Raw genomic sequence first — 63,033 nt, forward strand, 5'->3', positions numbered from 1 at the left:
ATTTTTATTCCGGCAACAAGATGTTTTTATTTATATATTTCTTCTCAAACACCTAGCAACTGCTCTACTGGCAAAGAGCCAACTTGGTTGCATGGTAATACCGTCTCTTGAACATCTTCAGGCCCCCTTAAAACATTTTCTGCAAAGAGAAATGTCTCCAACTGCTCGGATTTATGAAGCAAATGTCACTGTGGCCTCGTAGCGAGAAGGTTCCTGGACTCCGAGTGGGAGTCTGCACATACCTGTCAAGTTTTGGATTTAAAAATACGTGACATTTTCCCGCCGCTGTCCCACCAGCCCAACCGAGGTCCAGTATCTTACATTTTAAGACAGATTCACGAGAAATCTGAAATAACTACCTGACAACCACTTACAAACTACAATTATGTACTCAGAATCTGATAGTTCTACCTTTGTTGACACTGAAATGCTGTAATTTGTGTAATTCCTGTAATAGAGCCTCAATGAAAACACAAAAGGGAATTAATATATTCAGTGTATATACATATTGATTATCTTCAAGTGAAACAATTACATTTTCTTTTAATTTGTCATTTTCACTTATGTGGCTCTCTGGCGCCGCCCTGGTGCTGCTGACGGACAACGGTCCTTCCCCCGTGAGAGACACTAAAATCGCAGTTACAAGTCTTTCACGACGCGTAATTGTGCCCTATATTGCTCCGCTTTAGGAAAGTCAATTCGGTTTCCCATTTTTAGAGATATTTACACAAAGTCTTGGCTTTTTTGGCAGAAATGTCTTCCCTCTCGTTACATCCATCCATCTCTCTGATTTGTTTTTCCGAGCTGGCTCCCTTTGTTGCCACTAACCTCGCGAGAACAGCAGGTGGCAGTTCTCGCGAGGCTAGTGACAATTCAGTTTGCTGTTTATAAATTACAATACAGTAATCCCTGGCCATAACGCAGTTCACTTTTCACGTCTCGCTGCTTCGCAGATTTGCATTGTGCATCGTGTTCTGCATTCTGATTGGCCAAACAGTCTCCCCGCTTCTTCACTTCCTGTGTCAATAACGCTGGTTGCTTAGCAACAATGCTGAGAATGGCCAATGAGCTTCAGCGAACAGCTCAATAACGGGACCCTTTGATGAATTGTTCATTACAGTTCTCAGATATAATCCATGGTGGCATGTCGGTTTATAACAATCTTTTTGTCCAGAAGAAAAAAGAGTGACAACAACGACCCATAACTATGTTCTTCTCTGGAAAAAACACACCTGCACCGCGAACTTTAGAAGAAAAAGACGCTACAGAGCGAGTCAGGATGCAGCAGCATCAGAAGAGCAGTGAAATACACGCCAGTCACAATTTGTCCTACTGTACTTATTGTATTTTTTTCATAATCCTTTTTCATTTTCTCCCATTCAGATCCAATTAATCGGGTCGCGGTGGGGCGAGGCTGATCTCTATAATTTGAAGCCTTGTATAATAATTATACAATAATAAGGTTGCTACTTCACGGATTTCACTTATCACGGGTTCTTTTTGGAACGTAACCCCCGCGAAAAACAAGGGATTACTGTATTATAAAACGGTAAATTTACGGGAAAATACTAATACAGGAGGACGGCGGGAAAGAGGGTTAAAATACGGTAGTTTTCCTGGCCAAAACGGGAGACTTGACAGGTATGAGTCTGCATGTCCTCCCTGTGTTTGCGTGGGTCCAAAGAACAGGCAGGTTGAGTTGTTCCATTCTAAGTTGCTTTGGCTAAATCTCATGTAATGGTTGTGATATTAATTAGCATCATGGGTTAGCTAAAGCTCCTTACTTTTAGTAAATGAGCAAAGGAGGGCATGTCCCAGCCGGCGTCTGGGCCGGATCGTTGCACCCACGTTTGGATTAACTGGGGTTGGGTGCCGTCAGTTCCTATTAACGTGCGGTGAGATGAAAAAGAGGCTTCAAAAGCACTCTTCAGAAAAGCCTTTGGGTGACGTCACAAGGGGGCGTGTTCAGTTCTTATACCATCTACGACTGTATACATAAACTGAAGTTGATTGAATAATTTGCGTGTCAATAGACATTTATTCTCTTCGGATCGATCCATCGGTCTTCAGTAGACGGTGTAGTTGTATGAGGATGGAACGGTCGCCCTCCCGCATAATTACTCCGGCACACTCTGGCTGTCCGCTGGAGCAGGGATACAGACAACGCCACTCCACCCCCATTGTCCGACCCTCCCACGGGGCGTAATGAGGCACACACACATGCTCACACTCAGCACAAAGCCCGTTCTTTTGTCTGTGCCAAATTAATGAGTTCTTCCTCCACAGTTAAAACCCAAAACGTGCGTGTTATTGTAACTGGTGCGTCCAAATTGATTGTTGGAGAGTGAGTGTCGGTGGTTGTTTGTCTCTTCTGCCTTGGTAGGGCTCTGTGATGGAGCGATGAAGTGTCCAACACCTCCCCCCACCCCCACCCCTGACCCGATGACAGCTGGGATCGACTCTCGTCTCCCCTGACCCCACACGGGATGAAGCAGGATAACGGACGGAGATGAAAGGCATCTGGGAAAGACAAAGACGGTGAGCACATTCTGGTGGAGTCGCGGTGTGCTCATTCACCTGTGTTTTTGAGTGTTTGCAAGCACATGCACAAATCCTTTCTCCATCTGGGGTGATCCCCCCCCCCCCCCCCCCCCCAGGCAGAATACAACAGCTGTATTGAGGCTTTTCAAACCCGTAGAGAGTAATGGCTGCAATTTGGCACTCGATGAAGCCTAAACAAACCATTACAGCCTCCTCCACTGGCCAGGATGGCACTCTGACAGTTCTGCTTGTGCAGCAACACTCAGGTGCTTTTTGAAACAACAAAAGCCTTGCAGTCCATGGTGGACATCAATATGTTTGCACTCAAGTGGCGGCTGCAGACAAACAGTGAAAATAGTTTTTCTTTGTGATGTATTTTGCTGCATGTGTGCTTTAATGTAATTCCAGTACAGTCAGCCAGGCAGTCTGGTTTCCAGAGCTGAAGTCAGTGTGGGCGATGGGAAAAATTGCAGTTCAATGAAAGACCACTAGGGGCGGGCTCCGAAAGCGACTAAACTGAACAACATTAGCCTGGAACACGACGCTGTTGTTGTCCCTATAGTTAGATTTAGAGAGCTTGACAACGGTGTGGCAGGGAACCTTTATAACTATAGAAGTTTTCTGAACAATATTTCATGTGGACTGATATGGCACTTTTCCACTAGTACCTACTCAGCCCGACTCGACTCGCCTCGGTTTTGCGCCTTTCCAATAGGGGTGTAATGTGCCGAGTAGATACTTTTTCTGTAACTACTCTGCCGAGGTTCTAAGCGGCTGAGTCGGCTGTATCTGACATCATCACACTACAGGCCACCGATTGGTCGGGGGGTTGGAGTCAGACGTCTGAGTCAGGAGGTGGAAATCAGAGAAAGAGCGACTCTGACAGCGGCTTCTCTGCTCTGAGGTTCATAAACCTGGTGCTGAGGAGAGAATTAAAAAGGGATCTAGACGGGCGATAAGGAACGACCAGATCTACCAGGAGCTCTGTCACTTCATAGCTGCTCGTGGCTCCCAGCTGACTTTTCAGCAGCGCCGAGACAAACAAACAAACAAAAAAAAGCGTTGCCGCTTGAAGCTTTTCTCACTCTCATTTTTTAACTTGATATCGAACACAAGCCACAGACCCAGCAGCACATATATCATCTCCAGGTTCTACATCTTTAGTGTTGTTGTCTTCTTCATTTAGATACACAATCAAATACGTCACAGCAGCTTCACTCCAAACCTCCTACTTCTGCTGCAGGTGCTGAATTGTTATGGAAAAGAAACCAGGCCAATTGAGTCGAGCCGAGTAGGTGCTGGTGGAAAAGCCATGGACTGGCCGGCAGGCCTGTCTTTGGAGGGCGACAGAGGGCGCTTTGGGAAGTCCCTCCGAGGAGAGGCTGGAGGCTCCCGTAGCATCATCCTGACATGTATTGATATATTTTTTTGTTTTACATTTACAACCAGTTACTGCAACTAGTCCAACTAGTGGATATTATCTGTCCAGGTACCAAAACTGAAAACTTAAGTCCAGAAAGTCCAGCCAACCAACAAATATCCAGGGATCCAAATATTAAGTTATCAAAAAAAGAAAACAACCAAAAGAAACTGTCAGCCTTTCAAGCAGAAGCGGACTGGCGTCAGTTTTATTTTTACCATGCGCTCTGTTGGCTGTGCGGTGCGGGAGTTGTCTTTTGTTAAGGTGGAAATGGTTTTTATAGGATTAACAGCTGAGCGTTCCCCTCGTTGGTTTGCTGGGCTGCTTGTGTTTATTGTACCATGTTTTGTGTTGTTAAATTTGGATTAATGATCTCAATGTCGTCCACCCTCGGTACCGGGGGGCGCTGATTAGCTCTGGGCTTACCTCGTCTACCAGCGGGTGCTGATTAGGTACGGACTAATCCCTGTTCAGCAACTTGTAAAACATTTGTCCTTTCACGGTCAGCCCTCGTCGCTCCAGAGTAGCCCTTTTAAAATGAAGTAAATAAACCAATTATTAGAGCTTTTGCAGCTGGGCTGGTACCAGTTCAGACGCGGTTACATTTTGGGGCGTTGTGCAGCGTTGTGCAGCGTTATGCAACGACGCTCACTAACAGAATGCTGATTTTAAAATGTCCAATGTGTTTCCTCCACTGCTGCCTCTGGTTTGCTTCAGTGGTGAAGCACCTTTTCTTGTTTTCTCTCTCTTTTTTGATCCGAGCACACGAGAGGCCTCCGTTTTTATTGAAGTGTAAATGTTTCCCTCAGGTTGTTTGTTAGCTTATTCCGCTGACAAATTTGAGATCCACATCTGTCAACAAGTAAAGTGGAAGGAGACGTTTCAATTATTACTGAACTACATCTGCAATATACTGTGTCATGGGGATACTTTTTTTGGCTTCATTTTTGTTAAATTGATAATAAATTAAGATTAAAAAGGGGAAAAAAAGGAGTCAAATGGGCTTTTATTCTTTTTCTGTCCTCACTTATGGCAGACGTCTCTCAGCTCTGACCAGGGAGGTCTCCTTGACAGAGGAACGGGGTGGGGGTCTCGACGGGGGGCATGTGTTCATGGGTGGCGGTGGGGAATTCGGGGAACAAAGAGCGGGCCATGTGTTTGTCTTTTGTGTGCCACGCTGACGTGAGCATCTGCAGCAGAGAGCTTAAACAGAGCTGCCGGACCTCAGTCCAGAGACAATGGCGTGAATTCATCTGCTCCCTCTGAAGCCGACTGGCCGGAGAAGCTGCCCAACTAATTACGATCCGGTCTGTCCGTGTTTGTGAAGACTGTTGTCGTCTGGTGTTGGACCGGGAAGTGTCGCGCTCCGCGGTGCACACTGGTACAAGGTAGTTGACAAAACAATGGCCACGGTTACATGATGTTTTTTAATTCAGAATTAATTATTCCGAATTAAATAATTCAGAATTAAACTATTTTCCTTTCGAGTTTACATGGAAATCACATTTGATCAGCTTTATCCAACGTAGGGATACAAAGGGAGTTGAGAAGGGTTCTGATTGGATAGGGGCGTGGACCGGAAGTTACGTCTACCAGAAGAAAAACAAACTTAGCCGCTACAACTTTGAAAAGCTCACAATTTTTATGTTTCCTGCCATCTGTTCTTTTAATTATTTCCAGCTCCTCCAATCTATTTATTAAATAAATCATCTTTGCTCTTGACCACCGTTTACTGCGTGCTGCCATCTTGAAACTTTGTTTCGAAAACCAGCCCAGCACGGAATATAAGCATCATGGCGACAGACGGGCAAGTGAACGAGCAGCGCAGAAAGACCGGAATTAATTTAAAGCGGAATGAGTATATACATGATCGCTGAAATATTCTATTCGGATTGAAAATCGGAATAAACCAGCCACTTACTTCAGAATTAAGTTTAATTTGGAATCGCCATTTTCATTCGGAATTAGGTGTTTACATGGTAATTTTTACTCATTTTAAATAGGATTTAATTTTAATTCTGAATTAAAGAGGAATTAAACTTCCCATGTAAACGCACTGAATGAGTGCACTCTGGACGTAACTCTAAGGAAATTATTTGCTTTTGTGATTTATAATAATTACACTTATTTATTATATACTTAAATATTCAGATAATCTGGCAAAATCTCTGTGTGTTACGGGGACAAGGTTGAAAATCAATATTCGTAACACTGCTGCCTGACATGACTGTGAGTGAAATCAGTGCACGGATTCAGGAACATTTCCAGACATCTCTATCTAGGAACTCAGTTGGCTGCACCGTCCCCCGAATGCAGCTTAAATGCAGCTTTGATACGGAGAGGAAGCCGTACGTGAGTGTGATCCAGAAATACTACCATCCCCTCTGGGCCAATGCTCAATTGAAATGTACAGAGAGAAAAAAGTCACACTGTTTTTTTGTGGTCCAACAAATGAACGCATGAACACAGCACCCCCACACTAAAGAGGAGAGAGCTGTGTTTGCAAAACACGTCTCCCGTCTGGCTTTTGGTTCTTCAAAGAACAAACGTGTGATGGATCTTGGTGGATTTTGCTCTTTAACTTGACACTTATCTAACATTTGTTGGTGAAATTCTGTCTTGTCGGTATCTTTTGCACCAAAGGCATGTTTGATGTCGTGAAAGTCATTACACTCAACCACATGTATAAATATTAATGTATATGTACAGTGAGGTTATTAATTATTAATGTGCATATACAGAATGAGATGATACAACTGGAGCCAGTCGTATCTTCTCAGTGTGTCTCATGTGTCCTGCTGCTCTTTACTTGGAACAGAAACCGCTTCAGTATGATCAACTGCTCTAATGACCCTGGTGATCTCTGGTTTCCAGACTCCAACTGCGTATCTGACAGGAAGTCCAGCTCTCTCATCCACAGCTGCTTCAGTGATGATGATCATGAGATGTTTTTGAAGTCACCTCAGCTCAAAAATCACTTGTGATTTGCATCTATCGATTCTTCTCAGCTCTTTGTGAGACGGAAAAACAATTATCTTCATGCCAGAACATAAAACCGGGCATCCAACTAACAAACATATTTTTTTTTTAAAGATAAAAAACAAGTCCAGATATCAAATTTAAAAAAAAACAACCAGATGTATAATTAAAAAATGTATCTGGATATACAAATATCCGTGTATGTGCTCAGTCCTTTTTTCTTTTACTGACTTCAGTTCAATAATCACTTTTGATTTGCTTCCATAGATGTGTCAAATATCTAAGTACCAAAACTTAAAAAAAAGAAGGAATATCCTAATATTAGTGTTCAAGTATGTCCAACACTCCACTTCTTCTTCAAGCACAATCATCATGAATGTATTTGGAAAAAAAAGAAAATAAATCTGGATACTGCCATTGGATTAGGGTTAAAAGTTTAAAAAACCATCCATATTTAATATTTATGTATGTTTATTACTGTAAAAAAGAGAATACAATGACAATATTAGAGGTAAACCAATAAATCACCCAACCACTTCATTTTTTTGTCATTTCTCATCTATTTTAATAACTGTCCTCAGCCTCAGAAAAAACAATAGGAGGACTTTTGGTTAAATTCTATTAAAAATAAAGTCACGCAATGTACAATGTCAGTATTTATTGTTGTCTTCGTCCGAACCACGTACATATTTAACTCTTCTTAACTAGATGGTCCCGGTACGGCATTTTGGATGCCAAAATTGAAATCCAGATGTCCACCTAACAAACGGATATATCTGAATATCTGGATCCAGTTCAAATGTAAATATTGGGTTGGATTTGTATTTTTTAATCTTTGTATAAGTCAGCCCTGGCAGCGGATGATCAAATGGATTAAACGTTGAAGCACCATGGTGTATAAGGTGACTTCACCAGAGATATCTGCACAGCTCAGTAAATGGGACAAGGATCAAGACTTCTAGAAGAACAGGGACCTTAATAAAAAAACATGCACCAGTAATAATGCACCGGTTTGTTAAAGTGCTCTGCCCTGCAGCCACAGCAGGCCAGCGGGGCATCAGCGGTCTGACTTGTTTACAGCAGTGAACATGCACCAGTGAGTCAAAGTGCCGACACACTTAATGGAGGGAAACACATAAACAAGCATAAACATGTCTATGCTGTATCTAGGTTAACTTTGTCTGGCCAATCTGCTCTGGTTTCTCTACCCTTAATCTCCTCCGCTGCCTTCACATGGAGGGAGGTAGAGCTCATAATACGCTCGGATTTCCTCTGCAGAGGGTGTGAACAATGAAACTGTACAACACGGAAACTCAAATCATCACTGACAGTGCAACAAGACCACTTATTCGCTTTTTGTTTTTAAGGATTTTCTTTTGTTCACTTTAATTCAGAGCTATGTCTAGTCTAGTAGTAAACTACTAACATAAAAGAATTCAAACTATAACTATACAGGGTTTGAATTTGTTGATGTTATAAAAGGTAAGAATATGTATTCATTTTATTTATATCTAAATGTTAAATGGAAATACTTTAACATTTTTTCTTTATTTTCTGGTTTTCCTTTCTTTTTTATATGCTACCTCTTTAGGTTTGCTTTTAATTTTTGTTGTAATGTACTGTATATTATGTGTCGGAGGGAAGAATAGCTGCTGTTTTGCTGTAGCTAATGAGGATCCAAATAAAACTATAAAACTATAATTCAATACCAATTTAATTGAATGACACACACTGTAAATTAATTTTATAAGCTGGTTTTAACATTTCCAGACCTCACAGAGGGTTTGGTTTATTCAACCTTTTCTGAGAATCCTGAAAAAAGGGGGAAAAAAATTATTTCTTGTTTCCTTTTGAAGAAGAAATACATAATTTGGACGGGTCAGTTCTGCTAAATTATGCATTCGTGCCTAGTATATTTCCCTGCAGGGATCAATAAATTATTTTTAGATTTAAAATTCTGAATTTAAGTGGTGTGTTTCTCAAGTGGTGAGTCGGACCCAAAAGTGGGTCGCAGGCCCATTCTCAGCGCCTCGGTAAAGGTAAAGGTCACAGGTAGAACTACAACTGTCAAGTGTTTTGGGAACAGTTGTTGCTCTTCTTTATCTAATGTTTGTGGATGAATGCACAGTTAATCCTATACAGTCTCAGGTTTGATTTAAGAAGTTTTGATTTGGGTCGTGGATTTTCATTAAGGACTGATGATGGGTACCAAGAACGGACCCGTTGAGAACCACTGCTATGGGGTATACGATCATTTCCAAAGCCTACCTGGGTTATGGTAGGAATTACTCACATAGTTTGTATTATTTTAGCATCAGAAGCCCCAGAAATCTCTAGTAATATTCTCAGTTTCTTTTGAGAGAAAACTGATAAGAAATAATCCTTTAATACACCTGAGATTTTTGGTGTGGCATTAAAGTCCTTATGAAAATTGAATTGTATCTCCATGTGTTTCCATATGAAGCTTCTGGCACAATAGTTTAGATTTGCACGAGTATCTGACGCATCAATGACTACAACCTGGAAGGTTTCCTTTAGTCCTGTTCACACTTGGCATGTTTGGTTTAATTAAAACTTGGAGTTGCCATATTAATGTGGTTCAGCTGAACGCTACCACCCACATTTTAGCGACTGTAAACCATAGGATTTCTGAAGAATGCTTTTGAAGCCTCTTTTTAATTGCCATGCACAACGCTGTATTAGTGGCGTGAGTGAGTGAGTGAGTGAGTGAGTGAGTGAGTGAGTGAGTGAGTGAGTGAGTGAGTGAGTGAGTGAGTGAGTGAGTGAGTGAGTGAGTGAGTGAGTGAGTGAGTGAGTGAGTTAGTTTCAATGTATTGTCCTTTCAGAAATTCTATTTGCATATGTGCCAGTCAGAATACATGGTCAAAAACAAAAAAACTGAACTATATATACGACAATTCGACATAGAACGATTACCAACATGATTAAGTGCAGTATAGTACAACACTATACAATAACATAACTTAACACAATGTTCCTAAAGTGCTTCACACTAAACCTAGTGGATTATGAAATGAATAATGCACCTAACGGCATGACCTCAGCTAACCGTTGGCTAGACTTCTAGTTAGACTTCTTAGTGGGGTCCTGAAACTGTCCCGGGTGAGGACTGCTCCACCGGAGGACCCTGATGAGTTGGAGAATGTTTATCTGGGATCCCACAGTTAGCCCTGGTTAGCAGCCAGAAGCATTTCAGGCTAACCCAGAACCAGACACTACAATTACCCTCAAAAAGCCATATTAGCTTTAAAACAAGAACAGTTGTCATCTGTTACGGTTTTATTCACAGCTCAGAAATCAAGTTCACTGGCTGTACTAAGTAGCTCAAGTGACAAGTGACATATGACTCAAATAAGTAGGTTGTCAATCAAAAGAAGGCATCACTAATTATCCATGAATTTGTGGTTTTATATGATATTACCTGATGAGGTAATATTAAAGTCTCCAATATACACATACTTGCAACGACCCAAGCTCACGCTACTCCCCACCCATGCTTCTGTTCCTCTTAAATTACAGTGCCGATATCATAAACACGAGACCACATACGTAAACTATTCTTAAATGTCATGAAAACATTGCCTGTGGTAATTACAGCTCTGGGTAGTTCAAGCCCAATACCCCAGAATACACACAAGTGAAAAACCTTTTGAATGATTAAAATGAAAATCATCCTATCATAGTAAGTATTTCTCCTCTCTGACTTCATTAGTGTCTCTTATGGTTTTGGGAACTTCTGATCCATTCTTTTTTCCAACGTTGCTTCAGTTCATTGAGTTATATGGACATTCACTTCTACACAGCTCTCTGAAGGTCCTACCACAGCATCTCACTCAGGTCCACGTCAGGACTTTGACCAAGTCATTCCAAAAACTTGATTCTTTGATTTTTCATCCAACCTGATCTAGATTTGCTGCTGTGGTTCTGTTCAACATCCTGTCACATGATCACAGTTTACCTTGGAACACCGTGGAAATTCATAGTCCACTCAATGTCTGCTTGTGTCCACATCGTGTGGCAGAAAACCAACCCCAAATAACCATCCGTCCTCCACCGTGCTTGGGTCTGAGGTGTTTCAACTGAAAAGCTGGTTTCCTCCAAACATTGTTCTGGACATGAAGACCAAACGTCTCCACTTTGGTCTCATCTGTACAGAGGACATGAGCCAGAGGTCTGCAGGTTTGTTCGGATGCAGTTTTGTGAACCTCAGTTGTACTTGGATGTTCTTTTTAGACAGAAGAGGTTTTTATCCTGGAAACTCTTCCAAATAAACCGTACTAGTCATGGACTTTAACAGGCTTAGTGAGACCTGAATATATAAAATGTTGCATGATGTTAACATACACCTGAACGCTCCAGAGCAGAAAATGGATGAAAGGTCTGCTGTTGTAGAGGTCTGCACACCTGCTGATGATCAGTTTGTTAAGAGTATAACTGGTATAAGCACATTGGTTCCAACTTATATTCCAAAATCTTAAGGATTCAGTAAGGAGGTGCTTAGTATTGCCAACATGGTTTATCTATTCATTCATTTATTTATTTATTTATTTATATTAGCATAATTCATGTTAATTAAATAATGTCATGATGCAAAAAGGCGATATTCTATTTATGGGAAATTACATATACCTAATTCTAAGGTCACTAGGATTAGATCATTTTTTCACGATTTTGCAAAAAAATACAACGTAAGATTGAAAGGGGATGATATCAACTTTTGCACAACTGTAAATATGTTGTTTCCTACATATTTTACGCCTTACAGGGCACATATAGGAAAGCTGGCATTTATCAAATACAGGTTCAGCTGTTTTTCCAGGTCTGTTACAAATGATCAGCCCTTACTTGGGGGTGGGGGTAAGAGGGGGTTGGGTGGGGTTGCAGAATCCCAGTGAAGCCAGTATAACGATCCACAGAAACAGATATTAAACAGCAGAGAAAGAGAGCATTGATCTTCAGCTGCACCCGCAGGGCACTTCTATCCCGATGGGTCAATGGAGATCCATACGCCTGCCCCCCCTCCCCTCCTTCACTCTGCTTACCGGACCTAACATCAGCATTGTGTTCTTCTAACCATGTGCTGCTTCTCACACGGTGGATGAGCCACAGCCAGCACCACCCAGAACAGCAGTAGCTTTCCCTAGAAAGCTCCTGTACTCACAGCATCAATATCAACATCCGACCATAGGCTACTTTAAGACAAAACACTGCATCATCAGCAAAACTGTGGACTGCTGGTGCTGCTTGTAGTTGCTCTAAAGGAGCCACATGTCAAGATAGTTCACATTCGTCATCTACTGCACATACTTCAAACAAGTATGTTGAAATGTCCCAGCTGCACCCCTTCAACACCAATTTGGGAGTCAATAGATGTCCCCTTTAGGGACTGCAGCAGATATGTTATCATACTATGTTAAAGCAAGATGGTTCCAGGGGATCAACACTGGCCACATGCTGGAAAAAAAACATTGAATAAAGGTAATCCTCATATTCAAAGACTTAAAGCAACCCCCAGCATTTCACTTTGTTGCATGGATTTACATTTCCACATTAATGAACAGTACAAGAGTGCTTATGAATGAGGTATTGATCCAGCAACTCAGCATCTCCAGAGGTGCTGAAACAAGAGAGAGAGAACTGACCGTACCTGTTTGCCAGATGTATATGGGTTTAGTTTCCATTGCAATTTGCGCTTCAAGTGCCCAGATGAAGAAAAAGAGCAGTATTAACCTCCACAGAGAGGGGGACGGTGCCCATTTCAGAGCTCCCGGCATAAACACGGCTCTGCCAGGCAGCCCCATGGCCACCACGCGGTAAATACTGTAGTCCCCAATGCAGTCAGGAGGAAAATGCAAGCCTGGCCAGAGCTGTGGTGAAGAGCTGAAGCGTGCTTGCTGCTTTGTCCACAACAATGTGTCAGAGTAGAAATCCTCTGCAAAATAAGGCTGAGGTCCCCTACATCGTATTTGTCTTTCCTTTGGCTCTTCTGTCTTGGCTTCTTAATGTTGATGGGAAAAGATGAGTTCTGGCAGCATGAGGAGAGAAAAAAAACACAGGGAACAATGGATGTGTGAGCCCAGCCTGCTGCTGCTGCTGCTGCTGCTGCTGCTTACGCCGGCTTGATGCACCACCTCCCTCCCACATGCACGCCCTCTTATCCCTCCCGTCTTCCCTCCCTCCCTCTCACTTGTCTCTCATGCCCTTTTCAAAGGACACGGGGAAGCTGCTTTGCACTCTGATCGAAGTGGAAGGGGAAATGTTTTGTTTGTTGGTGAAATAAAGACTGCAGTGCCTTGAAGTAGATAAAGAAAATGTCAATGATGTGTGGGGAGTTTTTCTGTCCTGAAGGGCTTTTTTTTTATATGTTGAACCATATCAGTGAGAGTACTTCAAACTGAACTTCTATGATAAAACCAATTTAAAACTTGTTGACATACAGTGGCAAGAAAAAGTATGTGAACTAAATGTGACCTGATCTTCATCTAAGTCACAATAACAGGCAGACATATTTCATTTTTTTTCATTTCATTTCATTTTATTCTTTATTTCATTCATTAAAAGAAAAACAAAACAGTTCAATATAATTACAACAAATCTCTTTCCTTGAATGAAAGGTAACAGAAAGAATACTAAGCTTATTTTATCTGTCCCTTTTTCCTAAGAAATCAAATTTCAATTAATGTAACAATAAAAAAAAAAAAGAAAGACAAATTACGCAATTAAAAAAAACACTTTCCAATAAATGTAACGTAAATTGATTTCAACCAAGATTGACACTTTACAGGTTTAATCCTCCTCCCTTTTTAATGATTATACTTTTGGATTCGATAGTCATTGATTGATGTATTTGATACGTACACTTTGTGAGTGTTATCTCTTTTTCCCTGTGTTTTGGTGATGCTTACGGACTGCAATTCGGTATGTGACCTTGTTTGAATGTGCTCAGGTGTTTGTTATGAATGATCATCTGGCGGCGCCTGATTGGATCACATAGGCCTACCAGCCTATAATAGACAAGCTATATATATATATATATATATATATATATATATATAATATTGTAATTGACCTGTACAGTGCCTTGCAAAGTGTTCCCCCCCTTTGCTTTTTACATATTCTGTTTCATTACAGCCAGTAGTTCAATATTTTTTTAATCTGAATTTTATGTGGTGGATCAAAACACAATAGTCTAAATTGGTGAAGTGCAATGAGAAAAATTTATACATAAAGCTATTTTTTAGAAATAAAAAAATGAAAATTGGCATGTGCATATGTATTCACACCCTTTGTTCTAATGCCCATTATGTCCTGTGTGCAATCTAAGTGTCACCTGATCAGTACATATACACACCTTTTATGAAAGGCTCCACAGGCTGCAACACCTAAGCAAGAGGCACCACTAACCACACTGCCAGGAAGACCAAGGAACTCTCCAAACAAGTGAGGGACAAAGTTGTTGAGAAGTACAAGTCAGGGTTTGGTTATTAAAAAACTACCAAAATCTTTGATGATCCCCAGGAGCAGCATCAAATCTAACCAATTGGAAAGAACATGGCACAGCAAACCTGCCACTAGACGCCCGCCCACCAAAACTCACGGACCGGGCAAGGAGGGCATTAATCAGAGAGGCAGCACAGAGACCTAAGGTAACCCTGGAGGAGCTGCAGAGGTTCAAAGCAAAGACTGGAGTATCTGTACATAGGACAACAATAAGCCATACAATCCATAGAGTTGGTCTTTATGGCAGAGTGGCCAAAGGAAAGCAATTACTTTCAGCAAAAAACTAAATGGCACATTTTGAGTTTGTAAAAGGGCATGTGGGAGACTCCCAAAATGTATGGAAGAAGGTGCTCTGGTCTGATGAGACTAAAATTTAACTTTTCGGCCATCAAGGAAAGTGCGTAAACCCAACACATCACATCACCTAAAGAACACCATCCGTGGGGATGTTTTTCAGCAGCTGGGACTGGGAAACTGGTCAGGATTGAGGTAAAGATGGATGGTGCTAAATACAGGGATATTCTTGAGCAAAACCTGTATCACTTGATTTGAGGCTAGGCCGGAGGTTCACCTTCCAGCAGGACAATCTCAGTGGTAAGATGTGGCGAGCTCATACAGACTTATCCAAACATCTTGCAGCTGTGATTGCTGCAAAGAGTGGCTCTAAAAAGTATTGACATTAGAGGGGTGAATACATATGCACATGCCAATTTTCAGTTTTTTATTTAAAAAAAATAGCTTTATGTATATATTTTTCTCATTTCACTTCACAAATTTAAACAATTGTGTTCATATAAAATTCAGATTTAAAACAATATCGGACTAAAGGCTGTAATGAAACAAAATATGTTAAAAGCGGAGGGGTGTGAATAAAGGAACTGTATGTGTGTGTAGATATGTTGCTATAGAGCTACGCTGCAGGGGCACACCAACATGATCCACTGAGCGGTGCCCATCACCCCTCCTTCTCTTCCTTGCTCAGTTATTGATCAAAAATATATCATAGTTCTCCATTGTTGTCTTGTAGTTTGTTGTTTAAATGTGTGCGCCGCCCGCTGGTGAAATGTATTCCGTAATAATTGGACCTAAACAGTGAAGCTGAAACTCACATAATCTGAACAGTTCAAACTCCAGTTCGTGATCTGCAGAATGAACAAGTTCACGTTCAAGTTCTTTATTTGCAAACATGTTGCGTTCAGTTCAACGTTCTCACAGAAATGAACGTGTTCAATGAACGCGTTCATTTGAACGCGTTCATGCACAACACTGTTAGCCATTGTGTCTCTCCTTTCTCTGTTATTCATTCTCTCTGTCTGTTCTCTCTTTTCCTGCTCTGTCCAGTCTGGCCTCCGGCAGGAGGGTCCCCCCTTATGATCCAGGTCCTGTTCCAGGTTTCTTCCCTCCTAAAGGGGAGTTTTCCTTGCCAATGTTTGGTTCACGTTTTTTCTCCCACTACAGGAGTTTTTACCTGCCATTGTTTGTTATGTTTATGTAATAATTACTCGGGGGTCGTGTTCTGGTCTCTGGAAAGATCCTTGAGACAACTTCTGTTCTAATAGACACTATACAAATAAAATTGAATTGAATTGAATACTGTCCTGCATAAAAATGCAAACTGTTTCCCCATTCTTTGATGTTTAAAATGCAGCAGAACAACTGTCACATTTGATGCTGCTGGTGTTTCCAACTTGCTGCCAGTAATGCACTTTCCTCTCTGAAGTCAAACAGCTTCCTTCTATGGTCTAGTTACTTCAGCCAAAACTAATTGCAGTCAGTGGCTTGTGTTTATTGCTACTTTAATAAGAGACACATAAATGTCTGAAGTTTGCTGCCTATAAGAGCCTCCTGCTATTGTGAGCCATACTTTGGGGTATATCTGAAGACATTTGATCAAGACTAATAGATCTGCATAAAGATGGAAAAGTGATACAATGTCATCCCTGTATCACTTCATTGAAGATAAAAGACTGTTTCGGCATTGTCTCTCTTGCACTTAAGCACTTAGCACTTTAAACATGACGGTCACTTAATTACTGGTATCAATTGTAACATGTTTTATTTCTTATTGATTTTATCTAGCTCAGTCGTGTCTTTTATTGTTGTGTTTTGTTGTTATATCTTGTCTCCCTTGTTTGCTGGTGTCCGATTTTGTGTCTGGCATTGACGAATGGTGTAAATTAGCCTCTGACTATAACCATACATATTTACACTTGTGTTCATCAATATGTACAGTCCCTGTTAACAAATAAATACATTGAATTCAATTCAATTGAATCGGCATCACATCAGTCCACAGATAGATAAACTAAAAATGGAGACACTTAAGAACTGTAGCTACTCTTTCTTGAAGTGGATGTCCTCCCAAGATTACTCCAAACATACCAAGCAGAATTCTCGGGGAGGTTGAAGAAGCCATGACTAACAGCAAAAGGTTTGATGAGATCAATGGAACTGGAAACATTTCTGTTCATGAATCCACCATCAAGCATCCTGTTGATGGCAGAACGCCACAGAGAAATCACCTCTCTAAAAGCAACAATCCTATGCACCTGATGTTTGCTAAAGAAGACCTGTCTAATTCACAACATTATTGGGAAAATGTTTCCTGGACTGATGAAACCAAAGTTAGTGTGTACAGAGCAAAAATGGCACAGCTTACCATCGTTAAAATATCCTCACAAGCAGTGTTGAGGTGGGAGCATCATAATTTGGGCTTCCTTTGCTTCCTCGTGGCCAGCCAGATGTGCCGTTATGGAGGGAAAAATAAACTCTCACAGTCACTAAAAGGTCATCGAGAATAATATCAGGGTACGTGTCCATCAACTGAAGCTTTGTACAAGTTATGTGATGCAACAGGACGATCACGTCAAGGTTGGTGACCATTGTCAGTGGAAACCCTGGTTTCACACTCAATAAACCAAGGAAAACCTTTACATCTCTCTCAGTTAGCTTTATTTAATTTATATATCTTGTTAATTATACTAAAAGACCATCTTGGAGTTTTGTGTGTTAGTTTTATCACTGAGTGAATTTTTATTTTAATATATTAAATAGCATATGCAAGTTTTTCAAATACAACATCATGCTAGTTGTAGGTGTTCAGCTACACCATCGGACCTTTGAATAAAGATCTGACAGGGTATAATCATTTTTAATTTAAAGATTAAAAGTGTTGTAGTGCTGTTAACATACTAGGACAGTATGCAACTGGTTTTGGTGGGCATGAAAGGGTTTGGAGGTTAAGCAAAGCAGCTTGAAGCAGCTGTCTTTGTTTTGGTTGCAGGCTGCTAGCCAGGGTGAACCGGAGGACACCAGCTGGACCGTCTCTACCTCATCGGCTTCTCCTCCTGCAGCAGCTGAGGAAGATCCTCTAAAATCCACTTCTTGAACAACTCATGACCAACCACAGCCATCTGATTTCCAAGTTGAGTCTCATGTGGAACTAAGTTAAACTCGTTTCAGTTCCTCGGCTGGCCGCTAGAGTATTTACAACCTGGTTCCAGAAACCGTTTTAGTCTCAATTGTTTGAGTTCACATCCATGACAACTCTGAGGGAGGTGTATGTTTTTGTACCACATCAGGAGAATTTATATCAGGCAATACGTTTATTTCTAATATGATTGATTGACAGTCGGCTCACCCAATGGGTAGCCATTATCACTTCCTCATCCATAATGGTCGTGCTACCGCGCTTAGCGAAGCAACCTCCCGTTTGGAGTCGGCTAAACGCGACAGTCATTTTTCATTTTGGCGTCTACACGTCTACAAACGATACATCCCGCTTTAAACGTGTGATGGCGGCTCTGCAGATATTTCGTCTGGGTTCAGCTGAAGGACCTGGAACACAGAGCCGACTTTGATTGACATGCAGTGGGCGTGTTTTTTTTCATCAGCTTTCGATGCAACATGGCTGTGCCCCGTACAAAGACAAATGGTCTTCAAAACGGGTCTTTGTAAACCAGTGGGTCGTGCAACCTTCTGCACAGAGCAGACTATGCTCTTGACTTGACACATGAGAAACTGGATTGCACTTGAGCACTTCAGCTTATTTGTCTGTTTTGATCAACCTCATTTCCCTTGTTTTTTGCAACTCCAGGTTGCCTTTTGTTTGTCTGTTTTTTTTTCTTGTGCGGTTTATAGATGAGTCTGATTTACATTCTTCCTCCCCATCCCAGGCCAGGCGGTAAAGGCCCAATCTGAGTATTTTCTTTCATTTTGTACCTCTCTAAACTTTACTCAACGGAAGAGTATTAGGGCCAGGCAGGAGAAAAATAAAAATAATATTTTAGAGGAGGAAGATTTTTTTTCATTATCCACTTTGGGAAAAAGGTTGAAATGTCGAGATTAATGTTGAAATACAATTTCGAGAAAAAAGTCAAAATGTTGAAAAAAAAAGTTGAAATGTCGAGAATAATGTTGAAGTACAATTTTGAGAAAAAAGTAGAAATGTCGAGATTAATGTTGAAATACAATTTCAGGAATAAAGTCGAAATTTCGTGAATAAAGTTGATGTGTTGAAAAAAAAAGGCGAAATTTCAACTTTATTCTTAAAATTGAATTTCAACATTAATCTCGACATTTCAACTTTTTTCTCGAAATTGTATTTCAACATTAATCTCGACATTTCGATTTTTTTCTCGAAGTGCACAATAAAAAAAATTCTTCCCCTCTCAAATATTTTTTCTCCTGCATGGCCCTAATACTTTTCCGTACATATCTAGTCTTTGATTGTCTAAACTTGCTTCTTTACTGTTAACTTGGCTCCCCATCATAGTTTCCCCCTGACTGATAACCGCTGTAGGCGAGACAGTAATTACTAAAAAAATTCTTCTCATAACCCCATTTAAAGAAAACTGAAATACTGTATGTACAGAGGGCAATAATCTAAAATCCTGCTCCTTTACTTGCCCACAATGTTTGCTGTTACATGCAGAGGAACAGGTTTTTTCTCTTGTATTCCTGAAGTCAGCCTTCAGTTCTTTAGTTTTGGAAGGTTTGAATTCCATATTGTTGTTAAAGCAGCAGTTTTGAGATTTACCCTCTCAGGTCATTGATAGAAGATGTTGGAACAATCTCAGTCTCTGCCTTAAAGGGGACCTATTATGGCATGTAATATCTATTTTAAACAGGCCTTGAATGTCTTAAAAACAAGCTTTTGATTGTTTTTGCTAAATAAATTTGAAATTCAGCCTCTGAGCCATGTCTTTAGCATCCCAGTCTCTAACCTCCTTATCTATGCGGGATTCTGGGTGGGCGGGGCTATGATAATGAGGCACTGTGCTGATTGGCTGCCTGAATGACGCGATACACCGCTACGAAAAAATGGCGGAAGCTCCGGCCGGCGGAGTTAGTTGTGGCCGTGGTTTCACGCATCGCTCCTGTCGTTACGTAACGACCGGAGCAGAATCTGAACGGCTCGTAGATCCACATCACACTGGATGGCTCATCCAGGCGGCTGTACAGACACTGCAGAATTTGGTTGCTTTCCTCCTTCCCTGAGTTGGCAGGCTGAGGGGAGACCACTTTATATATGTTAAAGCAAGAAAAAACGTGTTTTTCATAATACCGTAGATGACCATTTAGTAGCCCGGGCGTTTAATATGCTAAATCCACTTGGACCCCAGGCGTTTATAAGAACCAGGCGGGTATTTGCACCAGGCTACAATTTATTTTTGCAATGAGCAGCACCAGACCATTACTTACAAAGAACATATGAGATCACCATAGTACCACTGGAACTAAAATTGTACACAACACAACACCTCACGACGAGCTCCAGATCACGAATCGTGAGGTCGCAAGAAAATCAAGCGTGTTTGAAATCCTGGTCGCTCCTTGTGAAGGAATCACAGTTGAAACAGCTGCGACCCGATTTGACTCATCCTTTCACAAAGAGCATGCACAATCTCTGATGTTACGTCAAAAACTATTATTTGTAGTTTAAGTTTTGCAAATTCACATTACAAATCATGTTTTAATAGCAAAAAAAAAGAGCGCATTTCCACGTACGGTGCGGGTCGCCACGTAACATGCGCCGTAGGCTCTGCGTTGGTGTAACGCGGAACCATAAATCAGCCTTCAGTGTGTGCGCTGTCTGCTGTTCAGAAAACCTCTTTTTTCTCTTCTCATTTTGCTGGGACGCCGGGTTCCTCCGCCGAGACGCAACTTTTGCGGTACGCGTTTTTTGTTGTGTCTAAAAATGATTCGCAGTGCACACACCCAATCAGAAACGGTACAGATATTTTGGGATTTTAATATATACAAAAATAAAATTATAAATAATAAAGAATCCACATAACCTTTGATCGGGTGGGCACACACGGAGCTGATCAGAGCAGTATGAACGATACTGTACACAATACAATGCAAATACAGTGTTATTACCAGGTTATTACCGGTAGTCGCCCGGGCGTTTAATTGAACCGGCGTTTATTATGCCAAATGGGCTCGGACCCCGGCGGCTATTAGAGCACAGGCGCGTATTTGCGCGCGGGCGACTATTTGGTCATCTACGGTAGGTCCCCTTTAATTATCTTAAAAGTGGCAAAAAAAAAAAAGCAGTTCTCAGCAAGCAAACCGCTACTGGTTCTGGTGGTCAGGGTGAGCTTGTGAAGGTAGTTATATGCTGGATACCCTGTCAGACACACCACGGCTCGCTGAAGTGCCTTTCAGTCTTTCCCCTCCTCCTTCTTCTTTTAGCTGTTCCCTCTAGAGCCACAGTGGTTCATTTTGTTCTGCATACTGATTTGGCAAAGGCTGGAAAGCTGCACACTCCCCTGTTTTCACTTCCAAAAGCAGCATTTGACATCCCTGGTTTATTATTCCAATAAGATCCTATCTATTTTTTGATAGTATATCTGTGCAGTTCTGGATATATAAAAGTCCCAGGACTAAACGCGGGGATAAGGTAGAGGGATAATTGGTCAGATGCTGTGATTTGAATATGTTGTGAACTTTTATGTTTTTCGACCTCTTAAGAAACATTTTTTTCACAATAGGACACAGAGAATCAGAAGCAGCACATCCAGATGGGCTCAGTCTGGAGTGACTGCATCACATTGGTCACGGTTACATGATGTTTTTTAATTCGGAATTAATTATTCCTAATTAATTCAGAATTAAACTATTTTCCTTCGAGTTTACATGGAAATAGTAATTCCGACTTGAGGTTTACAGGGAAAACACGTTTAATCGGCTTTATCCAATCCTGCTTAAGGTCTGGGGGTTGGGAACGTTCTGATTGGATAGGGGGGCGGACCAGAAGTTACGTACCAGAAGAAAACAAACTTACTCGATTAGCAACAACATGGAGGACCACATTATTAGCATCCTTTTTGGATTTGTTGTGATTTAATTTTTTTCGATCATCATGTCCATGTTATTTCCAGCCAGGTCCTCCAAGCTATTTATTAAATAAATAGTCTCTGCTCTTGACCACCGTTTACTGCGTGCTGCCATCTTGAAACTTTGTTCCGAAAACAAGCCCAGCGCGGAATATAAACGTCATCGCGACAGACGGGCAAGTGAACGAGCAGCACAGAAAGACCGGAATTAATTTAAAGCGGAATGAGTGCATACATGATCGCGGAATTATTCTATTCGGATTTAAAATTGGAATAAACCAGCCACTTACTTCGGAATTAAGTTTAATTTGGAATGGCCATTTTCATTCGGAAATAGGTGGGATTTAATTTTAATTCTGAATTAAAGAGGAATTCAACTTCCCATGAAAACGTACTGATTGAGAGGAGCCAGCTGATGTGGTTCAGGGATCTGGTTAGGATGGCTCCTGGACAACTTCCTGGGGAGCTGTTTCAATCATGTCCAACCCACAGGCTCTTGTAGAAGAACTGGACAACTTTCTGCAATATCTCTTTCAGGTTTGCTGACGAGTGCTTTTGAAGCCTCCGTTTTCCTCACACTGCGTGGTTTCATGTCGTAAAAGGGCAGAACGAACAGGTAAACTGGCTGGGACACGCCCACTTTATTCCTGTCTTACCTTGCTATTTTAGCTTGGCTGGCTAAACGTATGATGCTAACTAATATTACTTTACATGAAATGAAATGAAATGACATGACATGACAACTGAGTGCTGCAGAGCGGAAATGAGGACCAGCAGAGCTCCGCTGGAACAGATGCTGGTGTTCTTGGAGCCACTGTGGAAGTAAGAAAGGTTGATAGTACCTCTACTGACCACTGGGGGTTCCAAAGGGAAGTCAGCCTCTGTTGACCGCATGTTAAAAAGTTCAACTTTAAACCAACAATAAACATATTTACAATCCGGCACAAACCCCCCCCAAAGAAAAACGAATTGATCTCTCTATCGAGTTCACCGTTATGTTATGTTATGTTCACCGAGCTCTGCCATTATGAGTTGTTTGTTTGTTTCTTTTCTTTTCTTTTTTGTATATTGTTGATACTGATATATTAATTTATAAATGGGTATATTTATATCACTGTGTATAGATGTGAGGATGTGTTATTATTGATATTCATATAACATTTGTGTGTGTGTATGTATGTATGTATGTATGTGTGTGTGTGTGTGTGTGTGTGTGTGTGTGTGTGTGTGTGTGTGTGTGTGTGTGTGTGTGTGTGTGTGTGTGTATGTATGTATGTATGTATGTATGTATGTATGTATGTATGTATGTATGTGTGTATTTTTGTGTGTGTGTGTGTGTGTGTGTGTGTGTGTGTGTGTGTGTGTGTGTGTGTGTGTGTGTGTGTGTGATATATGTATATATAGATATCCTTTGTTTTTTGTATTTTATTGAGTTTAGGGGGTAGGATTTACTACGCTTTTACTTTTTCCTACTCCTTTTCGAGCTTGTTAATTATGGTGGATTCTTTTGTTTTGTATTCACTACTGTTTCATGTTCGAAATAAAAATTTCAATTCAAAATTCAATTCACATTCATGACAATGTAGCATATATATATATATATATATATATATATATATATATATATATATATATATATATATATATATATATGACACAAAGAAAAGTCTTCAGTGAGAAGACACACCAGAGTTAAAGGACAGCCATGACTACCCTCACGTTCACAGTGCACAACATTCCAGCACTCTGCTGCCACCTCCAGTCTGTCTCTAACAAGTGCAGTCTGTTTCTGAGCTCCAGTCACTCTCTGAACTTGTTTATGGTCCACTTCCATTCCACGTCCACTGCAGACCAGCTGGTTCTGTGTTTATCTGAGATGTCTCTGCTACCTGGCGGGAGACTGCCTGTGCCCCCTAGCCCTGGGACAGGTTGGGTGGGCGCCACCAACCCACCCCAGGGCTCGCGGGGGGGCTCCCGTTGTGGGGTGGGGATGTAAGAATGCTTGTGATGAATACGATTGTACAAGGGTGTATATTAATTCACATTGTAAATAATGTACAATGGAATACAGGGACTGGGTTTGTTTTTTTGTTACGTCACTAGTGGGCCAGTGTGATTACACTTTTTTAACATACAACTGCAACAGCAACATGCAATGACAATTTGAAGTGGAACGACAACAATTAAGTGCAACAACAAAGTACTACAAAAACTAGAACTATAATTAAAATCACTCAACTTAGATAAACAGTACCTCGTCAATATGTTCTCCATATAAGAATAAATTCAAATGAACAAAAACAGACGTTATTAAATAAACAAATACTTTTTTATACTCTTCGGGGCCCCCTAGTGGTCACGAGTCTTGGTCCATGTCCACAGCCATAGTACTCGCCATAGTAAGCCGTATGTTGCTCGTGACGACTGATTTTTTTTATTTGTAAATTTTCTACCATAGCTTAGATTCATAGCCGTTTGTTTATTCCTCGTTAAAGAGTGATTTTTTGCTTGTTAATCCTTTTTTCTCTTTTGTGTATGTTTGCAGGCCGGAACTTTGGAGCTGCGTGCTGAACTGCAACCCCCCCCTCTGATCATCTGTCTGCTATATGCTTGCTGACATCCTTGCCTGCCCCCCCCCTCTCTGACCACCTCCTTTCTCTGTTCTTCATTCTCTCTGTCTGTTCTCTCTTTTCCTGCTCTGTCCAGCTGGTCTTCAGCAGGAAGGTCCCCCCTTATGATCCAGGTCCTGGTCCAGGTTTCTTCCCTCCTAAAGGGGAGTTTTTCTTGCCAATATTTGGCTTAAGGTTTTTCTCCCACTAGGGGAGTTTTTACCTGCCATTGTTTATGTTATGTTTATGTAATAATTGCTCGGGGGTCATGTTCTGGGTCTCTGGAAAGCGCCTAGAGACAACTTCTGATTGACTTAAATGTATTTAACAAAGATTAAACAGGAAAAAAAACACATAGGCAGGTAGTGCTTAACTGCATTCTTCTCCCAGGGTTGCTTCATTCTTTTCTTTTTCAGACATCCTGACAGGGCCAGTTTTTGCTATGGGTAATATGGGCGACTGCCCAGGCCGCAATCCACGTGGGGGCACACGAGCGCTCGACCGCCGCCGGCTTTCCCATTCATTGTGTAGTGCTACCACGGCGCAAGAGCGGTCCGCTCGGCGGTGCGCAAGAGGGTGTTTGCGCTGTGCCTGCCTGCGCCCAAATTTTTTATTTTTTTATTTTACCGTGCCGTGCTGTGACGATATCTCAGCACGTCCAATAGGAGAGAAGGTGGTGGAGGGTGGAAAAAAAACTTGCGGGTTGTAGATCAGAGACGATCAGGATGGAGGAAAAAATAATTTTGGCTGTTTGTTTGTTTGTTTATTTAGGATCCCCATTAGCATTAGCCACAGCATTAGCTATTCTTCCTGGGGTCCGACATACACACAACACAAAAATTAACACTTAATACATAACAGACATATATTACACATGACAAAACAAAACAATAATAGACACAACTCCCTTAATCACAATCTATACAGAGGATAACTAAATCACCATCATTCTCAGACATACATACATAGAAATGAAATCAAATAAAACACCTTTATAACCAATACCTGCCTGGAATTACCTTATCTAGAATTATTTGACCACTTTTCACCTTATTACGATAGGGTTTACACTACCTATAATTATATTCAACCTGTGAGTCTGTGTGAGGAGCTGTGGGATACAAGACTGCACTCAGAATTGGTCTGATCCTTCCAGTGACAGTAGCGGAAGCAGAAAGGATTTTTTCCAAGCTGAAGCTTATTAAAACATACTTGAGGTCCACTATGTCACAGGAGCATCTCTAGACTTGCCATCATCAGCATCAATCATACAGTTGCACAACAGATTTTGTATGATGATGTAATTGATGATTTTGCTGCAAACAAGGCTAGAAAAGTCAAGTTCTAGTTGCACTTTACCACTTTACACCTGTTGTGAAAGGGTGAGCCATAAATCTGCTACAGTCTGAGCACTCAATTCAGATTATGTGAATAAGCCTAATTGTATTTTTTTGATTTATTTTTTTTATTTTATTTTCATTATTTATACATTTGAATTTGTGAAGGATTAGTGTATTTTTTATACACACTATATTTCATTTATTTGCCTTACAGTTGCCCTAATTTATTTGCCTTATTCATTTATTTATTAAAGATACATGGCTGTGCATTGATGGGATGTGTTATTTTTCTTTCTTTGCAGCGCTGAGGTGGTGGGGGGGGGCGTTTGATGGACAGTTCACCCAGGGCGCAAAAGTAGCCAGGACCGCTTCTGCATCCTGATATAGATTTGCTACTGTGTTTGGGTTTAACGTCCTGATCACAGTTTCAGATGTCCTCACATTTGTCTCTAGACGACTAACATACAGAGTACGTCATAGCCCACTCAATGTCTGCAAGGTATCCACATCCTGTGGGTGAAAACCAACCCCAAATCATCATCCCTCCACCACCGTGCCTGACAGTGGATAAGCAGTGTTTCTGCTGAAATGCTGTGTTTGGTTTTCTCCCAACATAGTTCTGGATATTTAGACCAAACATCTGGTCTCATCTATCCATTATTCCAGAAGTCAGCTGGTTTGTTCAGATGCAGTTGTGTGGACCTCACTCGTGCTTCCATGGTCTTTTTAGACAGAAGAGGTTTTCCCCTGGAAATCCTTCCAAACAAACCATTCTGGTTCCATTCTACTTGTGCTTTCATGGACTTTAACATGGTCATTGAGACATGTAGACTCTGAAATAAAGCTTTTTTTTTTTATTATTCTTTGAGCAATCCACTCTTGAGCTAGATCTACTGGGACGTCCACTCTTGAGAAGATTGACACCAGTCTTGACTGTTTTTCACTCATGATTAATCTTTCTTACTGTAGAACATTGAACTCCAAGTTGCTTCTGTGTGAAAGCTGCTGATGTCTTTCCCTCCTGGCATTGCATAACAATGCACCTGATTGCTCCAGACCGGATATTGGAATGGTGAAAAACAATATGTACCGCTAAGACCCACTATGATCAGATAAATGTATAATAAATCAAGTTCTGTGACATTAAACTAGTGTGTTAAACCTCACCAAAGTCCCTTGAACTACGGATAGTTTGGAAATGCTTTTACAACCCTGTTTACTCCTGTTTATGTCTTTCCCCTTCGACCACATGTATACCAACAAACTACCAAAACATCTACTTTTAAAGAGGTCTGCACAAGTGCTGAAGATCAAGTCAACAAGAAGCGACTCATTAGTAGCAACTCCCTGTACTTTTCCCTCTTCAATCCTGTGAATTTTTCACATGACTGAAATGTAAAATTTGAGATGGCTGATGGAATGTAAGCCAAAACAGGATGATCCGGACCATGGAGGCTTGTTTTTCATCTTTTTTTCATGCTTCCGTTACCCCTCATTTGCCCATCCCCCCCACCGCACAAACCCCCTGCTGCACTCCCCGCGACCCCCTTGGATCTGTGGGGCTCAACCAATGGGAGTGCTAAAGCACCATTCCTTCCCAGAGACAGGTCTCCAGGTCTGCTGGAAACCCTTCTCTCTGCCTGTCATGCGGCTCAACACCAGTCACGTGTTCAATGCAGAATCGTCCCACTTTGCAGAGTTACAGAATTGGCAAAGTGCACTATAGGTGGGGTTTACATGGTTGCTAGCCCTGACCGTGACAGCTTGCCTTTTAAAGCCACACACAGGGGAAACAAAGAAGAAGCACCTTAAAAAATGGATTACATGCCCAGAGTAAGGATTACTGTGGTTAACTCTGACTGTTCCCACATTTTTAGCCTCGCCGCTGCCATGTAGAGACATTTGCCCAGGATTAAATAAAATCTGCCCAGCATTATATCAATATGTGTTTTGGGGATTATAGATGAACAATGTGAAGCCTTGTTCAGCCAGATTTACTCCAAGTGTTTTCTGTGCGGTCCATCAAGAAAATTTGCTAAATAAATGCTTTTAATGGTGATTTAATTTTATATTCTTGTGGAAAAAAACTATGTACATGGAAGTGCATTAAACACAGCTGTTCAGCAACACTTACTGCAGTTTGAACAACGATTTATCCAGGAGTAAATAGGTCATCAAGTGGGACTTTACACAAGGGCAAGAAAAAGTTGTAACTCCTTAAGATCAAACATAGACTGTAAAAATAACTGGACTCTTGCACCAAGAAGTGTTACTGAAGCTCACTTGTGTCAGGTGTAGTTGCTGGGGTCTTGACAGAAACGGACTCCGCCCACCTGCAGTCGTTCCATACATGGGCAACTGGGCGGAACAAACAAGCCTGAGGCCACGTTTACACATAGCCGGGTATGTACAAAAACTGATATTTCCCCCTATACGTTTTGAAAAATACCATCATTTACACGAACCCGCGTAAATACGTTGTTAAGGGGCGCTATGAACAGCCAAACCTACAGGTGGCAGTGTAACGAGAAGCAGAAAGCCATGCTAGACAATCGGAATCCTGCAAAAAAAACATCAACAAATGACATGTGGCCAAATTGTAAACACAGGTCGCACACATGATGCTGGTGACGTTTCTGTTGCATAAAGGGTGAGATATACTTGCTGTTGGTGCTTGCGTTCGCGTCCGTTCGAGTGCACCACCAACCGCAACGTCGCTCGCGTAGTACGTGAGGAGAGTGCGTCGTACCGGCAGTAACTGATAGGGGGCAGTAAGCAGAGCAACAGTTGGAAAAGTGATTAAATATTTAGTAGCAGCGGTAGTAGCAGCGGTAGTAGCAGTAGCAGATTAGAACAACAAACAAGTTAACATGACAATATTGGGTGATGTAGAAGATTATAACATTGCTTTGGTTACGATCTCGGCAAAGGAAACGGCGCCAGCGACCTCCGCGTCGTCACTTGTGGCCAGCTGGTATCAGACCGGGACCAGCTGGTATCTGACCGGGACCAGCTGGTATCTGACCGGGACCAGCTGGTATCAGACCGGGACCAGCTGGTATCTGACCGGGACCAGCTGGTATCTGACCGGGACCAGCTGGTATCTGACCGGGAACCGCTGGTATCAGACCGGGACCAGCTGGTATCTGACCGGGACCAGCCGGTATCTGACCGGGACCAGCTGGTATCAGACCGGGACCAGCTGATATCAGACCGGGACCAGCTGGTATCAGACCGGGACCAGCCGGTATCAGACCGGGACCAGCCGGTATCTGACCGGGACCAGCTGGTATCAGACCGGGACCAGCTGGTATCAGACCGGGACCAGCTGGTATCTGACCGGGACCAGCTGGTATCTGACCGGGACCAGCTGGTATCAGACCGGGACCAGCTGGTATCAGACCGGGACCAGCTGGTATCTGACCGGGACCAGCTGGTATCAGACCGGGACCAGCTGGTATCAGACCGGGACCAGCGCCACTCGCGGCCAGAGCCAGAACTGCAGGTCGCTACGCCTTCAGTGTCTTTTTGAGAACGTGCACGTCGACGTGTCAAATGAACGCAGGGTACGCGTGGCGCCCATGATGCGTACACGGTCTGAACTGCAAGTATATCTCAGGTCCAGTGTTGTGCATGAACGCGTTCAAATGAACGTGTTCATTGAACACGTTAATTTCTGTGAGAACGTTGAACTGAACGCAACGTATTTGCAAATAAAGAACTAGAACGTGAACTTGTTCATTCTGCAAATCACAAACTGGAATTTTAACTGTTCAGATTATGTGAGTTTCAGCTTCAATGTTTAGGTCCAATTATTACGGAATAATCCTTCTCATTTCACCACCGGGCGGCGCGCACATTTAAAATACTCGACGAGACGACGACTTCACACCACATTACCCACAATGCAGTGCATACTAGCATAACAACGGACACCATCTCCATGGCAACGGCGGCCCGAGCCCGGTGAAGTCTTTACATGACCAGTGAAGAGAGAGACGATGCAGACGCAGCGTCAGATGATGCCTCCGCTTATGATTATTTGCGGGAATTCTACACATTGTCTCCCAAAGAGTCCGACGGTAAAAATCTAACCTTTCTAAGCAAATTATGTCCACCTGCGCTGACAAAAACAACTCTGAACGTCTGCCTCGTCCGTCTGCCTACTAAATTTGAAACGTCATGTGGAGTTAAAGCATCCGTCCAGTGTGAGGAAATATCTGCAATCAAAAAAAGTCATCGGGAAAGACCAAGACGACCCAACAGCCCCAAACGACCCCAGTCCCACTGCTGCACCTTCAGGGGGTTGATTTCCCAGCAAGACAAACTGATAATGGACTGCATTGTTGGAGATTTACAGCCTCTGAGTGAAGTTGAAAAGCCACCAGGACAATACATGATTGTAAACAGCAGGGGTCTCCAACCCTGGTCCTCGGGACCTCCTGTCCTGCATGTTTTAGATGTTTCCTTGCATCATCACACCTGATTCTAATTAATGGTCATCAGCAGCTTGTCATCCAGGTCTGCACAAGTCTGTTAATAACAGTTAATAACATCTAAAACATGCAGGACAGGAGTCCTGAGGACCAGGGTTGAAGACCACTACAACAGTTTTAGGATAGCAGGGCAATTAACTGAATTTGAACTAGTTCAAAATGAAAATGGTGAACTATGAACATGAACTGTTAATTATTAAACTATGTGAACTGAACTTTGAACTAGTTCATGAAAAGTATGAACTTGCACAACACTGCTCAGGTCTAATTAACTAACTAAATTAACTAACAAACTAACTAATTAACTAACTAAAAGATTTTTCAGAAATAATCGTTTTTAGTGACTTTGAGCTTCGTTTTCGTGTAAACGAACGGCCAAAACGCAAGAAAACTCCACCGTTTTTGCTACGTGGAAACGGGGTATGATACTGTAGCACCCTTCCTCAGTAAACCATAGCCTAGCTAGTTGTTGTTTGTTGTATTGTGTTCATTATGTCTTCAGTGTTGATAAATTTGTGTTTTCTTTTGTTCAGACAAGGATCCGAGTTCTTACCTTCAAACTTTACTTTACTTTACTTTACTTCCTCAGAGAGTGTCAAGTGGTGGAAAGGGACACGTCCTTATCAGCTGTTGTTACTATGAGGGCGTGACCGACCTGTCAGGTTTGAAAGGTCGGTCACGCCCCCCGCTGTCCTCCCACCGCTCCAAGATACTGGTCCATGTGTGTGAGAGCATATACGCTCCCTCATCTCTGTTCATAGTATGTTGTCCTTGTTTCCTAATCTCTATGGCCTCCATAATCCAGCGCTGGTGTCTGTTTTCTTCGGTGTGGATGACTCTGGCTTTGTCCCAGTTCATGATGTGATTCCAAAATCCAAGACTCCAAAATCACCACACACACCAAGGGACTCCTCATGGTCCTACTACAACAGTTGTTTTGGTAAAATTTGGCTTTTTAAAATTTTGATGATTTTTTAGTCATTAATATCTTGCAATATTAAATAATAGCTCCACTGTTATACAGTACAGAGACTCCAAAATCACCACACACACCAAGGGACTCCTCATGGTCCTACTACAACAGTTGTTTTGGTAAAATGTGGCTTTTTATATTTTTGGTGATAAAGGAAAAAGTACTTATTGAAATTAAAAAAAACAAAAAAACTGTTGTAGTAGGACCATGAGGAGTCCCTTTGTGTGTGTGGTGATTTTGGAGTCTCTGTGCTGTATAACAGTGGAGCTATTATTTAATATTAATGAATAAAAAATAAAAAAAATATATAAAAAGCCAAATTTTACCAAAACAACTGTTGTAGTAGGACCATGAGGAGTCCCTTGGTGTGTTTGGTGATTTTGGAGTCTCTGTGCTGTATAACAGCGGAGCTATTGGTTAATATAGCAAGATATTAATGATTAAAAAATCACCAAAATTACCAAAAGCCACATTTTACCAAAACAACTGTTGTAGTAGGACCAGTGCTTAAGTTGTCCATGAAGAGGTCCCGGACGCACGCACAACACTCCCCCACCCCCACCCCCCGGGAAATTTTTTTCAGCATAATGCATTTAAATTGGTATCGTTGGAAAGGGAAAAATGTCCTCTTAATTTTTGGGGGGCTGAGATCAAATTATGGGGGGCTTCAGCCCGTTTTTTTATTTGTAGTGAGAACATAATCCACACAGCAACCGACACAAATCCATTCATGTGTATGTGGTCCGCGGCGCAAGGACCACATTGATTGTGCTGCAGCTACCCTCATCGCCGCTTGTTGCTTTTCTGATTCGTTTTGAAGAATCATGCAACTCTTCCTTCTTTTTGAAAAAAGACAGTAAATTCAGCTGTCTTTTTGACATGTTTGCGTTGCTCGCTGCTTGCTCCCCAGATCCAGCAAATTTCCAAAGTTTTTTTGGTCAGGGGCGTGGTTTGCTGGCCCATCTTTTCATAGCATCAACAAATCTCCGACTCTTTCAAATGATGTTAAATCTTTATAAACAACATGAAATTCTTGGGATTTGTTCTGTAAATGAATTTATGCATATAATTATTTTTTATACATTAAAAAAAAACTTTTTTATATTATTATTGTTTTATATATACGAGAGGTGCCGGATCTGCCCAAATAAGTCCCGGAACACAGGGAGGCCAAAATCGAGAGGTGCCGGATCTTGTTCCGGCAGGATCCGGCACAAATTAACCCCTGAGTAGGACCATGAGGATTCCATTGGTGTGTATGGTGATTTTGGAGTCTCTGTGCTGTATAACAGTGGAGCTATTATTTAATATTGCAAGATATTAATGATTAAAAAATCATCAAATTATAAAAAGCCACATTTTACCAAAACAACTGTTGTAGTATGACCATGAGGAGTCCCTTGGTGTGTGTGGTGATTTTGGAGTCTCTGTACTGTACAAGAGTGGAGCTATTGATTTTTGTTTGCAGCCTCTTGCAATTTGCAGACGGTCCCTGAGCACTCGCTCGGCTCCAGCTGCTCATAGAGATCAATGTAATTCGTCCAGCGCGCATTTTTGTAAAAATCGGCATTTTTGGTCCCTGTAGCTCGTAGTGTATGCTGTTACGGTGAGATCTATGCATGATTTGTGTTTGAAGAACGTTTCACTTCAGATTTATTGATCCCGGAAGTTCGAATCTGTGAATATCTTTCCAACTTTACCTAACTCATGTAGGCGTACCTGTGCGCAGGAACGCGTGTAAATGTAAGCACAACTCCGACCATGCGTACACACAAAACCTAGTGGTAGAACAGTGAAACTACAAATAGAACCCATTGAAAGAGTCACAGTGTTAAGCGATCCCAAACTTCACACATGTTCCCCGTTTCCTCTAATTAATAAAGATACTCAATTAGTAAATTAGCAGACATTTTGAATAATTGGTGTGACAGCTATAAAAGACAGCTGTGGCAGGACGACCTGAAAAGAAAATACAAGTACCATGGCTTACTTAGAACCGTGCGCTCCGCAAAAACGGGCTCCGCAGGGAGCGCGTTTTCAAAGAGCGTGCTGATCTCATAGACATATATAAAGGCTAGATGACTCGTCCGCGCTGCTGCAAATGCATAGCGACGTCGTCACACGGCGGCCATCTTGCCACAGGAGACTCGCTCACTCATAACATTGTGTTTAATGGTGCATGTACTGCTTAAACAACCTTAACTTGCTCAATTCTCAACAGATTTTCAAACAGTTTGGTTTGTTATGAACGTCAGAGATGTAGTTATGACACTAATGGCTGCTCAAAATCTAGAATAGGTCTGTGGTTGGTTAGTAACAGCATCCATTGTCTCTAGTGTATCATTGACGCATCTCCTTTAACTGACCATGTGCTTATATCTCTAGAACTAACTCCACCTGAGGTTCTCAAAAGGAATAAACTAAGGATTTTGGAAATTCAAGTCAACTTTGTTACTGCATGATGATTACTGTCACAGTTAGAACAATTTTAGATCAAATTAAAAAGGACAATAATATCCCTCTGTAGTGCTCAAAATGGGATTTTTTCAAATACTCAATTACATTTAGCAAAGAAATTAGCAGTGAAAATAAGAGAAAGAAGAGATATATGTGTGACCGATGGATGTCTTCTCTCAATGAATCACGCTCTCAAATGGTGTTTATTCTGCATCAACAGAAAAAGGGGTACAGGAGACAGTGCACATTAATGTGTGGACCAAAGCACATAATCTGTCTGCCTCATGGGAATCCTCCAGCACTGAGAGTACTAATATACTATAGTGATCGTATAGTGGATTTTATACAGTTGCAAAATAAAATAAATCAAATGTCTAATACATAAAAAACAGAAAATGTAAAATGCATGTAGTATCTTTTTACTATGAACTGTTACCATTTTTTATATATTATTTCAGCTTAATGAATTTGAACAAAACATAAAATTGTGACACTCAACATACCTGCATCAACAGAAAAAGGGGTACAGGAGACAGTGCACATTAATGTGTGGACCAAAGCACATAATCTGTCTGGGAAAACAACAATAAAACCTGTTAGCTACTAGACGTTTTTTTTACAAGTAATAAACATACACAGAACATATATTTGACTGAACAAAAAACGTGACAAAGTTGGTATACTATAATTAACTTTCAGACATTTATCCCAGATTAAACTTAAGTGCTTTACAAAACATTTATAACTCGTTTTGTGCACAGACCTACAGATGCATTACCTGCCTCATGGGAATCCTCCAGCACTGAGGATTTCCCACAATTCCCCGCTATTATGAATGCAGGCATGTACAACAGCAGGGGGCGTAGTTTCCCCATTTAGCGGGATTTTAACCACAACGTATTCAACCCTGTTACATATGTAATATATATTGCAATAAAGATAGCCCATCAAATGAAGACAAGCCAAAAATTATGGGGTTAAAGTAAATTGGATAACATCTTCCAGGCTAAAGCAAAAGGTGCTTTTATAAGATCAAAAGCCAAGTGGATTAAAGAAGCTGAAAAAAAACTCATTTCTGCAAATTAGGTCAGGGAAAAAATGAGTGGTTTCTCTTTTTATAAACCAGGAAACGTCTGATCCCAGTGTGATAACCAAAGAAATCTCATCTTTCTATAAAGAATTATTCATCCTGTTTTTCTTCGAGTGTACAAACTTTTTCAACTTACTGAATAACAACATTCCACAAATAAACATAGAATCCAAAGAACTTTGTGACTCCGATATAGTAATTGAACTGATCCCAGTATAACCAAAGAAATCTCATCCTTCTATAAAGAACTATTCATCCTGTTTTTCGAGTGTACAAACTTTTTCAACTTACTGAATAACAATATTCCACAGATGAACATAGAATCCAAAGAACTTTGACTCCGATATAGTAATTGAATAACTACACAGAGCTATAAATACATTTAACATTTACAAATTTCATTTTCAAACTGACTAACCCTGCACAGAGCTCAGTCAGGTTCTTTTCCAGAATCTGGAATCATTGGCGTATCAACCTTTATGTAAATATGTGATTACTGTGGATTTTATCCTTATTTTTGTCTTTGTCTGTTGTGCTATGGACCCTGTGTCCTTAATAAAGCTTATTATTATTTTATATATACATATATATATATATATATATATATATATAGATTTGAAAGTGGCGCTTCCTCTAAGCCCCCCCTGCTGCTGCAGAGGCTGCTGGGCAGAGAGCAGCAGCCTCTGCAGCAGCAGCAGCAGCGGACTAACGGCTCCTGCTCCCCGGTTACACACAGCGGGGACCGAGCTGCTCTGGAAATAACTACATAATAACTATATACTGGGGTCCGTGGCAGAAGGGAGGGAGGGAGGGGGTTACACTGGGACACTGTGAGCCCAGGAGGACCTGTGGAAGTGAACACGTCGGGCTGCTGGAAGAGAGTGCGCGCATGGGACAGGGCGGGGGGACGTGGTTTAAAATGAAGACATCTGATTGGTTCTTTCTTACTGAATAACAATATTCCACAGATGAACATAGAATCCAAAGAACTTTGACTCCAATATAGTAATTGAATAACTACACAGAGCTATAAATACATTTAACATTTACAAATTTCAGTTAACTGACTGGTAATTTAGAACAGCAAAAAATGTGTGAATGTGCAATTAATCATGAGTTAACTATGGACAAATGAATCGTTTGAGAGTCCTAATATATAGATATATATAATTTTATTTTCAATTGTCAGTTTTGGTCCTCCATCCTTGTGTAGCCGTAAGAGGCCAATTGTTGAAGTATTAAATCTGAAATTGTCTTTTCCTCACTTGTACTTCGAAATGCACAATTATTTGGTATCCCCCCCTTTCTCAAAGAATAAAGCAGTCATTCATTCATTTCGTATTTTTATTGTATTTTCTTAGAAAATCATCCTTTTTTAATCAAAGAGACCGAAGCCCATGTCGTCATCAGACTCCTCGGACTCTTCCTTCTTCTCTTCTTTCTTCTCCTCCTCCTTAGCTGTAGAGGTAAACAAAATATACAAGGTACAACTTTAAAAATTGGACACAGCAATTGTTTAACCGTCAAAGTAAAACTTAAAAACAAACAGTCAAGTCTTCTTTTTAGTGTACACCACAAAGACCAATCATTCAAAAAGAAGAAGAACCATGTTTATATAGATAGACCAGTATAACCAGGTTAGTTTTCCATGTGTGGGGATTGTTGGGTCTGAAAGGTTTGTGTTATTACCTGGGGCATCTCCACCAGCGGCAGCAGCTCCAGCAGCAGGTGCTGCAGCTGGAGCTCCACCTCCAGCTCCGACGTTGCAGATCAGACTACCGATGTCGATGCTGGACAGGGCCTACAAAACGACAACATCGACAGGTTCATTCATTTACATGTCATTTTCTGCTAAATAATGAACAGACCTTAATACCTGAGCCACATGATCAACATGGATGATTACGTTAACACTGGACTGAATATAAATCAAGCCACGATATGACTGTACAAACATGTCTGTTTGGGATTTGAAGACAATAAATCCCAATCAAAAATCTTTAACAGTGTAAACACTACTGTACTGCATTACTAGTCATTTTCTATTATAAACATTCTTATATATAAAACTGAATGCATATAAATCTAGAAAAGGGGTCAGAGGTACTGCAGGGGTCCTCCAACTTAAAAAAGAAATTAAGGCAATTTTAACCCAAATAATTTGAGATGTATATAAAATTGAGAAAATGCCAACAACAGGCGATAATCTACTTTTTGACAATAACTATTTAGTTTACAACTCTACAGAAATGATTCCCATGACGTGAGTCATGGGAATCTTGTTTTTCTGCTTTAGAGCGGAAAAACAAGCTTGCTAGCCGTTTAAGAAAAGAAAATTCATTGCGAAATTGACTTTGCTATTTCCTATTTAACGCCATTTAGACCTGATGGATACATTTGTGACAATAACAAAACCTAAAGCTGGAGATTGTAACGTTACAGCTCGGCCTAACGTTACTCCTTCCACGTCTGACGAGGCCAAAGTTTCATCAACCGTAAACACATGTAGACTAATAAACCAGTCAGGAATTGGTCAATAAGGTGATATAAGCAGAATAAAACACATTCAAAAGTTATTATAAGCCAGGCTTAAAACTTGACATATGTTAAAAAAAAAAAAAAAAAAAAAAAGGGGGAAGAAAATAAGAATTACAAGCAGGGGTCCTTGCTCTGTTTTTCTCTCATCCAAGGGGCCCCAGAGCTAAAAAAGGTTGAAGACCCCTGATCTAGAGCAACCAACTGTACTTTGAGGGGGAAAAAAAATTATATAAATAAAAGTAGTAGTCTGACAGCAAAAAGAAACAAGGGACTGACATTCTGGTCAAACTGTACCGTTAATAACAAATTAACTGCGATGCACTGCAAAACGTGGAGGATGCTTTCAACATCCATTACCATTTTTCACACTTCTGTCAATAACACAAGAGCTGTGGATACATTTCTTGTCGGATGTGTCCTCTCACCTTGGCAAACAAAGTTGGCCAGAAAGGCTCCACAGCAACTCCGGCAGCCTTGATCAGAGCGTTCAGCTTGTCAGCCTGCAGACACAAACACAAGGGATGTAAGAAAGAGAGATGGGGGGGGGGCTCCATGTCAATCAGTGCAAAAACCTACAGCGTGACTCATCTGAACTAGTTTGCATTGTTTGTAAACCCTCCCAAGGCAGGTGTTGCGGATTTGCAACAGCTAAATTTGAATTAACTTATTACTCCACATCCATACTTCATAAGCCTTTTTTTACTTAGAAGTACCACTACAGGACTTCGTTGTGCATTTGCAACAAACTGTTCCCCACTAGCCCACCAGAGGGCACTTCTGTGTCCTTTCCAAAATGTCAGCCACATTGTGGTCAGTGACACGATTTTTGTAAGCATCAATTTCATGTAAATATCACTACCAACCTCCATAAATTTGAAACCAATAGTGCATGAGATGAATTATGAATATATATATATATATATATATATATATATATATATATATATATATATATATATATATAGATGTAGTAAATGCCAATTAGTAGATTTTATCTCCTCTGGGTTTTTCCCCAGGGCAGCTCAATTTTGATGTTGCAATCTTGCAACATGTGGCCGGCCAGGTACCAATGGAAGCCACATGCTTTATCTACTAGTTTGCCTATATTTTGAGCAATAGTTTATACTACGGTTATTTTATTATGTCCCATGTGTACTAATTACTTTGAGGTGTCATTGAGGGTATTTCCGATAGAAAATGAAATTATTTGGAGTGAAGTTACAGACTATCAGAGGTAGATTTGATCAAAAGCAATGGCATAATACAATGTTCATTTGACTAAGGACTGTAGCATAAATTCCATGGCAGATATATTAGCACAGATCTGTTTGACAGAAAGTTTTTTTCGCGAACCATCTTACATAATACTCTCTATGCAGGATTTGCAGCGTGGTATGGCGGGCCGAAAAAGAATGTACAGCCAGGGAAATAATATTAATAATAATAATAATAATAATGATTATCAAATGTCGAATGCAAAAATGATTTGCATTCCTGATGGGATTTTATCCGACACAGAATCCATTCCAGATGATAAAATTGATGATCCAGATTTTCAGGAAACTCCTGAAGTATATAAGTCTGACTCCAGCTTTGATGATGATGAGCCACTGGCAGCAATAGCAAGAGCTAATCCCAACCACCTTGATATTGAAATCCATGACGTACATGCAGACGATGATATGGAGGTCCCAAGTAATGATGAACCTCAGCCAGCTTAGCTCGTTGTTCTTCCACTTGAAAGCAGTTTTTAACATTGTTTTGAAAAGTACAATACAAATAAAGTTGGTGTTCATATCATATTCAGTTATTACTCAATTATTATTCTAATTAGTCTTCAGTATTAATTTACTAATCCGGGCCAATGTTGTAAATCTGCTACATTCCATAATTTATTACATGTGAAGGTCTCTCTCAAAAAAAGTTTAGTATTTTATATTACTACCCCATATGATAATTTTCACCAAATATCAGATTTTTCCTATTACTAAAACTTAATTTGAGCCTGAGAGGGTTGTATAATATATTTTCAGATTGGATCTAATGCAAACAATATCCACAAAACACTGATTTGATGTGTAACTGATGACTTATTCTTGTTACAGGTGGTGTGCAGCATCCACGTGTTCCAGTCTGACAGGTCCACTTCCTATGCAACAGCTGCTATTATACTGTAAACACCACTCTCAATAAAAATATCTCAAAAAATAGGTGGTGATACGAGATTTAGTTGATCAAAAATTGTTGGTGCTGCAGCCCAAATACAGCAGTTATTAGCAGTAAAACACCGGTTGAACTGTGATGTGTAAACCAGGCATAACGTGACACAAGCATGCCGCCATCTTGGCCGGTCCACTGTTAGGCTGATTTTTGGTTCTGCGTTAAAACGACGCAGAGCCTACGCCGTACCCTACGGCGTAGGTTCTGCGTCGATTTAACGCAGACCGTGTTAACAACCACACACATAATAACACCGGCTTTTACAGGATATATTACACTTATGTAAAGAGTCTGGGCTGTAAAAGCACTTTGATTAAACCAGTTTTCTCTCAGTAGTGTTTCCAGTGCTCCGTTAGTGAGGAACTACAGTGAAGACCTCGGCGGGAAAGCGGCACACTTACGGTGACGGCCACTTCATCGTCGTGGAGGATCAGAGCGGAGTAAATACAGGCGAGCTCGGAAACGGAGGCCATTGTAGATGGTGGATGTTGGTTCTGGAGAGTCGGATGCCTAAATTTCGCGGTGCTAGTCGCCGGATTGAGGGCCTTAGCTTCGGATGAAGAACCGAGCACCTTAGGCACGTTGACTTCCTGCAGCAGAAAAGGGAGGGAGGAGGGCGGGAATTCTGACTATATACGGTGCGTAAGGTCTGCGTGCCCGTGACGTCATTACGCACTAACGTAAAGCAGCTTTTTCTTTCTTTCTTTCAGCGGTCTTTTTATTAATGAAAAGTCATGAATAAAACATTAACTTTACAGGAGGAAGACCCCACAGCAGACCCCGACACACCTCGTTGCCCAAACATGTACAAACAAACGACACCAGCTGACCATAAGAAATACACAGCATTGTGAATGTATAAAAATCAAGCATAGCAAAGTTACAGACAAACGAATGAATTATAAAAATAGATAAATAATTAAGTAGATTTAAAAAAAAATAAGTAAATAAATAAAATAAAATAAATTTAAAAAAGGGTGGAGGGGGTGAAGCTACTCAGAGACTACCGTTGTGGGTAGGGGGCGCCACAATCTGTAAAATGTATTCTCTGATCCTCGGATAGTATATCTAATCTTCTCCAGATTCATGCATAACATTATTTCTCTAAGCCAGTGTGAGGAGGAGGAGGTGTAGACTCCTTCCATCATGTACATTTACATTGTACATTTACATGTACATTTTTTTTTTATATTCTTATATTTATATATTTTGTACATACGAGACATGCCTCATTTATCTGCTTTTATTTTATTCTATTATTATTCTTTTTGGTTCTTGCAATTGCCCCTCGGGGATAAATGAAGTTTTCTGAATCTGAATCTGAATCTGAATTGTGTGATACCTCGTCGAGGCAATAAGGAAGCAAAAGCCGTAACCCTGAGTTTAGCTTTGGGCAAATCCAAGTCTGGAGCAATTCCAAAAATTGCAGTCAAAGGATTTGGCTCAATTTTGTGACAAATGGTCTCTGACATTATTTGGAAAACTGATGTCCAAAAGTTACCTAAAGAGGGACACGACCAATACATGTGATAGAGTGAAGCAGGTGCATTTTTACATTTGTCACATGTAGGATCGACATCAGAATATATTCGAGCCAGATTAGTTTTGGATATATGGGTGCGATGCACTACTTTAAATTGCAAAAGTGCGTGTCGGGAACACGAAGACAAAGAGTGAATCTGATCAAGTACTGAGTCCCATATATCATCTGTAAAAGTGTAATTTAGGTCTCATTCCCAAGTCGTTTTTATAACCTCCATTGAGGAGCAGTGTATAAAGCAGCTTTTTTATCTGAACAATTATCTGAACATATATGGTAGCCTATATGAGCCTTTTTGTTGACAACAATGTACTTATTATTTTATACATTTCTTTATTATTTATATTTCATCACTGTAAGACTCGCCTTTAAAATCTAATCTACATCTACAGTTGTACCTACTGTCCTAGACTGTTAATAATAATAATAATAATAATAATAATAATAATAATAATAATAATAATAATAATAATAATAATAATAATAATAATAATAATAAGAGACATGTTTTCCCTTGTGACGCAAAAGTATACCTCATCTGTATGGAGGTAGATTTGTTTCAAAACCAAAACGTGATCTAAGTAGTTCTTTGGAAGGACAATTTTGAAGTGTTTCTTTCACTTTGGGGGAATAGGCAGTACTCGAGTTGAGGGGGGATGAGGGGGGATGGCATTCCCCCTGAAATAAATACGGTCAAAATCTTCCCCCCAGTAAAACTGCCATCCCCCCTTTCCATCCCTTATGTCATTTCATCAATGAATGTGGTATTAATGCTATTTCAACATTTAGAGTCATCACCAGAAAAATAACACCAGAAAAATAACTTATTTGACAATTTTCACCTGTTTTCAAGTCAATTTTCACTTGAAGTAAGTAGGAAAATCTTCCAGTGGGATTTATCTTCTTAATACAAGCAAAAAAGTCTTGTTCCACTGGCAGATTATTCTACTTATTTAAAGTGAAAATCTACTTGAAACAGGTGAAAATTGTTGTTTTTTCCTGTGGTGAGTCTTGTTTTAAGTGTAATGAGATTTTTTTTTACTAAATTGAGACATTTTAACTAGAAATAAGACAAATATTCTTGTTAAGATTTTGAGTTTTTGCAGTGATCCATTTTACTTATCCTGTGAAGGACAGAGTCATATTGATAAGTTCAGAAAACTGTTTTTTATTGTTGTGTTTTGATGTATTTGATGTAAGCCCAGTGGATATTTAAAACTTACAGAAGGCTGCATTTAACTGCTGCTATGTCATTCCTGCAGTATTTCTGCAGGTGTTTTGGTCAGTGCTATTATTTGTAATATATTATTTGTAATCAACACCAATTATCTGTCCCCATATGATAAAATCCACCATCCCCCCTGATTTTTGTGTACAACTCGAGTACTGGGAATAGGTAATGTTAGATACATTGTTCTTAATTTAGTAGTGAATTTTTATCAAATTTGTGTAGAATGCCATTTTCGTCTTGTCTTCCAGGGCACAGGTTTTCAGTGTGAATCCCGACACTACTTGTTCCCTCCGCCGGCCCTGACTGTCAGCCGTGATCGTATAGTGGTTAGTACTCTGCGTTGTGGCCGCAGCAACCCCGGTTCGAATCCGGGTCACGGCACATTTACCTTACAGACATTTTGTGTATTATGTTCGCTGTGTTGAATTCAACACGTGCATTTTAACCGAAACTTAAGCGTGAATTATGGTTCCGCGTTAAATCGAAGCAGAGCCCTACGCCGTAGGTATTTTGGCAGGATATACATTTTTTTTTATTATGCTTATATTTCAGTCAAAATGTTAAGCACTTTGTATTTCATGTACCTGGATGAAAGGTGCTATACATTTTACATTTGATTTGATTGATTGATGTCTGGCTTCACCCAAAGGTTTTTGATCTGCAGGACAATACCAATGATAACTTTTTTATTAATAATATCATAATTCTGGGTAAATTCCACATCCACAATATGAAAGTGAAATCTCGAGTTTGTGTATTCCAACGAATTCCTTCACTTTTCTGAAGCCCTTAAAATCATGACAAAAAGAAATGCAATACAACGTTTGAACATAATTGTTTAATATAATTCATTGGATAAGCCCTAGGCCCTTTAATCATTTTCCTTTTCATTTTATTTATTTTCTTTTCCTTGTTTTCTCTCAAATATTCCTTGAAGCATTTTGATAAAGATTGATGCCTTATTGTTTGTATATAAAGATATTTTCAATAAAAAAAAGGTAAAAAAAATGGTAAAAAAAAAACCCAACCTGAATATTCTTGTCTGACAAAACGCTGCCATAAAATCTCGCGTTGCTTTGCCTCCAAATCCCGTGCAGGCAGCAACCCGGAAGCGACAGGCGGAAATCAACAGATCCACCACCTCACACTTCGAGCTGAACGTTTTCGGAATCTGTTTTTTGTCCTGACAGGAAAGAGCAGCGGGGAGGTTGTAAAAAGGCGATGCTGCGGCTGTGAGCGGACCGACACGGACGGATGGACCGACGACCCAGCGGACAGTCCAGTCCCAGACTGCACATTTAACACCGGTAAACCTCTGCTGTCATGTCTCGACGTTTCACAGGAAGTTCATTGAAAACCGACAACATAGAGAGATATAGCAAATGCAACTAATCACCAGTATAAACTCTATGATTAACCAAAAACATGAAGAGATCCAAGCATGTGGACAGCTTGAGAGTAGGTGTCCTGCTCTCACCTGTCAGGCTGGTTAGTTTGTACCAGTGGAGCCTGTTGATCCTGGTATCAACCCGAGACCAGCAGGTTCTGGGGGAAGGTTGAACTGGAGCAGTAACTGGTGAAAGTGTTCACATTAACCACCAACACTGGAAACCGTCTCCGACAAAATGACAAAACCGTAGAAACAAGTTGTGGCAAATGAGCTTGATGGGCCATTCTACTATAATAATACTACTACTGATATACTACTACTACTGCTACCTCTATAACAATACTCAGTGTTTCCCCTAGAATTTTTTTCAGGCCCGGTGGTACCCACCGAAAAAATCCTAAACAGACGTGCGTGGGACGGCATATTGGACATGTAGCAATATAACAAAGTTTTACATTAAAAATCATTGTAGGCCTATATTGCTGAATGATATCACTTCAATGAAATAATTAGATTTAATCTAACCTTTAACCAAAGTGTCATGGGCCTGAAAGGCTGCAGTGTGCTGGTCTGACCCCATATGAGCATTGAGCATCTTTTCTAAATATTTCAGAGGGATCTCTATGAAAACCCTCTGGTCCTCTTTTAACGGCTGCTTGTGCTGACGGCATATGTGACAAAACATCCCTATTCACAATTGGGATTATATCAGTTATAAATAATTTAAACATTGTAGATTTGTTTTACCCGTTTTGTTATAACAGAGTTACATGCATTTGACTGGGGAAAAAATTAACTTTTAGTGGTTCTAGTGGAAAGACAATCTATTGTCTGTGTTATTTTCATCATTATTGCTTACCAAAAAAAGAAGCTCAATCAGAACAAAAATGTAAACTAAACAACAAATTGTAAATTTACCATGGGGAGTGTGGTACAACCAAGGGCTGTATTTATGGTTATTAAGCCATTAGGGATCCCAGCCAGATGTTCTGTGTTTAGATGTTGTTTTTTACTGGGTCACCAGTTGGACCGGTGTCGACGGTAAAGGCTGATTTATGGTTCTGCGTTACACCAACGCAGAGCCTACGGCGTTGGGTACACGGCAACGCGCACGTACGGTGCGTGTCTCCGCGTACCCTACGCCGTTGGTGTACCGCAGAACCATAAATCAGCCTAGACACTCATACTTGGCTGGCGCTAGGACCCCGCGGACGCCTGGTGCGTCGTCGGGCTGTTTTTTTCTTCATGCTTCCCTGCAGCGTCTCATGCAAACACAAACACACGGACCTGCAGAAACATTTCTTTATCATGTTGTCTGTCGCCCGCAATATTTTTTCTTTTTTTTTTTGGCTAGCTACAAACTCTATACATCCCATAATATATAATAATATGCCTGCGCTCTCAGCAGCGTTACTAGGCAACGAAGCAGGTTGACTCCCGTTGCAGAACAGCTGCAGAGGCTCCTAAACGTAATCATTGATTTTTTTTTTTTTTTAGGCCTGGCGGGGGGTCTCGTTGGCCTGGCGGCCCCGCCAGGCCTATATAATGGTAGGGGAAACACTGATACTACTACTGTTATACTACTACTACTGCTACCTCTATAACAATACTACTACTGCTACCTCTATAACAATACTACTACTGCTACCTCTATAACAATACTACTACTGTTATACTACTACTACTGCTACCTCTATAACAATACTACTACTGTTATACTACTACTACTGCTACCTCTATAATAATACTACTACTGCTACCTCTATAACAATACTACTACTGCTACCTCTATAACAATACTACTACTGTTATACTACTACTACTGCTACCTCTATAACAATACTACTACTGTTATACTACTACTACTGCTACCTCTATAACAATACTACTACTGTTATACTACTACTACTGCTACCTCTATAATAATACTACTACTGCTACCTCTATAACAATACTACTACTGTTATACTACTACTACTGCTACCTCTATAATAATACTACTACTATAATACTACTACTGCTACCCCTATAATAATAATACTACTACTACTATACTACTACTACTACTACCTCTATAATAATACTACTACTATAATACTACTACTGCTACCTCTATAATAATACTACTACTGTTATACTACTACTATAATAATACTACTACTACCACTATAATACTGCTATACTACTACTACTGCTATAATACAACTATATGTTATACTACTAACTATATAATACTACTACTATAATAATACTACTACCACTATAATACTACTACCACTGCTATAATACTACTACTGTTATATTACTACTACTACCTAGGGATGGGCGGTATGGACTAAAAAATTTATCACGATAATTTCTGGCATTTATCCCGATAACGATAAAAATGACGATAAAAAAATACCAATTCAACTCCATCTTTTTAATTATAAATCTATCAGCACATTCAGTCTTTGGAGCCCCCAAAAACACTGCTCTAAAAGAATACTAAATGCTACCAGTGGTCCATGGACATTAATATTTGACCACGAATCGAGTTTCCTGATATTTAAATGTACTTTAATGTAATTTCTACGTCGGGGAAATACACGAAGCAAAGCTTGAAGGCATACAAAAGCCTTGACGCTTGGTCCTACTTCAAGGCAGGATTTGTTGGCAAAATTAAAGTGATGAGGACACCGAACTTTATGATTTGACCGTTTAACATTAGCTACCCAAAAATCCAACATTACCCGATACAAAAATTGAACCGCAAATCCACGTTTCAGTGCCTGGAATCCAGTTGTTTCTGTGAATTGCAGTGATCCATTTGTCTCTCTTAAGCTTATTTTTCGTCAGTCTGTAAAACGATAACTCTGATTTCTTGCTAAATCTAGGAGTACAGTCGATCGAACAACAGCTCTTTCCCATTTTAGATGTTTTCCAGTTGCTCAAACTGAAAGTTTACGCTGCCACTCAGTCTTTCTGCCACTCAGTCTTTCTGCCACTCAGTCTTTCTGCCACTCAGTGGGCGTAACCCGCTGTGAAGTCGCATCTGTGACGTCATGTGCATTCCCTCTATAAGCCAGATAGATGCTCCAATGGAATCCTCCATCTGTGCCGCTTCTCTTCCAGACTTATGGCCCTGATGCTCAGCTAGCTGAGGGAGACGGTGACGCATCATGTTTCTGAAGACGTCCTTCACCACCTTGGTCGTGGGGGTGTTTGTGGTGTATGTGCTGCACACCTGCTGGGTGATGTACGGGATAGTGTACACCAAACCCTGTGATCACCCCAAGGGGCACAACTGCATCACCCCCTTCCTAGCAGGGAACCCAGAACTACAGGTCAGTCATGATCATGGATGGATGATCCCACTGATTAGTATTGATTTGAAGTTTTCTGTTCAGCTTTTTTGAGACACTACTTTGTTATGTTGAAGAGTGTGGGAGGAAAGCCACTTTAGATAGTTGTTTCACTATGTTGAAATTATATGTGTGACATCTCCTCTTTTTTTCTTTTTTATAAGCTGAGTGTCTACACCGCATTACAGTCAAATGCAAATGGAGGCCATACACTCATCCACAAAGAGGAGAACTTTGATGTCAACAGCAAGTTTGAAAGGTTTGAGAGACTTACATATTATCATTTTCTATTTCACAACTGGGTCTATACATATGCAACAGGGCTGGGGATTGATTCAAGTGTCAAGAATTGATTCGATTCCAATTCTTAAGATTCAGAATTGATTATCACGCTTTGATCCGATTTGATTCCAATATTGATTTGGGTTAGTGTTATTAAAACTGTTTTTTGAGCTGTTGCATGAATTATATGACTGTGTAGTTCTGCAACATATTAATACTAGTATTATATTGAGATTCAACAGCAAGTATTGGCAGCTAATGATGCTGTAAAGACCAATCACCTCCCAGAATGCTGATAGAACTGCTTTCAGAAACATCGTGTGGGTCAGAATTATCAAACAGATCCAGGGCAGAAAACAGAGACGTATGAAATTGTTTTTATTTTTTTTTGCCCATTTATGATAATTTGTTTTTTAGCATTTTATGCAAATGTGACCCCAAGATGGTAAAGCAAAGAAATAAAGACAATTTATGCAGTTTATAACTGAAAACCTAAATGTTTTCATACCTTTAAACATATTTAAAGGCAAAAACATGGCACTATTTATGCTTGTGTCCAGAAAAACATTTTTTGGTCTAAACAAAAAATACCAAAAGTTGTAACGTAATGATGAGAATTTTTTTTTTCTTTTGATATGTAGACATATGACTCGATTTTTAGGAATTAATATGAGAATCGATTTAGAATCAGAAAATCAATCTTTTTCCAACACAGGCCTAATATGCAAGGTCTTAATCAAAACTAGAAATTTACTGATGGACAGCCTTTTTTTCCCAGATATTAAGAAAGTGTTAATCATATCTCGTAAACAAAAATGGTGTTGGTGGCTCCATATTGATTCCTTCCCTTTTTCTGCAGGATAGTCAATGTCTCCCTCCCTAAGAAGACTTGTAATAATGGAACTCTATACGCGCTGATATTTGTCCACCAAGCCGGTCTCAGCCCGTGGCAGGACACACGGCAGGTCCACCTGGTGGCTCAGCTCACCACCTACATGGTTCCAAAACCACCGGAAATCTCTCTCATATCCGGAGAGGATCAAACGGAGGTACTCAATCAGAGCCTGAATATGTAGGATGTAGATAGAATATGTAGCCATTTTGTTGTTGTGTGTGTTGTGTTTTTTTTTTTTTTCTTCTTTAATCCTTGAACTTCAGATATTTCTGTGGCGAAGCTACATTGATCATTAAACAGATCGTTACTCATTCACTGGCTTTGGATTGTGCCAAGATAAACAAAAGCATTGTGAAGTCTTTTAAAGCTAGAACATATATTAAAAACATTCAGTAAATAAGTGATAAACTGATATTTTACCAAGGAGATAAAGCTAATAGTGGGTTAGAATGACATTTTGTCTTCTGCCAAATCCAATGCTCTAGTTTATACTTTACAGAAAAAGGATGGAGGTCTGAAAAAATATAGAAATGGTACTTTCTTTTGCCCATGCTGCAACTCTTTACCAAGTTTGATGAAATTCAGCCTTGCAGAGTTTGTATAATATAATTAAGTACTTTTTACATCTAGAGCATGCCTTGAGTCTTGCCCTGGTGGAAAAATGAATTCTTAAATCTGGTGACGGATTGCTAATCTTTTATCACTTTTGTCCATGAAGTTGAAATAAAAAATGTTTTACATCTTCTCATGAAATGATCAACAAATAAAAAGGACTGAGGAAGGAAGGAGGTGTTTCTGAAAGCAAAAGTATACCACCTTTATGAGCAACAGTGTAGATATGAAGATTTGAGTGAGTCTTGACTGATCCCGCTCTGCGTTCCCTTCGTCTGTTTTCTCACGCAGGATCAGAAACAAGAAGCCCAGAAGAAGAAACAGCAGGACGGCAACCCGACAGCAGGAACCGGGGCTAAAGATGATGCCACTTCTTCATCCGATCGGCCCGTTTCTCACTGGCGCTCCCGCCTCACATTCAACATCGTCAGTGACCACTTCCTGTTTGACAGAGAGTACCTTCCCAGTGATGTTCACAGATACCTCCGAGTGTAAGAGGGAGACGACACAAACACACCACAACACCAGGGCTGGGCATCGATTCAAATGTGAGGAATCGTTTCGATTCCGATTCTTAAGATTTTTAATCGATTATCAAGATTTGATTCGATTAGATTCCGATATTGATTTGGGTTAGTGTTATTAAAACAGTTTTTTCAGCTGTTGCATGAATTATATGACTGTGTAGTTATGCAACATATTAATACTGGTATTATATTGAGATTCAACAGCAAGTATTGGCAGCTAATGATGCTGTAAGGACCAATCAGCTCCCAGAATGCTGATATAACTGCTTTCAGAAACATCGTGGGTCAGAATTATCAAACAGATCCAGGGCAACAAAACAGATGACGTATGAAATCGCTTTTAGTTTTTCCACATTCTGTTTAAATTTTTAGCATTTTTGGCCTATTTCTGTTTTTTAAATTTTTGAGAATTTGATTTTTAGCATTTTATGCAAATGTAACTCCAAGACAGGATAAAGTGATGAAATATAGACAATTTATACAATTATAACTGAAAACGTTAATGTTTTCATACAAACATAATTTTTAAACATATTTAAAGGCAAAAACATGGCACCAGTTATTCTTGTGTCCAACAAAACAGTTCTTTTTTGAGCATAAACAAAAAAATACCAAAAGTTGTAATGATGGAAAAAAAATAAAAATCGATCATTAGTAAGACAAATCGATTTTTAGGAATTAATATGAGAATCTATTTAGAATCGGAAAATCTAATTTTTTTTCAACACAGGCCTATACAAAACCATCAGAGAACTTCTATAATCTGGAAAATCTACTACTAAACATGAACAATACCAATATACACGAGGGCATTTATCACAGTAGTGATATGTGTGCGTTAGCTTCACTTGGAGATCAGACTGGAGAAACTTGGGTGACGTTAAATTCAAAAGGCATCATATCATGTTTAACTTATATTTCTAGTAGATCAAGCTTCAGGACGTGAGAGGAAGCTGGCGCAGTGTGTGTGCCGCTTCTCCGTTCCTCCACCTAGTTTTTAGCTGTTTTAACCGTCAGTTTTAGATTTTCTTTATAGTTTTAGTACCTATGTTTTAGCGTTTACAACCTGATTAACTATGTATTTTTAATCTCTTAGCTGTGCATAGGTGAACATGTTCTGATTTTCTTTTTTTCTTGCAATTTTAGTCCATCTTATTTTTGGTGCTTTTTTTTTCAACTTGTTTTTATTGTAGCACTTTGAGATTTGATTCAAATATAAAGTGCGTTATAAATTAAATTTATTATTATTTATTTATTATTATTTCAGATTCCAGAACGGGAAAAAGATGGTGTATCTACCTCTGCTGTTTGTTGACGAGCTCAGCAACCGGGTCAAAGACCTTGTGGCAAGTTTTTATTTAAATACATATTATTTTAGACAAGGCAATTGACTTTCAACAAGTACATGTAAAAAAAGATGTGGTATTCCTTTACTATTTGATTTCAATCATGAACTGGCATAAAGGATAAGTACGGAAGAGTATTAGGGCCAGGCAGGAGAAAAATACAAATAATATTTTAGAAGAGGAAGATTTTTTTTTTTCATTATGCACTTCGAGAAAAAAGTCAAAATGTCGAGAAAAAAGTCGAAATGTTGAGAAAAAAGGCGAAATTTCGACTTTATTCTTGAAACATTGTATCGAGGCCGATACTGCTCTCATATACTCGTACATTACTCGCAAAGATTCTCAGATTCTCAAGAGGAGGAAAGGAGAATAAGTCGTTTAATACCAGCAACTTGATAAAACATCTCAAGACGCATCATAAAGCTGAGTATACGGAGTTTGCTAATGCTACTGCAAGACCACAACAGCCAACATTAGCTTAGGTTCTGCAAAAGCCACAGACAATGGCAAGAGACGACCCATAGGCGGTGTTGGGACTCAGCGGGCTGTCGGCACGGCGCATGGCCGGGCCGCGGAGGAAAGCCCAGCCGGCTGAGTTTTGTTTAAAAAAGTTATTCTACTCATTTTATTTATTTTTATTGAATTTATCTGTTGCAAATAAAACCTGTCTTCCAATTCATTGCATTTTTCATTGCATTTTTAGCCTAGTTATTTTTGTGGTATAAGTATCGTATCGGTACTCGGTATTGGCGAGTACACAAATTAAAATACTTGTACTCGTTGTGAAAAAAATGGTATAGGGGCATTCCTAATCTCTACATTTCAACTTTTTTCTCAAAATTGTATTTCAACATTAATCTCGACATTTTGACTTTTTTCTCGAAGTGCACAATAAAAAACAAATCTTCCCCTCAAATATTTTTTCTCCTGCATGGACTTAATACTCTTCCGTAGATAAGTGAGAGGCGTTTGACCTTATTATTATTTCAATGTACTAAATACCACAATATCATAGCTGGATTTTTTTTGTTGTATTCTCATACGTAGGAAATCAACGGTACTTCCATGGAGCTGCCTCTGACCATCTCCTATGACCCCATCTCCCTGGGGAGGCTTCGATTCTGGATCCACATGCAAGATGCTGTTTACTCTTTGCAGCAGTTTGGTATGTTAATATCTCTTGTTCGCACGCGGGCAAACACACACTCTTTCAACACGTTTTTGTGCTTGAATACTTGTTTTTCAGGTTTCACAGAGAAGGATGCTGATGAGATTAAAGGAATTTTTGTGGATACAAACATGTACTTCCTGGCTCTGACCTTCTTTGTTGCTGCATTCCATGTGAGTCTCTGCAGAGGTTTCAAGCTAGGAGCTAAAGTTGTCACAAATTGTTTTATATCTGTTTATAAATAGAAATCTGAAAATATCTAATTAATTCCCTATGAATCCCAAAAGCCAGTATGAGTTGGGTTTTTTTGTTGTTGTTTTTTCTCTTGAGGAGATAAGAGTACCGCCATTGCAGCTTTCCACTAATCAGCCCTTTTTGGTCTTTTTCTACCAGTAGTACGACAAAACAGTCAAAAGAAAAAAACCTTTTGCTTTTTTATAAACGTTGTGGGGAAAATGTCCTAATGCTCAGGAACTGTATCCTACGGAAGAGTATTAGGGCCAGACAGGAGAAAAATGAAAATAATATTTGAGAGGAGGAAGAATTTTTTTTCATTATGCACTTCGAGAAAGAAGTCGAAATGTCGAGGAAAAAAAGTTGAAATGTCGAGATTAATGTTGAAGTACAATTTCGAGAAAATAGTCGAAATGGCGAGAAAAAAAGTTGAAATGTTGAGAAAAAAGGCGACATTTCAACTTCTTTCTCGACATTTCGACTTTTTTCTCGAAGTGCACAATAAAAAAAAAAATCTTCTCCTCTCAAATATTTGTTTCTCCTGCATGGCCCTAATACTCTTCCGTAGTATCCTGCAATTAAGTTCAACAAATAGCACATAACATGCTATTCATTTATGCATTATTTTTACTAATCTCTTGGTTTAATGTTGTGATATAGGTTTTTTGGTTATTTTTTCCTCCAAAAGTAAGGTTTTTGTCTTTTATTTCAATCTTCCCAGCTCCTCTTTGACTTCCTGGCTTTCAAAAATGATATCAGCTTCTGGAAGCAGAAGAAGAGCATGGTGGGAATGTCCAGCAAGGCAGGTTGGTGATTTCACAGCACTGCTTTCTGCTTTCACCCAAACACTGACAAGGAACAGCTGCAAGTTAACTAGCTGCTAGTTAAATACACACTGTGCATTATATAGTATGCACTTGCCAATTTGTAATAAATTGCGAAATTTGCGAAAGGGAAAACAAGTATTAAACAAGTAAATCAACAAAGAAGGCCATCAGTATATTTACACATGATCTGACTGAACTAAGTAGCGACCAGATGTTACATTCTGCACCTTCTGCTCACCTTATTCTTCAAATAAGAGATGCTTTTGCTGTTGAGCAATATTTTACTTATAATATCAAATATGTGTTCAACTATAATTCAGTGATAATTCTTCATCTTAATTTAAAAAGTTTTTGGTGCTGTCAAACGATTAAAAAAAAATGGAGCAATTAATTAAGATCTGTAATTCATTAATTTAATTAATCTCACCTAAAAATTGCTTAGAAAAGCCCTCAATTTGAGGTGTTTTCCTTTAAATACATTACGTAATTGTGGCAGATCAAAACATTGATATATAACAAAAAAGTGGCTTTATAAAGTCATTTATTTAGTTCTTTAACAGACTTGAACAGATTCAGTCCTAGCTGTTTACATCCACTTGGTAAGAACATTCGCCAGCCTCTCGGATGTGTGCATGCGAGGTGTTCTCCTCGAGTCTAGTTTGGGCAACATCGTTGCTGCTAACTTTAGCGGTGGCTGCGCTCGTGACCGGGTGCTTTGCGTTTATGTGTCTAAACTTGAGCTGCTTCGGTGGTGAGCAAAGTCCTTTCTACAAAGACACGTATCACTGTATCTTCATCAATGGTGCTGTCAGAGCGTTTTAGAAATGTAAATTCCCTGTTCACTGGACTTACAACCTTCACATGTTCCTCCATTTTCACTTGGGGGGGGTTAGCCTGTCCAGCTACAGTGAGCGCGTTTACATGGGAAGTGTAATTCCTCTTTAATTCAAAATTAAAATTAAATCCGATTTTAAAATGAGTAAAAATGACCATGTAAACACCTAATTCCGAATGAAAATGGCCATTCCAAATTAAACTTCATTCTGAAGTAAGTGGCTGGTTTATTCCGATTTTAAATCCGAATAGAATAATTCCAGGATCATGTATACACTCATTCTGCTTTAAATTAATTCCGGTCTCTCTGCGCTGCTCGTTCCCTCGCCCGTCTGTTTGTTTTCCAAACAAAGTTTCAAGATGGCAGCACGCAGTAAACGGTGGTCAAGAGCAGAGATGATTTATTTAATAAATAGCTTGGAGGACCTGGAAATAATTAAAAGAACAGATGGCAGGAAACATAAAAATTGTGAGCTTTTCAAAGTTGTAGTGGCTAAGTTTATTTTTTTTCCCCGGTAGACGTAACTTCCGGTCCGCCCCCCTATCCAATAGGAACCTTCCCAACCCCCAGATTCCGAATTTAAAAAAAAATCATGTAATCGTGGCCAATGGGAGCCTACCAGGCAATCAGTGTCCACTTCAAGCTGGGACTGACCTTTGTTTTCCACCCTTGACAACTCAAGCACAAGAAGCCCACCGCACAAACACAGATTTTAAAATAAAGGCAACTCGCAAACAGAAAAAGTAAAGTTAGAGATTTAAAAAAACGGATTAAGCGATTAAAAAAAACAACGTGCTAAACAGGCCTGTAATTAATTAATTAATTAATCAATCACAATTAACGCTCTAATTTGACAACCCTAGTTTTTGGTGCTGCTCTGGTTCCATGGGTGTATATGGCATCAGAGCCGGATTTATACAGAATTTATTTAAATTTTTTTAGGCTGTGACCAACATTAGACTGGAAGTGTGTACCATTTTCAAGCTCTTAAATCGCTAAAAGGCTGTTAGCTTGGTAAATTACGTCATATCTAGAGATTTTGCCTTTGATTATTGGTCATTTTTATTAGTTACTTTAATGTATGCTTTTTTGTTTGTTTGAGTGTGTGTGTTTTGTTTTTTATCCTCCTCTTTTCAGTGCTTTGGAGATGTTTCAGCACCATAGTGATTTTCCTCTATTTGTTTGATGAGCACACAAGCCTCCTTGTTCTCATACCTGCTGGGATCGGCTCCATCATTGAAGTAAACACAAAGAGACACGGAACAATATAGATAAACGCATATAGAAATGAATCAGTGCCCCTCACTGGCTTCTGGGAAAAAAATTAATGTGTGTTCCTTTCTATAGGTGTGGAAAGTGAAAAAGGCTTTAAAGATTCAGGTTTTCTGGAAGGGAGGCAAACCAACATTCCTGGTAGGTGTGAGATTTTATATATTTATTTATATATTTTTATATATATATATATATATATATATATAATTTTTTTCCATCATCTACTCTACTTTCACCATCTATCTAATAAACCCCTCAGTATGTTCAAAATCCAGCTTATAAATAAAATTGGATTGACTGTTTTGAATTGATTGTGTGCCATTTCTCGCTTACCGTATTTTGCAGACCATTAGGTCTATTGTCATACATAAGACCCACTGAGTTATACGGCGCATTATAAAAAATATAAAGCGAAACAAAACAGTCCAGTAAGTTGAACTTTATTCAACTCATTCACAATAACTAAGAATGTCGTTCGGTTGCAACTTAAACAGAAAAATACACACAAAATCCAAAACTAAAAAGTGGAGGAGGTCAGCGTCGTACTACGTCCTGTTCTCTGATTGGTTCATCGTTGCCAGCGATAGCAGACACCTGAAGTTAGTGTGAGGTTGGAACAATGTTGTAGTCCAACATTTGATTATGATGTAGATTTGAAGATTGGGTTTATGCTAAAAACCTGGCGTTGGCTTGACGTCTAATTAAAGTAAGGTAACACTGACTAGATGCTGGATGATGGTTGCTTGCTTTCGCTACATAATTGGTTATCTAACAGTGTCTGATGTTGCAACCTGTATCAAACCAAGGACCAACTTTAATGTGTCAGCTGAACGGTCCGACCATCAATCAAGCGGAGCGGCTTCGTTGCTACCAAAGTCCCTAAAACACATTGACAGATTTCTGTACCACATAAAACTGCTTTGAGGTCAATGAGCACAACAAAATTCATACATGAGATGCACCTGATTAGAGGGCGCACTGCCGATTCTTGAGAAAAATCAAGGATTTTAAGTCTGCCTTATAGTCCAGAAAGTACGGTAAATTCTGCCCGTTGTCATCTGACCACAAAGCAGATAATCAAGTTATATCCTTGTTACATGAACAAACTTTATTTTTCATGCAATGAGATTGACAGAATAATTCATCGTTGGTTAGACCAAACTTTAAGCTGAAAATGTTGCATTTGGTAGTAGGGATGGGAATCGAGAACCGGTTCTTGTTTTTAGAACCGGTCCCCTTGGAATCTTTTGCAAACGTTTCCCTTTTTCAATTCGGCACGAATGCGTGCGTAAGCCAGCAGTCAATAGTAAACATGGTGCCCAAGTCTGGTTACATTTCAGTAAAAAAGAGGACAACAGGGAAACTTGCAATACCTGCCAAGTGGTTATATCGTTGAAGGGGAAAAAATACTGTCAACATGCCAAATAATTTATGCAAACAGCAACCAATAACAATCAATAAATGTCGTGTTTTCAATCCGCTCCGGACCAACGTCGGTAATTCTCAACCCAGCAGCAACGATAGCATGTCCTTGGCTAATAATACTGCAGGTAACTAGTTAACAAACAAACACTGCCTATCATATTAGCTCCATTTGTCTCATTGTTGTCCTTTTTTCCAAATGAGAATCGATAAGGGAATCGATAAAGAACTGAATCGTTAAGCAGAATCGAAAATGGAATTGGAATCATTGGAATCTTATCAATCCCCATCTCTATTTGGTAGCTCTCAAAAGATTAAAAACCCTTTTCACACAGTGGTAGCACCATTGCACAAAATCTGTCTTCCTTGGCCGAGGCGGCTCCGTGCTGCATCAGCGTGTGCTCGCACACAGTAAGCCAGTGTTTTAAAATGAGATGAGTGAAATCGGATGCATTTATAAGAGCGGTATTTCCTGGCATACCAGCCTTACCAACACACAATCTAATCCGACCGTGCCAACCTCCACCGTCAACTCAAAGATGTCTCCATTGCATTTAATTCATGGTTGCATAAACTGAAAAAAGTCTGTATGCTTATGTTTTTGTTTTGTGTCACAGTTTGGAAAATTGGATGAATCGGAGAGGAGAACAGAAGAATATGATACTTTGGTAAGATACGGCAGACATGCATGGAAAACCATTCCAATAATGTGAACCGTAGAGCTAATGCTTAGATTCTTGGTGTTTCTCTGTAGGCCATGAAGTACCTGTCATACCTCCTGTACCCTTTGTGTATTGGAGGGGCTGTGTATGCGTTGATATTTCTTAGATATAAGAGGTAAGAGATAAAGTTTTTTTTAAACTGGGGAAAAAAGTTTCCTTTCTTGTCTTTTGCAATCAAGTTATATTGATTAGATGAGTCTCAACTGTGTTTTCCTTTCAGTTGGTACTCATGGTTGATCAACAGCTTGGTGAATGGTAAGCTACTTTATATCTTGAGGACACAGAATAGAACGAAATAAATAAGTAACCTCTTTGCTATTACATTCATGGAACAGACATGATTTCTGCTGATGAAAAATGTCCCGCGTTTGCTTAATACTAAATCTGATACCACAATCTTATCGATTTTACCTTTCTAATTTCAGGCGTATATGCATTTGGTTTCCTCTTCATGCTCCCTCAACTATTTGTCAACTACAAGGTCAGTTGTCTAAAAAGGAAAAAGAGGTTTATCCCTGAGAATAATAGATGTTCAGATATTTCTTTCACTATAGCAATGAATCTTTGGAGGTTTATTTTTTTCTTTTTCTTTATCTTTATCATCTTGTAAATGTCCCACTAACATGTTCTGCTCCATTCTTGATGCAATAGCTGAAATCTGTGGCCCACCTGCCCTGGAAGGCTTTCATGTATAAGGTAAAGAGATTATTTCTTTATTGAGTTCATTCGCATCAAAAAGTAAAAATTGTTTTACAAAAGTTCACTTTTAACATGTTATTATAAAATGTATTTACATAAAGTCTGTCCCTTTTTTAATGAAAGCCATTTCTGCTCAAATATTTTATAAACTAATGAGTTTATATTGCTAAATGAATTTCTTTGACAAAATTTCTTCTTTATGATGAGTCCTTTTTTATTAGAATAACAATTGACTCTTGATCGTAACCAGGCGTTCAATACCTTCATCGATGATGTGTTTGCGTTCATCATCACCATGCCGACATCTCACCGACTGGCCTGTTTCAGAGACGATGTGGTGTTTCTCGTCTACCTTTATCAGAGATGGTACATGCATGCCAACACTTCAAATATTCTTCAGTTGTTTGTACAGAAATGTAGAGAAATTTCCCTTTTTTTTTTTTTGTTTGTTTAATTAAAAAAAATAAACTCTCTCTGTTCCCCTTCACTAGGCTCTACCCGGTGGATAAAACCCGGGTAAATGAATATGGAGTTTCATACGATGAGAAACCCAAAAAGAAAACCCACAAGGACTAGAAGGACAAGGGGCTCCCTGAATAAAGGAGGAGTGAGTAGGATTTGCTGACATCTAGCAGCAATGCTGCAGATTGCAACCCTCTGACCACCCACTTACATCAGTCTCCCTTAAACTGGCTGCTAAAAACGTTAGTGTGTCTTTTTATAAGCCCTTTATACTGCAAACGGCCCTTTATAGATGATTACTATGATAATTAGATTTGTCTATTCCGTGCATACTGCACCAACCACATCAGTGCAACATGATCAGGTTATGGAAGAATGTACTCAAAGTAAACAGAAATTGCTCATTTTTAAGGTAACAAAACCATCTTATTTTAATGCTGTTCTTCGACAATTGATATCTTATTAAATGTATCCCCAAATAGCCTCCTAAATGTTGGTGTAACTTTCACTAACAATCAAGTTCAGTGTAGTGATTTGGAGAAGGCATTCTTTACTTTAGCCAGCTGGCTGCAAAAATATTCTTGGGATTTATAACGTGTTCAAATTGTCTTTAATTGCAGGGTTATATGGAGCAACATGTGCTTATCTCTGCTCAGTTCTGTTCTGACTGACACCAAGGACTGTAACTTTACCATGATCATCACGACACTGTTGGTTGTTACTACAGCAACGTGGGTGTACTAGATTACATTTTTGTCAAAGCGAATTTTAAACATTATTTTACATTTACAAATTTCAGTTAACTGACTTAACTAACCCGCTTCAGTCCAAATGTTTATCATGCCAGACAGGATGACTGGAGAATTGGATTTCTTTTTTTGACATAAATGGCATAAAATCTGTTTTAATTCTGGACTTTACTACGTTAAACTGTGGACTCGAGCATTTATGAAGCATCATTGTTTGTTTCCTTTCTCCTGCACATTCATATTACTCCGTTATCACCAGATATAAGACATCGGGGCACTCAGAAGACTTAGTTTGAAGTTGTGATTGAAGACTTTTTTGTTTTTGATTTAGAAGCTGGTAATTTTATTTGTTACAGTATCACATGGCAGCTGTGTTAGGCAAACCTGGTGGGTATGGAAACTAAAGGGAATGGATGAACTCAAATATAATTCACTATAAGTTTTTCATGAAGAGGTGTTTAATTAGTGAAGAGATTTCAAAACTCATGCCTAATACCATGATACAACCATGCTATGATAAAACAATGTATGTATGTGTCTCATTCGACAAACGCCAAGATGATTCTTTAAATTCATCTGTTAAAAAAAAAAAAAAAAAAGAATAACTTGTACACGAGCCAGTGCTTTAAAATGAACTGAGACTTGGATTAAAAGTACTTTGACACAGGAATCCAACATCTTGCCATGATGATGGCAGTTAAAAAAAATCTTAAACTTCAGTGCAAAAACAGTTGAAGGCTGTGATTTGATTTTTTTTCCACAGAGAATATGAATTGTATGAACATTCCAGAATGTTAAGCCTAAAAATTCCAGCCTTGTGTGTTTTCTTTTCCTGTTTGTTACAAAATTGTATTTTCATTTTACCTGTAACTCAGCAGGGTCCTGCATTCTGTTTTCTCCATCCATCCTAGTTTTGAAGTTTTATTATTATTATTATTATTATAATTATATATATGTTTTATTTTAAACGTATCAGGGCCAAGAAAAATATGCAAGTGCCAAATGTGAGGATGTCCTTTTTTATTTTAATTTTTTTCCTTTTTTCATAAAAAAAAAAAAAACTGTTGGTGAGCCTTGGACAAGCGCCACAAATGTATCATGGGATGTTTCTAATAAATATTGAGACTATGGTGGAAATCTGATGGAAGACTTGAGGATAGTATTATTGCATCTTGATTTACACCACCACATTTTGATTTCCTTTTCTTCAAGGTAGAGATACTTTACTAGATGTCAGTATATTAATTTTTCAGACACCAGCAGGTGCTTTGTACAAAAAAACAGTGATTTCAGATTAAATGCTGCCTGGAAGTTGACGTGAAATTTTCCATGAAATGTTTAAACTTGTAATTTTTGGTTGTTTGGAGTGAGCATAAATAAAGATGACTGAGTTAATACTGTACACGTTTGTCGTTTTTTTCTTAAAATTATTTTAAAGAAAGCTTCAGGAGCAGATTGGATTGACACAGCGTTAGTTGTCCATAGACCCATATCTCTAAACATAAATGTAAGTATTCTGCAATGAAAGTTACCGTGATGCACACCACAAACTTCTGTTTGCCAAAAAAACTTTGTGTAAAATATTGTATAGTGCTTTTGTTACGCCCACAGAGTGCAAGCTGACTCATAGGGTGAAATATTTTAGAAAACAGTTTATGCTGAAAGAATACATATAAAAACGGAAATGTGAGTCGTCAGTGACTTCTACTGGTCCCGGTGTTTTAACTGCCAACTGAAAAATTCAGCGCAACCCACAGCTTATAAACCCCCAGGCAGAGGTGTCAAGTAACTAAGTACAAATACTTTGTTACCTTACTTAAGTAGAAATTTTGCTTATCTATACTTCACTGGAGTAATTATTTTTCAGACAACTTTTTACTTTTACTCCTTACATTTTCACGCAATTATCTACTTTTTACTCCTTACATTTTAAAAACAGCCTCGTTACTCTATTTCATTTCGGCCTTTAAAAAAAACTATCCAGTTAAATTGCTCCATCCGGATAGAGTGAATTTGGTTGTGGTTGTTTCAGATGTTCTTGTCCAGTTTTGTTCTTACATCCGTTCCCTCAGATTCCTGCAACTAAACTTGGATGTACATTCCAATAAAGGTTAGGATAAATGATAACATGCCTCTGAAGTTTGACTTTTTGCACCATTACAATACTTATAGGCAACTAGTCATCATATCTCCTGCTCTCTGAAACACATGTTAATGCTCAATAGTACACATATATCGTTCTTTAATATATTTGCATTATACTAAGATGCATTCATTTTCAATGGCTTTTGTCCTTAATGGCTTTTTCCCCCTTACATTACTTTTACTTTTGTACTTTAAGTAGTTTTGAAACCAGTACTTTTATACTTTTACTAAAGTAAGTAAAAAACTTGAGTAGATATTTCTACAGGAGTATTTTTAAACTCTAGTATCTATACTTACCTGAGTAATGAATGTGAATACTTTTGACACCTCTGCCCCCAGGTGATCTTGTGCCTTTTTATACTCAAAAAAAAGAAAGAAGAGAAATGCTTAAAATTGAATGTGTCTGTAAATATATGTGTCTGTAAATATGCAATATAAGAGCTATATATAAAATAACATATTTAAGTGAGCAGGCAATTATATATGTATCCTATGTGCCACAAATGCATAAAACTAATATTATAAATCTACCTTCAGTATCAATATTTGTGTCTTTTACAATAAAATTCACTTTCTTGTTTATGAGAATAGCCAGCCCTCTTTGTCTGGAGTCAGGCTGAGAACACATGAGGAAACTGTTGTAGTTAGATGGATTCCCTGTAATAAGACAATGTCTGCCTGCAGGGTTTTTAGTTAGTTAAAGAGTTTTAGTCTCTTCTCTTTGGAACCAGCTCCACGCACATTCCAAGTAACAAACCCTTATGTGCTCATGATCAGATTGTTGGACTGAATATTATATGTGAATGTGCTGCCTGAGCCCATGTACTACTAGTGTGTGGTGCATGTGTGCGTGCCAAGCAATTCTATATAAGTGCCGTTCTATACCGATATTCTAAGATAAAGAGAAAATGCAGCAGGATGGGACAAAATGAAGAAGTAAAGAAAAGAGTGGTCAGAGGTGAAAGGTGAAAATGTGGGAAAAAATGGTGAAGTGGGGGGTTGGGAAACAATCCTAACCACAAACAAAACCATCACATCCCAGGTGTTTCTGATAACATAACCCATACAGCATTCAACTATTAAAGGGTATGCATTGACGTCACTTCCCCACTGCAGCACGCCCCCTTAAATGGCTGCATCTAGTGGAGAAGACGGATAACAGCCGATTATCGGCTTAAGTTAAAGGCAGTTGGACTTGACAGTGACCTGTACAGTTTCCCCAAGAACCAGTGGTCCATGGACATTAATATTTGGCCAAGAATAGAGTTTCCTGATATTTATATGTGCTTAATTTCTACGCCGGGGAAATACACGAAGCAAAGCTTGAAGGCGTACAAAAGTCTTGACGCTTGGTCCTACTTCAAGGCAGGATTTGTTGGTGAAATTAAAGTGATGAGGACACCGAACTTTATGATTTGACCGTTTAACATTAGCTACCCAAAAATCCAACAATATCTGATACAAAATGGGAACCGCAAATCCACGTTTCGGTGCAAGGAATCCAGTTGTTTCAGCGAATTGCAGCGATCCATTTGTCTCTCTTCAGCTTATTTTTTGGCAGTCTGTAAAAGGATAACTCCGATTTCTTGCTAAATCTATGAGTCGATTCCACAACAGCTCTTTCCTATTTTAGATGTTTTCCAGTTGCTCAAACTGAAAGTCTACACTGCCATTTAGTCTTTCTGCCACTCAGTGGGCGTAACCCGCTGTAAAGTCGCAACTGTGACGTCATGCGCATTCCCTCCATAAAAAAGAGAAACAGGATCACAATAGGTGGAATGCTTTACAGCACCGAGTTGTGGTT

At 39.5% G+C, this 63,033-nt stretch overlaps 3 protein-coding genes and 1 non-coding gene across 4 annotated transcripts in view; 2 read left to right on the forward strand and 2 right to left on the reverse strand.

Annotated features, from left to right (window-relative positions):
• Window positions 1–13,029, reverse strand: part of thsd7aa (thrombospondin, type I, domain containing 7Aa) — a 115,480-nt gene extending 102,451 nt beyond the window's left edge. The window contains exon 1 of the mRNA XM_061741162.1: window positions 12,609–13,029. Coding sequence (XP_061597146.1) covers window positions 12,609–12,762 — 154 coding nt within the window. The 5' untranslated portion in view covers window positions 12,763–13,029. The remainder of the gene's footprint in view (window positions 1–12,608) is intronic.
• Window positions 13,030–36,095: 23,066 nt separating this feature from the next.
• rplp1 (ribosomal protein lateral stalk subunit P1) lies at window positions 36,096–40,151 on the reverse strand. Its single transcript, XM_061742055.1, has 4 exons — window positions 39,929–40,151; window positions 37,733–37,807; window positions 36,459–36,570; window positions 36,096–36,227 (listed from the first exon to the last, which is right to left on the reverse strand). Exons 1-4 carry the CDS (start codon window positions 39,998–40,000, stop codon window positions 36,145–36,147), a joined length of 342 nt encoding a protein of 113 aa, XP_061598039.1. The 5' UTR covers window positions 40,001–40,151; the 3' UTR covers window positions 36,096–36,144.
• Window positions 40,152–42,607: 2,456 nt separating this feature from the next.
• On the forward strand, window positions 42,608–42,679 carry trnah-gug (transfer RNA histidin (anticodon GUG)). Its single transcript has one exon. It is a non-coding gene; the product is annotated as a tRNA-His (tRNA).
• Window positions 42,680–43,400: 721 nt separating this feature from the next.
• clptm1l (CLPTM1 like) lies at window positions 43,401–60,043 on the forward strand. Its single transcript, XM_061741161.1, has 18 exons — window positions 43,401–43,605; window positions 46,803–47,014; window positions 47,197–47,291; window positions 48,174–48,363; window positions 49,113–49,312; window positions 50,616–50,694; window positions 51,742–51,859; window positions 51,941–52,035; window positions 52,818–52,902; window positions 54,896–54,999; window positions 55,106–55,171; window positions 57,070–57,120; window positions 57,207–57,289; window positions 57,395–57,429; window positions 57,600–57,655; window positions 57,826–57,870; window positions 58,124–58,239; window positions 58,365–60,043. Exons 2-18 carry the CDS (start codon window positions 46,850–46,852, stop codon window positions 58,447–58,449), a joined length of 1,668 nt encoding a protein of 555 aa, XP_061597145.1. The 5' UTR covers window positions 43,401–43,605; window positions 46,803–46,849; the 3' UTR covers window positions 58,450–60,043.
• The last annotated feature ends 2,990 nt before the right edge of the window (window positions 60,044–63,033 follow it).

This window comes from Cololabis saira, chromosome 15 (assembly GCF_033807715.1).
Source record: "Cololabis saira isolate AMF1-May2022 chromosome 15, fColSai1.1, whole genome shotgun sequence".
NCBI classification, from domain to species: Eukaryota; Metazoa; Chordata; class Actinopteri; order Beloniformes; family Belonidae; genus Cololabis; species Cololabis saira.

Bases quoted from the DNA above. Each gene is read 5' to 3' on its own strand.
- clptm1l (XM_061741161.1), top strand. From the start codon at position 46,850: ATGTTTCTGAAGACGTCCTTCACCACCTTGGTCGTGGGGGTGTTTGTG. The intron at 50,695-51,741 runs GCAAGTTTTTAT...TCTCATACGTAG, and splicing joins ACCGGGTCAAAGACCTTGTG to GAAATCAACGGTACTTCCAT. The intron at 55,172-57,069 runs GTAGGTGTGAGA...TTTGTGTCACAG, and splicing joins GAGGCAAACCAACATTCCTG to TTTGGAAAATTGGATGAATC.
- rplp1 (XM_061742055.1), bottom strand. From the start codon at position 40,000: ATGGCCTCCGTTTCCGAGCTCGCCTGTATTTACTCCGCTCTGATCCTC. The intron at 37,808-39,928 runs GTAAGTGTGCCG...TTGTGTCTGCAG, and splicing joins ACGATGAAGTGGCCGTCACC to GCTGACAAGCTGAACGCTCT. The intron at 36,228-36,458 runs GTAATAACACAA...TTACCTCTACAG, and splicing joins CGCTGGTGGAGATGCCCCAG to CTAAGGAGGAGGAGAAGAAA.